We start from the raw sequence: 72,089 nt of genomic DNA, 5'->3' as shown, positions 1-72,089 counted from the left end.
GAATACGTATTGGGCCTTATAGGGCCATACGGGAAAGAAGGAAAAGGGCCTCAAGGGTGGCCGCACCCCTCCCCTTGGTCTGGTCCGAATTGGACTAGGGAAGGGGGGCGCCCCCTTCCTTGCTTCTCCTTTTCCCTTCCTCTTTTCCTATTCCATATGGGAGGTGGAATCCTACTAGGACTAGGGAGTCCTAGTAGGACTCCACACTTGGCGCACCCCCTCCTAGGGTCGGCCTCCTCCTCCCTTGTTCCTTTATATACAGGGGCAGGGGGCACCCCATGACACACAAGTTGATCTTCGTGATCATTCTCTTAGCCGTGTACGGTGCCCCCCTCCCCCATAATCCTTGATAATATTGTAGCGGTGCTTAGGCAAAGCCCTGCGACGGTAGAACATCAAGATCGTCACCACGCCGTCGTGCTGACGGAACTCTTCCCCGACACTTTACTGGATCGGAGTCCGGGGATCGTCATCGAGCTGAATGTGTGCTAGAACTCGGAGGTGTCGTAGTTTCGGTGCTTGATCGGTCGGGCCGTGAAGATGTATGACTACATCAACCGCGTTGTGCTAACGCTTCCACTTCCGGTCTACGAGGGTACGTAGACAACACTCTCCCCTCTCTTTGCTATGCATCACCATGATCTTGCGTGTGCGTAGGAAATTTTTTGAAATTACTACGTTCCCCAAAATTTCAGACGTAAACAAAAGCAACAACAATCGTGCCAGAGGACTGTAAAGCTCTTGTCTTTGATAAACAAATTACAAAGGTACTTATTATTACACTTTATTCGAACGAGTACTTAAGTATAAAAGGGGCGGAGCAGCTCCACATTCCAAGCTCGTGGCTCGTCTTTCTGATGCTCGACACTGTAAAGATGGTATGCTCCATTGTGAAGAACTCTGGTGATGATGAAGGGGCCTTCCCAAGCAGGGGCGAGCTTGTGTGGCTTCTGTTGATCCACTCGAAGAACCAAGTCTCCCTCTTGAAAGGCTAGAACCCTCACGTTTCTGGCGTGGAATCGACGCAAGTCTTGCTGATAAATGATCGACCGGATCAAGGCCATCTCTCTTTCCTCCTCTAAGAGATCGACTGCATCTTGCCGGGCCTGTTCTGCTTCTTCTTCAGAGAAGAGCTCGACTCGGGTGCGTTGTGGAGCAGGTCACTTGGTAGAACAGCTTCGGCTCCATAGACCAAAAAGAAAGGAGTTCGTCTAGTCGACCGATTAGGAGTTGTCCTCAAACCCCAAAGAACTGATGGAAGTTCATCGACCCAAGCGCCTGCTGCGTGTTTGAGATCACGCATCAGTCAGGGTTTCAGTCCTTAGAGAATTAGGCCATTTGCTCTTTCTGATTGTCCATTCGACTGCGGGTGAGCGACCGAAGCATAGTCGACTCGTGTGCCTTGAGAAGCGCAGAAAGCTCTAAACTCATCAGAATCGAAGTTTGACCCGTTGTCAGTGATGATGTTGTGTGGAACTCCATATCTGAATGTCAATTCCCTGATAAAACTGACAGCGGTGCTGTCTTCGAGATTTTTGATAGGTTTAGCTTCAATCCATTTGGTAAACTTGTCGACTGCTACTAGCACATGAGTGAAGCCGCTCCTACCAGTTCTCAGTGGTCCAACCATATCTAATCCCCAAACAGCAAAGGGCCAGACGAGGGGAATGGTCTTCAGGGCTGACGCTGGCTTGTGAGACATGTAAGAGTAAAACTGGCAGCCTTCACATCTGTCGACTATATCTTTCGCTATTTCATTTGCTCGTGGCCAATAGAATCCGGCTCGGTATGCTTTAGCCACGATGGCCCGAGAGGACGCATGGTGACCACAGGTCCCCGAGTGGATGTCGTTGAGGATCATTCGACCTTCTTCTGGCGTTATGCATTTCTGACTGGATCCAGTCACGCTTTCCCTGAACAGTTGTTCTCTTATCACAGTAAAGGCCTTGGATCGACGGACGATCTGTCGAGCCTCTTCTTCGTCCTCTGGGAGTTCCTTCCTAAGGATGTACGCAATGTATGGCACTCTCCAGTCGGGAGTAATGACCAGGACCTCCATGATTAGATCGACCATGGCTGGGACCTCGACTTCAGTCGGATCTGTGGCGCTCTTAGGCTGCGGGGGCTCTTCCTTAAAAGGATCTTCCTGAACTGTCGGTGTGTGAATATGTTCCAAAAACACATTGCTGGGAATGGCTTCTCTCTTGGAACCTATCTTTGCCAAATCATCGGCTGCTTGATTTTTCAGACGGGGTATATGATGGAGCTCTAACCCCTCAAACTTCTTTCCCAACTTCCTCACCGCATTGCAGTAACTAGTCATAGCTGGGCTTCTAACGTCCCATTCTTTCATCACTTGATTGACCACCAAATCTGAGTCGCCGTAAACCATGAGGCGACGGACGCCGAGTGAAATGGCCATACGTAATCCATACAGGAGTGCTTCATATTCTGCTTCGTTATTGGAGGAATCAAAGTGAATCTGGAGGACGTATCTGAGCTTGTCTCCTCGAGGGGATACCAGTACCACCCCAGCACCGGAACCATTCAGCATGTTGGAACCATCAAAGAACATGGTCCAGTGCTCCGAGTGAACTTGAGTCGACAGTTGTTGTTCAATCCACTCGGTGAGGAAATCAGCTATTTCCTGGGACTTAATAGCTTTCTTTGCCTCAAACTTGATATCTAAGGGAAGAAGTTCAATCGCCCATTTTGCCACTCGACCAGTTGCATCTCTATTATTCAGAATCTCTAATAATGGGGCGTCGCTGATGATTGTAATGGAGTGATCAGAGAAGTAATGTGCAACCTTCTTCATGGTCATATAAATCCCATAAACAAGCTTATGATAATGTGGATATCTTTGCTTCGATGGAGTCAAAACTTCAAAGACATAGTATACTGGGCGCTGAACTTTGTAAGCTTTTCCTTCTTCTTCCCGCTCGACCGTAAGTACTGTACTGACGACTTGTCTAGTGGCTGCAATGTAAAGCAGTAAAGACTCTTTGCTAATTGGAGCAGCAAGCACCGGCTGGGTGGAAAGCACGGCTTTAAGCTCTGCGAATGCTGCATCAGCTTCAGGAGTCCACTCGAACTTATCTGACTTCTTCATCAGTCGGTAAAAGGGGCAGTGCCTTTTCACCGAGGCGAGAAATGAATCGACTTAGGGCGGCCAAGCAACCAGTAAGCTTCTAGACCACTTCAAATAATTGGGTGTCATCGGAGCTACCATGTTCACTTCTCTGTTGATGACTTTCAATCGACTCTTACTCTCAACATCAGCGAAAATCATCAGAGTGGAATTCACGTGGGGATAACCATCATCATCCTCTTCCTCCTCCTCAACCTTGTCTGCTTCTTTCTCCTTTTCCTTGGGTTGTTTCTCTCGGAATTGCTGGATTAGGAGTCGACACTGTCGAGTGGTATGCTTCGGGTAAATGAAATTACCCTCTTCATCTTTTTTGGTGTGAATGTGGCATGGTAAATCCAGCACATCATTTCCATCTTGATCTTTTACTTTCTTGGGGTTCCACGACCCTTTGGGCTTCCCCTTGAACTTTCCTTGAGTCACGACGAAGGCTTCACCAGGAGCCACCTCTTCACCGATTGCCTTACTCTTCTGTACGGCGGACCGTCGAAGATGTTCTTCGACTGGTTTCACTTTTGGGTCGACTCGTAAACGATGCTCAGCCAGTCCCCTAGGAACACCTGGCATGTCTGAAGGTTTCCATGCACAAATGTCCCAGTTCTCACAGAAGAACTGGATGAGCGCTTCTTCCTATTTAGAGTCGAGAGTTGTTGAAATGTGAGTCGGAGTAGCATTGGGATCCGTCGGGTGAATGTGAATCGACTTTGTTTCGCTAGACGACCAGAATGCTGAATCTATGGCAGGCTTCTTGGCTCGCAACAAATCACTCGAATCTGCATTTTTTTTTATATTCTCGCAATTCTACTACGGCCATCTGAGCATCGGCGATCTTTGAGCCCTTCTGGAAGCACTCTTCCGCCTTCTTCCGACTACCAATGATAGTGATCACCCCTTTGGGACCAGGCATCTTCAATTTGAGGTACATGTAACATGGTCGAGCCATAAAACGTGCATAAGCTGGCCTGCCTAGAATAGCATGATAGGCACTCTGGAAATCCACAACTTCAAGTGTCAACTTTTCTTTGCGGTAATTCTTGGAATCGCCGAAAACCACGTCGAGAGCAATCTGGCCGAGTGATGCAGCCTTCTTGCCGGGAATGACCCCATGGAAACTCATATTGCTTTCACTGAGTCTGGACATCGGAATGCCCATTCCTTTCAACGTCTCTGCATACAGTATATTCAGGCCACTGCCACCATCCATCAGAACCTTAGTCAGTCGGGTACCTTCGACTACTGGGTCGACCACCAATGCTTGCCTTCCAGGGGTGGCTATGTGCGCTGGGTGATCGGACTGGTCGAATGTAATGGCAGTCTGGGACCACTTCAAATAACTGGGTGTCATCGGAGCGACCATGTTCACTTCTCTGTTGATGACTTTCAATCGACTCTTACTCTCAACATCAGCAAAAATCATCATAGTGGAATTCACGTGGGGATAACCATCATCATCCTCTTCCTCGTCCTCAACCTTGTCTGCTTATTTCTCCTTTTCCTTGGGTTGTTTCTCTCGGAATTGCTGGATTAGGAGTCGACACTGTCGAGTGGTATGCTTCGGGTAAATGAAATTACCCTCTTCATATTTTTTGGTGTGAATGTGGCATGGTAAATCCAGCACATCATTTCCATCTTGATCTTTTACTTTCTTGGGGTTCCACGGCTCTTTGGGCTTCCCCTTGAACTTTCCTTGAGTCACGGCTAAGGCTTCACCAGGACGACTGAAGGGAACATCGGTTCAATCGACGGTGCAGGGCACTCACTCGACAATGGTACAACGAAAGTTACAAAGGCCCCGCCTGCGTCTTCAGATTGTCGGGCGGTTGGTGTGGTCGTCGGTCTTCTTCTTCACCGTTGGCGTACTTGGTGGCAATTTCCATCATCCGAGTCAGAGTCATATCTCCTGTCCGACCGAATTTCAGATTCAACTCCCGATATTTGACGCCTTCTTTAAAGGCACAAATTGCCTGATGATCAGACACATTCTCCACCGTGTGGTGCATGTGATCCATCTCTGGATATAATCTCTCAAAGTTTCATTCGGTTTCTGAATGCAACACTGTAATTCTATCAACCCTGTTGGCCGCTTGCAAGTACCTTCAAATGTCCTATCAAATACTCGAGCAAGATCTTCCCAAGTATAAATACTACTAGGTGCTAACTGATTCAGCCATGCTCTGGCCGAGCCCTCCAGCATCAGAGGAAGGTGTTTCATGGCCACTTCATCGTTGCCGCCACCAATCTGAATAGCCACTCGGTAGTCTTCAAGCCAAGTGTCAGGATTGGACTCACCAGTGAACTTACTAACTCCAGTCACCAACCTGAAGTTGGGGGGAATCAGTGCAGCCCTGATGGCTCTGCTGAAGCACTACGGACCTGAGACATGCACTCTGCTGCTGGTTGGTAGATCTCTGTCATGACCTTCTCGGTGAGCTCTGTTTCTGTTGACCAAGCCTTGAACGAGAATAGATCTCGCGTCAAAGCCCGGTTCCCTGGGGTCGACTGGAATCCTTCGCCCACCACTGTGAGGACGTCTGTCATCCTGTACCAAGGCACGTACGATCCACTCCTTGGGGGAGGCGTGGGCACTCGACGACGATCGTCGTGATCGAGTCGGTGATCATACTGCTCGCGGCTTCTGTATAGATCTCGTCGATCTCTGATACGTCTCCAACGTATCTATAATTTTTGATTGATCCATGCTATATTATCTACTGTTTTGGACTATATTTTCCACTTTTATATTATTTTTGGGACTAACCTATTAACCGGAGGCCCAGCCCAGAATTGCTGTTTTTTGCCTATTTCAGTGTTTTGGATAAATGGAATATCAAACGGAGTCCAAACGGAATAAAATCTTCGGGAACGTGATTTTCTCACCAAACGTGATCCAGGAGACTTGGACCCTGCTCCAAGGAACAAAAGAGGCGGTCACGAGGGTGGGGGCGCGCCCCCTGCCTCGTGGGCCCCTCGTTGCTCCTCTGGCGTACTTCTTCCTCCTATATATACACACGTACCCCCAAACGATCAGAAGAGGAGCCAAAAACCAAATTCCACCGCCGCAACTTTCTGTATCCACGAGATCCCATCTTAGGGCCTGTTCCGGAGCTCCGCCGGAAGAGGGCCGTCATCACAGAGGGCTTCTACATCATCCTAGGCCCTCCGATGAAGTGTGAGTAGTTTACCTCAGACCTTCGGGTCCATAGTTAGTAGCTAGATGGCTTCTTCTCTCTCTTTGAATCTCAATACAAAGTTCTCCCCCTCTCTTGTGGAGATCTATTCGATGTAATCCTCTTTTTGCGGTGTGTTTGTTGAGATCGATGAATTGTGGGTTTATGATCAAGTCTATCTATGAATAATATTTGAATCTTCTATGAACTCTTTTATGTATGATTGGTTATCTTTGCAAGTCTCTTTGAATTATCCATTTGGTTCGGCCAACTAGATTGGTAGTTCTTGCCATGGGAGAAGTGCTTAGCTTTGGGTTCGATCTTGCGGTGTCCTTACCCGGTGACAGAAGGGGCAGCAAGGCACGTATTGTATCGTTGCCATCGAGGATAACAAGATGGGGTTTATTTCATATTGCATGAATTTATCTCTCTACATCATGTCATCTTGCTTAAGGCGTTACTCTGTCTTTAACTTAATACTCTAGATGCATGCTGGATAGCGGTCGATGAGTGGAGTAATAGTAGTAGATGCAGAATTGTTTCGATCTACTTGTCACGGACGTGATGCCTATATACATGATCATGCCTAGATATTCTCATAACTATGCTCAATTCTGTCAATTGCTCAACAGTAATTTGTTCACCCACTGTAGAATACTTATGCTCTTGAGAGAAGCCACTAGTGAAACCTATGGCCCCCGGGTCTATTCTCATCATATCAATCTCCATCACTTTAATCTTGCTTTGCTTTTTTACTTTTTACTTTGCATCTTTATACCAAAAATACCAAAAATATTATATCTATCAGATCTCACTCTCGTAAGTGACCGTGAAGGGATTGACAACCTCTAATCGCGTTGGTTGCGAGTAGCTATCGTTTTGTGCAGGTACGAGGGACTTGAGCGTGACCTCCTACTGGATTGATACCTTGGTTCTCAAAAACTGAGGGAAATACTTATGCTACTCTGTTGCATCATCCCTTCCTCTTCGGGGAAAACCAACGCAAGCTCAAGACGTAGCAAGAAGGATTTCTGGCGCCGTTGCCGGGGAGTCTACGCAAAAAGTCAACATACCAATTTTCAAGTTTTGGGTGAATTCTTTTGATGGATCATGGAACAAGGAGTGGGAAGAGCCTAAGCTTGGGGATGCCCATGTCACCCCCAAGATAATCCGAGAACACCAAGAAGTCAAAGCTTGGGGATGCCCCGGAAGGCATCCCCTCTTTCGTACACTTCCATCGGTAATTTACTTGGAGCTATATTTTTATTCACCAACATGATATGTGTTTTGCTTGGAGCGTCTTGTATTATTTGTGTCTTTGTGTCGTAGTATGCCACAATCATCCTTGCTGTACACACCTTTTGAGAGAGCCATACAAGAATTAAAATTTGATAGAATACTCTATGTGCTTCACTTATATCTTTTGAGCTAGATAGTTTTGCTCTATGTGCTTCACTTATATCTTTTGAGATAGATAATTTTACTCTATGTGCTTCACTTATATCTTTTGAGCGTTATAATTTTGCTCTATGTGCTTCACTTAGATCTTTTAGAGCACGGTGGTGGATTTGTTTTAAAGAAACTATTGATCTCTCATGCTTCACTTAAATTATTTTGAGAGTCTCTTAATAGCATGGTAATTTGCTCAATAATAATATGCTTGGCATTCAAGATTTGTGAAACTTTCTTTTGAGTGTGTTGAATACTAAGAAAATATTGAAGCATGATAATTGTTTTGAGATATGGAGGTGATAATATTAAAGTCATTCTAGTTGAGTAGTTGTGAATTTAAAGAATACTTGTGTTAAAGTTTGTGATTCCCGTAGCATGCACGTATGGTGAACCGTTATGTGACGAAGTCAGAGCATGATTTATTTATTGATTGTTTTCCTTATGAGTGGCGGTCGGGGACGAGCGATGGTCTTTTCCTACCAATCTATCCCCCTAGGAGCATGCGCGTAATACTTTGCTTTGATAACTTCTAGATTTTTGCAATAAGTATATGAGTTCTTTATGACTAATGTTGAGTCCATGGATTATACGCACTCTCACCCTTCCACCTTTGCTAGCCTTTCTAATACCACGCACTTTTCGCCGGTATCATACACCTACCATATAACTTCCTCAAAACAGCCACCATACCTACCTATTATCGCATTTCCATAGCCATTCCGAGATATATTGCCATGAAACTTTCCACCATCTAGTTCATCATGACACATTCATCATTGTCATATTGCTTAGCATGATCATGTAGTTGACATAGTATTTGTGGCAAAGCCACCGTTCATAATTTCTTCATACTTGTCACTCTTAATTCATTGCATATCCCGGTACACCACCGGAGGCATCCATATAGAGTCATACTTTGTTTTAGAATCGAGTTGTAAATAAATAAAAGTGTGATAATCATCATTCAATAGAGCATTGTCCCCAAAAAAGGGAGAAAGGCCAAAGAAAAAAAGAAGGCCCAAAAAAAGAAAATAAATAAAAAGGGGCAATGCTACTATCCTTTTTCCACACTAATGCTTCAAAGTAGCACCATGATATAGCGAGTCTCATATATTGTGCTTCAAAGTAGCACCATGTTCTTCATATAGAGAGTCTCATATGTTGTCACTTTCATATATTAGTGGGAATTTTACATTATAGAACTTGGCTTGTATATTCCAATGAAGGGCTTCCTCAAAATTGCCCTAGGTCTTCGTGAGCAAGCAAGTTGGATGCACACCCACTAGTTTCTTTTGTTGAGCTTTCATACATTTATAGCTCTAGTGCATCCGTTGCATGGAAATCCCTACTCACTCACATTGATATCTATTGATGGGCATCTCCATAGCCCGTTGATACGCCTAGTTGATGTGAGACTATCTTCCCCTCCTTTTTGTCTTCTCCACAACCACCATTCTATTCCACCTATAGTGCTATATCCATGGCTCACGCTCATGTATTGCGTGAAGATTGAAAAAGTTTTGAAGAAGTTAGAGTATGAAACAATTTCTTGGCTTGTCATCGGGGTTGTGCATGATTTGAATACTTTGTGTGGTGAAGATGGAGCATAGCCAGACTATATGATTTTGTAGGGATAACTTCCTTTGGCCATGTTATTTTGAGAAGACATAATTGCTTTGTTAGTATGCTTGAAGTATTATTATTTTTTATGTCAATATAAACTTTTGTCTTGAATCTTTCTAATATGAATATTCATACCACAATTAAGAAGATTTGCATTGAAATTATGCCAAGTAGCACTCCGCATCAAAAATTCTCTTTTTATCATTTACCTACTCGAGGACGAGCAGGAATTAAGCTTGGGGATGCCTGATACGTCTCCAACGTATCTATAATTTTTGATTGCTCCATGCTATATTATCTACTGTTTCGGACTATATTAGGCTTTATTTTCCACTTTTATATTATTTTTGGGACTAACCTATTAACCGGAGGCCCAGCCCAGAATTGCTGTTTTTTGCCTATTTCAGTGTTTCGGATAAACAGAATATCAAACAGAGTCCAAACGGAATAAAATCTTTGGGAACGTGATTTTCTCACTGTCGGTGTCAAAACCGGCGGATCTCGGGTAGGGGTTCCCGAACTGTGCGTCTAGGCCGGATGGTAACAGGAGGTAGGGGACACGAAGTTTTACCCTGGTTCGGGCCCTCTCGATGGAGGTAAAACCCTACGTCCTGCTTGATTAATATTGATGATATGGGTAGTACAAGAGTAGATCTACCACGAGATCAGAGAGGCTAAACCCTAGAAGCTAGCCTATGGTATGATTGTTGTTGTCTATGTTGTCCTACGGACTAAAACCCTCTGGTTTATATAGACACCAGAGAGGGTTAGGGTTACACAAAGTCGGTTACAATGGTAGGAGATCTGCATATCCGTATCGCCAAGCTTGCCTTCCACGGCAAGGAAAGTCCCTTCCGGACACGGGACGAAGTCTTCAATCTTGTATCTTCATAGTCCAGGAGTCCGGTTGAAGGTATAGTCCGGCTATCCGAACACCCCCTAATCCAGGACTCCCTCAGTAGCCCCTGAACCAGGCTTCAATGACAATGAGTCCGGCGCGCAGATTGTCTTCGGCATTGCAAGGCGGGTTCTGCTCCAAATTCCGTGTACCTGTTGAATAAAGTCCGGCTTCTTGTAAATGTTGCGCTCCTCGGCTTCTACGCCCAATAATGGTCGTCTCCCACGTGTCAAACGAATATGAAAAGTCTGAGTGTTTTTACATTCACACCCCTAGCCGCGTAAATGAGCTGCCCTATTTAAGGGGACGAGGATTTAGATCCAAACCACATCTTTCCCCCTTCAGGAGTGTTCATCAGAGCGCATCCGACAAAGGTCCATTCCACCATGGCCAGCCATCGCAACTCCTCCTCTCGCCCTTCCTGCCCTCAGCCTGGGTACTGGGAGAGATGCTTCGTCCCGCATAGCGAGCTAGTGAAGCTCCAGACCAAGGGATTTCTCCCCCCGGCCTACATGATCCCGGTCGGGGCCAGTCTTGCCATCTATAACGGCGGAAAGCAAGCGGAGAGTGCCCCCAATCCCTCCAAAGGAGAGCGGGTATGCCTTGTCACTTATTTAATAAGGGGGCTCGGATTTCCAATCCATCCATTTCTCCGGGGGCTGCTGGAATTCTACGGCCTCCAGCTACACAATCTCACGCCTGCCTCCGTATTGCATATCGCAGGCTTCGTAGCCCTCTGCGAGCTGTATTTGGGCGTCGAGGCTCATTTCGGGCTATGGAAAAGGTTATTATGCCTTGTGCCCTACTCTAAGGAGGGGTCAATGTATCAAGTGGGCGAAGCCGAAGTGTGGCGCATCGCCGGGACCGGATATCTGTCCGGAACCCCAAAGAAGGCGTCCGAAGACTGGCCCTCAGAATGGTTTTATATAGAAGACGTCCCGCTGCCGGATCCTGTCCGGATCGGCCTCCCTAAATTCGACAGTGCTCCCTTAAAGAAGCGCCTAAGCTGGCGTCCACGGAGCCCTCAGAGGGAAAGTGACAGGGACATCATTTACCTGATGGGCCGAATAAGATTGTTAGCCCATTCCGGACTAACCATGATCGGGGTTATGGCCGAATGCATCATGCGGGGGGTGCAGCTGCTTCAGTATAGAAGCCACCCCATGTGGGACTTCAACGGGGAGGACGACGCCACCCGCTACGGCCGTAAGGGGCCGGATTCAGCTGCCGCTCTACTAAAGATCTTGTCCACTTTGTATAAGGGAGAAGAGGAGCAATTTCTCCGCGTCAACCCACAGGGCGGATTCTCTATGCACAATCCCCCAAGCTGGGTAAGTGGCCGCATTTACTTGCCCATCCGTTTTGTATTCCAATTGTTAAATATTCAGTCTGACGACTTCAACGCAGGAACTGCGCCGGGCTGTTAAGGAAATAAGCAGCCCTCCTCCACAACCCGAGGACCTAGGACGGTCCCTCGACCCGGCCTCTCAAGAGGATCCGGACATATCTGTGGAGCTGATTGATGGAGTGTTCCATCAATTGAGTAAGGACAACACCTTGGAGGCCATTACGGCAGATTACCCAGGGCTAATCCCAGCCTCCCAGGTAACTGAGATCGAAGTCCCAGTACCCCGAATAGGTGTCCATCCTCTCGTGTTTTCAGTTTCCTGACTACAACCGAGTTTTGCAGGGGAGGTTTTTGAGGCGGGAGGCCGAACCTGCGGCGACAAGCCAACGAGGGGCCGCAGGGCCCCGTGGGCAGAAAAGAAGTGCAGTCCGGACCGAGGCGTCAGCGCAAAGGTATGGCGCGCCCCCCTATCCCAGGTGTTACACCTTCGAGGCACATTGACACTTGTGCTCTCTTCAGGACAAAGAGACCTCGCCGGACTATATCCAGAGAGGCTGCCAATCGCACCTCCACCAGCCAGGCTCCAAAGCCTGGTTCGGAGGCGGAGGCGAACGCAAGGCGCACGCCAGACGCTCCTCCGACGGAGGATATGGACGGGTTGTCTGCCACCAACTCTAAGGTGGAGAGTGCCATGAACCACAGGCGTCGCCGGACAATTCTACGCGACGCTTGTTTCTCCCAAGGGGCGTTAGATGCCTTCAATTCAGGAGATGCGTACCTCCGTGCCGCTCAAAATGGACTAGCCAGAGCCACGGAGCAATATGTAAAAGACATACGGGTAAGAAAATTTTGGTAATTATATATATACCAGGAGCCCCCGAGACTTGAAACAGTTAGAATAACTGATTTAAGGATCATTTGTTATGCAGGTTCTTACAGAAAAGAATTCCCTACTGTCCAAGGAGCTAGAAGAGTGCAAATACCAACTTGAGGCCGCACTGGCCGCGGCAGGGGAGCCCAAGGAGACCCCCTCTGGTAATGTACACTTTGAAAGATAAGTATTTTGCGAAGTATGACATTGGTGCGAATCTGACAAATGAAATTGCAGATGACGCCGGATTGAATCCGGAAAGGCAACACCTCCTACTCCAGCTAAAGGCTGGTGAGAAGGTGCTGACAAACGTGAGGCGGGAGAAGAACGATCTCCAAGATGCCAACACCAAGCTGGGCGTCGAGCTGAAAGATGTTCGTGCCCAGCTGTCAGACTCCATTAAGGAGAATCAACGGCTTCGGCGCGACATATTTAGTAAGTGCTTGAACGAACCTTTGAAAGAAAGTTCGGCGGGGAAGTCGACTAACAGAGTAATGTCTGTAGGTGTGCTAACAGGTCATCCTGCAGAGGAGATGCCCGGTTCTACGGGTGACCTTCTTCCCGAGCTCTCGCAACTGCTCGATCGAGTTCGGCAGGCGATGCAAGGCGTCGCCCAGGCCCTGTGGCCATCCATCTCCATGCCCGAAGGTCTTGGAGAGCTTGCGGAGAAGCTAAGGGGAGCACGGCAGCGCTTCCGATTGTGGAAGATATCGGCATGCCGTCAAGGCGCTAGGGAGGCCTGGGCCATGGTGAAGACGCGGTACACAAAGGCTGACCCCAACCACATGGCTGAGGTCGGTCCTGTGGGGCCCGATGGGAAGGAGATCCCTGTAAGCTTAGTGTATGGCCAAGTAGAATTGGCCGCAAAGTATTCCCAGCAGGACTGTAAATTAGACAGCCTGTTAGATGGTATTGAAGAGGAATACAATCAGTCAAAATGACTATGTAATGTAATTGACATTTATAATGGCTTCTAGCCGAATTGTAGATCATTTGTCAAGGCCGACCTTTTCGCTTCAGCCTCGGGACCTGACGGTCCGGAGTGTGTCCGAATTCCCATGCGGTTATATAAGAACCGAGGAATGCATGGAGACCAGGCGTAGGGGTCATTAGTGCGTGAACAGACAAGTGCCCGACTAGTTATGTTATATTACATGGTTAGTAAGAAACATCTTCCAGGGAGAATAGTTCCGTTAGGGGTTCCTTTCCCTAGGAGGCATGCCCTAAAGTGCATGCCCATTCTGTGAAAAAGACGCGGAAAAAAGCATCTGGGGGCGCATAAATAAATAGAGAAATGAAAAGATCGTCTTTTAGGTCACCGACCGAATATTCCCTTAAGAACGCTAGCTTTCGGCTTCACCCAGTCTGAGGTACACATCCGGCTAATCCAGCAGTAACAATCGCAGAGGTGCTCCCTTTACCGCCTAGCCGAACAATCGGGAATGTAGGGGTAAGCACAGGAGCCAGGCAACCCAGCTTGGCCAAAACTTAAGTCATATCGATGCATATAATGGTGAAATAAAAGGTACATGCGGAAGTGTAACACATGTGTTGGGCATGAGGCCCGTATAAATAAGCTTCTGTTAAAAGAAGCCCCCAGGTTTAATGAGTGCGAATAGCACGTCATGTGATGAGCCTTTAAAGGCTATAAGAGAAAGGAAGGGGAGAAGGAGAGAAATGTAAGACAGACAGTATATATAGAAAATGGACAGGGGAAGGAGACAAACACAGAGTCCAGCGCTAGGCATAGAATCTTCGGAGACGGGCTGCGTTCCATGGGTTCGGCTCGAGTCGGCTATCCGATGCATCTCGCAGGCGGTACGCTCCACCAGTCAGGACTTGGTCAATTATGAAGGGACCTTCCCACTTGGGCTTGAGTTTGTCCTTTTTCTTGTCCGGCAGGCGTAGAACTAATTCGCCAACGTTGTAATTTTTGGCTCGTACTTCTCTGCTTTGGTATCTTCGAGCCTGCTGTTGATAGAATGCGGAACGGGCTTTTGCCACGTCACGCTCCTCCTCCAATGCGTCCAGACTGTCCTGCCGATCGAGCTCGGTTTCTCTTTCTTCGTACATGCGCACTCGAGGTGAGTCATGAATTATGTCGCAAGGCAAAACTGCCTCTGCGCCGTACACCATAAAGAATGGTGTCTATCCGGTGGTGCGATTCGGCGTGGTCCGCAGCCCCCAGAGTACGGAGTCGAGCTCCTCTACCCAGTGCGTGTTAGATTCCTTGAGGGACCGCACTAACCTGGGTTTGATGCCGCTCATGATAAGACCATTTGCACGTTCGACCTGGCCGTTAGTTTGTGGGTGATAGACGGAAGCATAATCGAGCTTGATGCCCATGTTTTTGCACCAAAGTTTTACCTCGTCGGCCGTAAAGTTCGTGCCGTTATCAGTGATGATGCTGTGGGGGACGCCGTAACGGTGTACAACCCCAGATATAAAGTCTATCACTGGTCCAGATTCGGCCGTCTTAACAGGCTTGGCTTCTATCCATTTGGTGAACTTATCCACCATGACCAGTAAGTATTTGTTCTTGTGGGTTCCGCCTTTAAGGGGTCCAACCATGTCAAGCCCCCAGACCGTGAAGGGCCAAGTGATGGGGATAGTTTGGAGGGCAGTGGGTGGCATATGGCTTTGGTTTGCAAAGAGTTGGCAACCGGTGCATTTTTGGACTAAGTCCTGGGCGTCTGCCCGGGCCGTCGGCCAATAAAAGCCTGTACGGAAGGCCTTGCTTACAAGGGACCGAGCTGCAGCGTGATGACCATCGAGTCCGCCATGAATTTCAGCCAGGAGGTTCCGCCCTTCCTCTTCGGAGATGCACCTTTGAAGGACTCCGGTGGTGCTTTTCTTATAAAGCTCTCCTTCATGGACTTTGTAGGCTTTGGATCGCCGCACTATGCAGCGTGCCTCATTTTGGTCCTCGGGGAGTTCCTGCCTAGTAAGGTAGGCGAGGAATGGTTCTGTCCACGGGGCGACGACGGCCATTATTACGTGGGATGAGGGTGTTATTTCATTGGCAGAGCTGCCGATTGTTTCAGAATGTTCGGTGTTGGGCAGTGCGGTTGGGTCCGGGCTGTTGTTGTGCGGCTCCCCTTCCCATACTACAGATGGCTTGAACAGCCTTTCCAAGAAGATGTTGGGGGCACTACGTCGCGCTTTGTGCCGATGCGTGCCAGGAGTCCGTGTACATAATCTGGAGTACCTATTGAACTGTGCCTCCTGTGGGGGACGTCAAAACGACGCCAGCCCTCAGTCCAGCCAACATCTTGGAGCCGTCGAAATGCATGATCCAATTTGAATATGTGCCGTACTCTTTAGGGAGTTCGGCCTCCATCCATTCTGCGACGAAGTCGGCCAAGACTTGCGACTTGATGGCTCGCCGTGGCTTATAAGTTATGTCGAACGGGAGGAGCTCGATGGCCCATTTTATAATGTCGTTAAGTGGTACTTCCGAGGCTACTGTGATTGAACACTCTTGCAAGTAGTGTCGTAGCTTCCGGGATGCCATGAATACCGCGTACGCAATCTTTTGACAATGCGGGTACCGTGATTTGCACGGAGTGAGGACAGTGGACACATGATAGACTGGCTTTTAACGGGGGATTTGTGCCCGTCCGTTTCTCGTTCGACGACGAGTACTGCGCTTACAACCTGATGTGTTGCTGCAATGTATAATAGCATTGGTTCGCCAATGTTTGGCGCGGCCAGGACGGGGTTTGTTGCTAATATGGCTTTTATTTCGTCGAGTCCAGCCGTGGCTGTATCCGTCCATTCGAAGTGTTCGGTAAAGGGGTAGGGTCTTTTCTCCCAAGCGGGAGATAAAGCGGCTTAGAGCCGCCACGCATTCAGTCAACTTTTGTATTTGTTTGAGGTCCTTTGGGATATCCAGTTGCGACAAAGCTCGGATCTTGGCTGGGTTTGCTTCAATTCCTCTACCGGATACGATGAAGCCCAAGACCTTTCCGGCTGGAACGCCGAGAACGCATTTTTCTGGGTTGAGCTTGATGTCGTATGTTCGGAGGTTATCAAATGTGAGCCTCAAGTCGTCTACTAGAGATTCGACATGTCTTGTTTTGACAACCACATCATCTACATATGCCTCCACTGTTTTGCCGATCTGGTTTGCCAGACATGTCTGAATCATGCGCTGATATGTTGCGCCAGCGTGTTTGAGCCCGAAGGGCATTGTGTTGAAGCAGAATGGGCCGTATGGTGTGATGATGCCGTTGCGGCTTGGTTTGATTCTGCCATCTTGATTTGATGATAGCCGGAATATGCGTCGAGGAAACACGACGAGTCGTGTCCTGCGGTAGCGTCGATAATTTGATCGATGCAGGGGAGGGGGAAGGGATCCTTTGGGCAAGCCTTGTTAAGGTCTTTAAAATCAACACACAGGCGCCAGGATTTGTCCTTCTTTGGTACCATCATCAGGTTTGCTAGCCAGTCCGGATGTTTTATATCTCTGATGAATCCGGCCTCCAATAGCTTTGTTAGCTCCTCTCCCATGGCCTGTCTCTTAGGTTTGGAAAAACGCCGAAGAGCCTGCTTGACAGGTTTGAATCCTGTTTGGATATTTAAGCTGTGCTCGGCTAGCCTGCGTGGGATTCCTGGCATGTCTGAAGGGTGCCAGGCGAAAATGTCCCAGTTCTCTCGTAGGAACTCTCGCAGTGCAGCGTCTACATCAGGGTTTAACTGTGCCCCGATGGAAGCTATTTTATTGGGGTCCGTTGGATGGACTTGGAATTTGACTATTTCGTCCTCCGGTTTAAAGGAGGTGGACTTGGATCTTTTGTCGAGTACCACATCGTCCCTATTCACCGTAGAGCGCAGCGCAGTCAGTTCCTCAGCCGCCAGGGCTTCGGATAGTGCCTCAAGGGCCAGTGCGGCTGTCTTGTTTTCGGCATGGAGTGCTATGTCCAGATCACTAGCGAGAGTGATGATCACGTTGGGCCCGGGCATCTTGAGCTTCATGTACCCGTAATGGGGTATTGCTTGGAAGATTGTAAACGCTTCCCGCCCTAGCAGAGCGTGATAACCGCTGCTGAACGGAGCCACATGGAACGTGACCTCTTCGGACCTGTAATTATCCGGCATGCCGAACACCACATCTAGTGTGATTTTTCCTGTACAGTGCGCTTCCCGACTGGGGATTATTCCTCTAAAGGTTGTGCTACTTCGCTCAATGTGGTTCCAGTCTATTTCCATTTTTTGAAGAGTTTCCTCATAAATGAGGTTCAATCCGCTGCCGCCGTCCATGAGTACCTTGGTAAGATGAAACCCGTCCACTATTGGACTGAGGACCAATGCGGCTGGTGCTCGGGCTGTTCGGAATTTAGGTTCATCACTGGCGTTAAAGGTAATAGCCGTGTCACTCCATGGGTTTATTGTTGCTACTTGGTAGACTTCAGCAAGGCTGCGGAGTGTCCTTTTCGCATATTATTTGATGTGAAAGTCTCGAAGACTGTTAATACCGTATTGGTGTCTCTGGGGTGGCTATCTGTGGCCTCCGGAATTAGGAGATTTTCCCCAATTTTGGCCACCTGCCGGAGTATCCAACATGCTCTAAGGCTGTGAGTTGGTGTGTCATCCTCTGTACTGTGAATTTTACAGGGTCCATTAAGCCATCCTTCCAATACGGTTCCATGCCCTGTAGAGGGTTTTTGCTTTTTGGTGTTTGACCCAGGTGTCTGGCGATGATGCACCTGTTTATTTCGGACTGGGTTTGTATTCAGGGCCGGATCGTCCCAAAATTTTATTTCGATTTTCCAGGCGCTTTCCATCGCACAGTACTTTCGTGCGATGGACGCCAAGTCAGCGAAGCGTGTAATATCACGGCAACTTATGGCGTTGAGGATTCCCTTGTCCGTGCAGTTATTGCAAAAGATTGAGATTGTGTCTTCCTCGCAGCAGTCCTTTATCCTGTTCTTAACCAGGAGGTGGCCCAGTAATGATGTACTGTTTCTTCGGGCTCTTGCCTAATTTGGGATAGATCGCCAATGTTCGGGTGGGTGGGTGGGATTAGATCCGAAACCTCACCCCATCTGAGGCTCAAAGGCCAAGGAATTTTCGAACTTGAAAATTTGGATTCCTGGATGTTGTCCAATGAATCCAGTCCGTTGCCTGACTCTAAGTTCAGGTTTTGAGTAATATCCTCCCCTCCGCGGGTATCCGGCTTGGAGGGATCGGGAATCCGGACGTAGCTAGTCCTTAAGATAGATGAAGGGTCGCCGCACTGTCCCTCTACCACGGCAACGTGATGGGTGACTTGGGGAGAGTTAATCTCTTTCAGATCAGGTTTAGGCCCAATCTGGTCGTAATCCGTAGCGACTCCCAGGGCGGCAATGCGATCCAAGAGCTCGTTTATGGAGGAGAGCTCCATTGGATCCAACTGCTCGACGAGTTCCGAGCTGACATGAAGATTGTTTTCGATGGCTCGAGAGGTCATCGTCGGCGCAGAAGCCGAACAGGCGGTCATAAGAAAACCACCTAGCCGGAGGGTTTGGCCGACAGCCAAAGCTCCCTTAGCAACGGTGCCGTCTTTAAAGACGGGGCGAGGCATCCTTCCTGATGGTGATGACACAGAGGAACTCTCAATGAAAGCACCAATGTCGGTGTCAAAACCGGTGGATCTCGGGTAGGGGGTCCCGAACTGTGCGTCTAGTCTGGATGGTAACAGGAGGCAGGGGACACGAAGTTTTACCCAGGTTCGGGCCCTCTCGATGGAGGTAAAACCCTACGTCCTGCTTGATTAATATTGATGATATGGGTAGTACAAGAGTAGATCTACCACGAGATCAGAGAGGCTAAACACTAGAAGCTAGCCTATGGTATGATTGTTGTTGTCTATGTTGTCCTACGGACTAAAACCCTCCGGTTTATATAGACACCGGAGAGGGTTAGGGTTACACAAAGTCGGTTACAATGGTAGGAGATCTGCATATCCGTATCGCCAAGCTTTCCTTCCACGCCAAGGAAAGTCCCTTCCGGACATGGGACGAAGTCTTCAATCTTGTATCTTCATAGTCCAGGAGTCCGGCTGAAGGTATAGTCCGGCTATCCGAACACCCCCTAATCCAGGACTCCCTCACTCACCGAACGTGATCCAGGAGACTTGGACCCTGCTCCAAGGAACAAAAGAGGCGGTCACGAGGGTGGGCCCCCCCCCTAGGGCGCTCCCCCTGCCTCGTGGGCCCCTCGTTGCTCCTCTGGCGTACTTCTTCCTCCTATATATACACACGTACCCCCAAACGATCAGAAGAGGAGCCAAAAACCTAATTCCACCGCCGCAACTTTCTGTATCCACGAGATCCCATCTTAGGGCCTGTTCCGGAGCTCCGCCGGAAGAGGGCCGTCATCACAGAGGGCTTCTACATCATCATAGCCCCTCCGATGAAGTGTGAGTAGTTTACCTCAGACCTTTGGGTCCATAGTTAGTAGCTAGATGGCTTCTTCTCTCTCTTTGAATCTCAATACAAAGTTCTCCCCCTCTCTTGTGGAGATCTATTCGATGCAATCCTCTTTTTGCGGTGTGTTTTTTGAGACCGATGAATTGTGGGTTTATGATCAAGTCTATCTATGAATAATATTTGAATCTTCTCTGAATTCTTTTATGTATGATTGGTTATCTTTGCAAGTCTCTTTGAATTATCCGTTTGGTTTGGCCAACTAGATTGGTAGTTCTTGCCATGGGAGAAGTGCTTAGCTTTGGGTTCGATCTTGCGGTGTCCTTACCCGGTGACAGAAGGGGCAGCAAGGCACGTATTGTATCGTTGCCATCGAGGATAACAAGATGGGGTTTATTTCATATTGCATGAATTTATCTCTCTACATCATGTCATCTTGCTTAAGGCGTTACTCTGTCTTTAACTTAATACTCTAGATGCATGCTGGATAGCGGTCGATGAGTGGAGTAATAGTAGTAGATGCAGAATTGTTTTGATCTACTTGTCACGGACGTGATGCCTATATACATGATCATGCCTAGATATTCTCATAACTATGCTCAATTCTGTCAATTGCTCAACAGTAATTTGTTCACCCACTGTAGAATACTTATGCTCTTGAGAGAAGCCACTAGTGAAACCTATGGCCCCCGGGTCTATTCTCATCATATCAATCTCCATCACTTTAATCTTGCTTTGCTTTTTTACTTTGCTTTTACTTTTTGCTTTGCATCTTTATACCAAAAATACCAAAAATATTATATCTATCAGATCTCACTCTCGTAAGTGACCGTGAAGGGATTGACAACCCCTAATCGTGTTGGTTGTGAGTAGCTATCGCTTTGTGCAGGTACGGGGGACTTGAGTGTGGCCTCCTACTGGATTGATACCTTGGTTCTCAAAAACTGAGGGAAATACTTACGCTACTCTGCTGCATCATCCCTTCCTCTTCGGGGAAAACCAACGCAAGCTCAAGACGTAGCAATCTCCACGTCCCTCACGCCTCGGGGGCGACCTTGGGCTGTGAGCCGACTAGACTGTGTTTGTAACCATGGATCTGCTGTGAATCCTATTCCGTGATTGAGATACTACTGTGTTCTGCTCACCCGCGGCTCGGAGCAAGGCCCAGATCTGCACCAAACCTTGACCAGCTTCTGACTGAGAAGGTTGAATTGACTCCGCTATTCGGGCTGCAACTGCGAGATTCTGGATTGGAGTTCGGTATACCTGAGTTGGAGGTGGAAAAAGTTAACGTCGACTGGATTCAGGAGCCCGCTGCCGAGCACGCTCGTCGAGTGCGCGCTGGAGGTTCTCCAGTCGAGTGCGCTCAGCCAAGTTGGCCAGGCGCGCTTCCTCCAAGGCCTGGGCCTCAGGGGTTTCCCCAACGATAGGAGTATGAAGTGCATCCATGTTCCGGCGGCAAAGTTCTTCTCTCCGCTGCAAAGAGAGGGGTTCGGGGCAGTACTCTTCATGAACAAGCGACGGATCACCGCCCCCATCGCCTCCGTCTTCACAGGTGAAGCTAGGAGGACTGCGTGGTCCATTGACCATCAAAACTTCCACCGCTGGGTCGCTGCTGTCGCATTCAGATGCAGTCTCTACAGAGCCAATCGACAGATCGAACAGACCGTAGAGAGTTTCATCGGGCTCGATTGCCGCGACCTAGGGGGTGGCCGACTGGCGAGCCACGCATGCCTCACCCACCGCTGAAGCCTTGATCGACCGGAACATTTGCTCCGGCGGGCTGCAGGGAGGGGGAAGGCTACAGGAGCCAACCGATATTGGGTTGACGGCTGCCGCAGGAGGACGCTGCGGACACACGCGCGAAAGTGCATTGCCCCGCGGACGGGGAGTGCGTCGACATCGAGTGGAGCCTCTTGAAGCCAAGCGGAGGCATCGGCGACAAACACAAGCGCGCCGAGACGGATCTCGCGGCCCTCGGCCAAACCTCCGCCTGAAATCATGATGAAGGGGATTGGAAAAATTGCAACTTCTCCAAAAAGTCGCTAAGACACCTGCCCCACGGTGGGCGCATACTGTCGTGGTTCTAAGTCTGACAGTAGAATGGGGGGTAGGAATGTAGAGGCAAGATCTTAGCTATGGAGGAGTTGTACTCGGGAGTTTTACGAGTTCAGGCCCTTCTCGGAGGAAGTAACAGCCCTACATCTCGGAGCCCGGAGGCGGTCGACTGGATTATATGCGTGTGTGTTACAGAAAGTGCGAACCCTTGTGCCTGTGGAGGGGGTGGCTTATATAGAGTGCGCCAGGACCCCAGCCAGCCCACGTCACAGAGGGTTTAAGGTACATAAAAGATGGGGCGTTACTGGTAACGCCTGCAATAAAGATACATAATGACCATTAAAGCTATGACTTAATTCTCGACCATTGCAGAGTGGAGTGGCTCTAGATCTTCTGGTAGTCGAGTGATTATATGTACAGTCGAGTGTCTTCAGGATTGTCGAGTGGAACATAACTTCATGGTCGAGTGGATGATGATTTTTCTTCGAATGCTCCTGGCACCTTTAGGGATGTCCTTGGGGAGGGTATCTTGAACAGATCCATGACCCTACCCTAGTTACATAGCTTCATCAGCTGCTGCCGGGCACATTTCGCCTGTTAGCTCCCACCTTATCCCCAATGACATTACCCACCTTCAATATGCGGACGATACCATTATTATGGTGGAACTTAATGAGGCCTACCTCATGAACCTGAAATTTATACTCTTATGCTTCGAAGTGCTTTCGGGGCTTAAAATTAACTTCTCTAAGAGCGAAGTGATTGTGACTGGGGTACCTGATATGGAAGCTCAGAGAGTGGCGCACCTCCTGAACTGCTCTCTTGGTTCTTACCCTCTCAAATACCTAGGCTTACCAATTTCTCCTCTCAAACTTTTGGCAAAAGATTTCGCCCCGACAGTGGCTAAGGTTGGTAATAGAATATTACCGTGGAGAGGCCGGTACAATTCCCAGGCGGGCAAGGTTTCCCTCACTAATGCGTGCCTCTCCTCCCTCCCGATGTTTCTAATGGGCTTCTATCTCCTGTCCGGAGGGATTCATGCTGGTTTCGATAAGCATAGGGGTGCCTTTTATTGAAACTCCTCTGATAATAAGCGCAAATATAGAATGGTCAAGTGGGATTTGATCTGCAGGCCTAAGAGCATGGGGGTTTAGGAATCCTTAATACTCTGGTTATGAACAAATGCCTCATGATTAAATGGTGGTGGAAGATTATGTTCCTCGAGGAGCGCCCCATATGGCTTTCCCTCCTCAAAGCCAAGTACTTCCCCTCCTCGAGTCCTATGTTCGCCTCTTCTTCGGGTGGCTCTCAGTTTTGGCGTCAGCTTGTTAAAGTTCGGCCTATTTTTCGATCCCTAGTCAAATTTATAGTTCGGAATGGTAAGTCTACTCGCTTTTGGTTAGATTGGTCGGTAGGGGACTCCACTCTAGCGGTGGCCTACCCGACCCTGTTTTCTTATTGTACTGACCCCGAGATCTCTATCTTCGAGCTCTCGGTTCAGGGCTGGGTTCTTGACTTCCGACGGCCTCTTTCTCCTGTGGAGTTGGATGACTGGCAACGTCTTACTGCCTGCTTCCCCTTGCTCTCAGAGGAAGATGTCTCAGTTAGCTGGCCTCACTCTGCTTCTGGGCGCTTCTCAGTGAAATCAGCCTACTCCAAACTTATCTCGGGTGCCCGTACTGCTAAATACAAAGACATTTGGCCTGCCCGTATTCCTCCTAAGATAAAAAATTTTCTCTGGCAAGCTTCTCGTCGGAAACTTCCTACGGCTGATCAAATCAAGAAGAGGAACGGGTCGGGTTCTGACAGATGCGCTCTTTGTGGAGCTATTGAAAACACCGAGCATATATTTTTTTCACTACTCTTTGGCTAAATTTTTCTGGAGCTGCATTAGACTTTGGCTTCATGTTAATTGGAATCCCTCCTCTTTTGAGGACCCGCGGCGTTATGTTAACACTTTAGCAGGGCGATCTAAAAGGGTGTTCTCAGTAGGCTAGGCTGCGATCTGTTGGGCGCTCTGGACTACGAGAAATAAGTTCACTATTGAACACACTTTTCCGGCTAACCCTGTCAGTTGCTTATTTAAAGCCAATATCTTTTTGCAGCAGTGGAGATCATTGACTAAGGGAGGGGACCTAGAGGCCTTCGACGACATGCTATCTATGATGAGATCTACGGCGTCTTCCCTGCTGCGGCTTTCTAGAAGGATGGCTTAGTTTCGGCTTTCTTCGGGAATCTCTGCTGGCCTACGTGCCTTATTTGGCTGGTTGCCATGTACCTGTACTCTTTAACTATGTTGTGGTCGGAGTGTGTTGTTTGGTTGGCTCCGTTGTGACTCTGCCTGGTGGCTTTATTTATAAAGTCGGGCGTATGCCTTTTCTCTAAAAATAAAAGTGACCTTTCAGTGCAAATTGGAATGGATTCCATAATCACGGTGAAGCTGATCTAAGCTTCAGAGGTTGACAGATTGGTTTACTCGTCCATCGTCAAGGAGATTAGATATCTTATGTCTTTAAGAGAAAATTGTATTACTCATGGTCATCGTAGCCAAAATAAAATTAGTAATAGCTTAGCAAAGCTTTGCTCGTATTGAGAGTAAAACCATGACCTGGTTAGGGGCTGGTCCTCCTGATACTTTGGTATTGGCTGCGATGGATTGTAAGGGTTCTGAAGTTTGAGTAATGCAATTTTTCATCCCAAAAAAAAAGGGCTCGCATAAGTCATCAAGAAACGTGCGTCCAGCTCACTGGTAGTCTGGTACACAAGTCGAGCGAGGCACGGCTTCAAACCATGACGCAAGCGACGACGTCGAAGCCGTAGTGGCCGACCGCCCCGTCGATGCTTCAAATCCACTTCATATAATAGACATACCACACCTCAGCTCAGTCCTCACTGCAGAAACACCACACGATCTGAAAAAACCGACAGAACATGTCGTCGGAGAAGCAGGAGACGGCGGCGGTGCGCGTGCTGGGCAGGTGGCCGAGCCCGTTCGTGATCCGGGTGCTGATAGCTCTTGGGCTCAAGGGCGTGGACCACGAGCTCGTGGAGGAGGCGGCGGGCAACAAGAGCGAGCTGCTGCTCGCCTCCAACCCCGTGCACAAGAAGATCCCCGTGCTCCTGCACCACGGCAGGCCCGTCTCCGAGTCCCTCATCATCGTCCAGTACGTCGACGAGGCCTGGGCCTCCCAAGCCCCGGCGCTCCTCCCGTCCGACCCCTACGCCCGCGCGGCCGACCGGTTCTGGGCCCAGTACGTCGACGACAAGGTAAAAAGACAAGGCAATCCAGTTCCCAATTTTTGCTTTGATCCTCTCAGTTCTCTCAGAAACAAAATGATGGTATGAGATTATGCAAGCTTCCCCCCCCCCCCCCCCCCCCCCCCCCCCAAACAAACGTGTGCTCGCTGGTCAATGGATGCGCAGTTTCCTACGGCGATCCGGGTCCTGAGGGGAAGGCTGGACGGAGACAAGGAAGAAGCGGCGGCTCAGGTGTGCGCCGCTCTGCAGCACCTGGAGGTGGCCTTCGTCGAGTGCGGCCAAGGGAAGGATTACTTCGGCGGCGACGGCGTCGGTTACCTGGACATTGCTCTCGGGTCGCACCTCGGATGGGTCAGGGCGGTAGAGAGGATCGCTGAAATCAGGCTGCTCGACGCGGCCAAGGTTCCTAAGCTGGCGGCGTGGGCGGATCGGTTCTGCGCCCACCCGGCGGTGGCGAACGCCATGCCTGACGTCGACAGGTTCGTGGAGTTCAGCGTCAAGAATGACGGCGTTCTGAAGGCGGCTAGTGCTAATTCCAAGTGAGCGAACTGTTGTGGGCACTAGACAGCGCTCGATGGCATAGCAAGAATAAGTAACCTGCTGGCTGTTGGTGTAAACCCTCTTTTATTATATGGCAATTGATAAATCTCGAATGTTTGGATTTTAAGGTGGCAATCCAAAAGTTTTTCATGCAACTTTAGTTCACGCAAAGTTGACAAACATGACAATTTTCTGACAAAAAAATAAACTGAGACAAAGTTGTTATGTTTTAACAACTAAAGTTACCACCTCATGTCAACTAAACTTGCCATGAAAAAATGTTTGGGATGACATGCTTAAAATCCGAACATTCAAGATTTATCAGGGTCCTTTTTATATAATGAAGAAAAGAGCTCTCGGTGCAATGCAGCTCGATACTGTTCAGAAATAACTAGAGAAACTTATGATAAGAAAAATAACTACATAAACCTGCTCGCTTTTTTTATGTTTTTATATATAATTAGTTTTTTAATACAGTACAAACTTAGACGTTCATACATACGCATATATATTTACCCTTATGAATGCACGCACGCACATCCTACCTATATAAGCACCTTCGCAAGACTAAGCCAACACATCATCTTTGCCGTGCCCGATCATAACTTCCTTCATTTGGCCTCTACTTTGTAGCTGCGCAATCATTTGTGTAACAGACCCAGAGTTTATCCGTTTATCTTAAATTAGAATTAGATTTTTATTTTACTTTTTCCATCATCATTGCACCAGACTCATCTCATAAACCTATTCGCCAAAAAAAACTCATCTCATAAACCTTGCATTAGCATCATATTGCATTCAATGAAATGAAGATTTAATTAACTCTCAATTTTTTATTAAAAAACCTAAAACCCTGATTATGCCAATTGTCCTAAATGCTCTTTCTAAACCATGATTTTTTTTGGCAATGGCCTCATATTTGTTATGTAGGCGCTAGCAATTGTTTAGTGATTAGAAGGACATTTTTTGGATTTTTGGATTAAATCCTAATATTAATATTTATGGATTTAATTTCATATAAAATATAAATGGGTGCCCAAGAATGTTGAATTTTGTGTGAGGCTTGGAGTAAGCCCTTTGAGGTTGAATTCATTTTAAGCCCCCAAACCTATTTTAAGTAGGACCCCTACCAATTTATTTAATAAACACAATGCAGGCACTGTTCACAAACGGGTCAGGACAGCTAATCAGGAGATGTAGTCTAACTAACTGTCGTCAGCAGGCGCAACTTAGGGTCTCCACACCAAAGCAAGCCCAAATCCAGGTTTATTAACTTTCATTGTATGAGTTGTATCTTGGTAGAAAGAACTGTTGTATTCATTCCACTAGTAGAAAAAGGGTCAAATGTGAAGCACATTAGTGCCGGTTTGAATTTGAGCCGACACTAATCTGTACATTAGTGCCGGTTCCAACGGCTAGCCGGGTCGCTCTCATTAGTATCGGTTTGTGGCGAACCTTTAGCACCGGTTCGTGCCACGAACCGGTACTAAAGTGAGTGGTGGCAGGATGTTGTCAGTCCGGGGCCCCTCCAGCACCTTTAGTACCGGGTCGTATCACGAACCGGTACTAAAGGTCGTCCTACATAGACCCTTCGTCCACCCGAGCTCGCTCTGTTCTTCCCCTTTCCCCTCTCCTCTCTGTTCTTTTCCCTCTTCCTCTCAAGCTCATCACACATTTTACCCAAGATTTGAAGGCCCCCATCCATTCAAATGATCACAAAGGTTAGCATCTTTTTCCTTTCATCTCTCATTGCTAGATTAGCTCGTGCAATGCTTTATATAGTGATTGATTTTTGAGTTTAGTAATTTGAGAGGAATTATATATATGTGCTAGTATTTGATTTATATGCAATTTGAGGTCAAAAATAACACTTAGTTTTGCATATGTAGGTGTGGTTTACTTAGTACCTTCTAAATCTCCGTCGTAACCACCGTCGATCGCTCGCGACGTCCCGTCGCCGGCACCACCTTGTGATGAGCCTCTTGTTCATGAATTTTTATATAAAAAAATGATGTTTGTGTGATTTGGATATATAGTTACTCGTATAATTATCTTACCCATACGTTGTTTGTTATGCATAGTGCCATGGTTTTGATATCCGTCCCCGTCGGCCCTCGTCCGGGTTATGATTCGGATGTGGTATATTCTCTTTTAAAACTATTCATTGCATTTCGTGTTTATGACAAATTATGCCCATCAAGTTGACATAGATATTTGTATGTAGGAGGTAGTTGAACCTGAAATTCCAACCGACCCTATTGTCGAGAGGTTAAATTTAGTTGAAAGAGAAAACGAGGATTTGAAGGAAAAATTGAAAAGAATTGAGGGGGAGAAGATGGAATTAGAGTTGCATGTTGCCGATGTCGTCGATGATCACAAGATTAAGATGGAGAAAATGCGCTTGAAGATTAGAAAGATTAGAAAATATGCCATTCATAGTGAGGCTTGGTATCATTATGCTGTTGGATCGATTGTTACCTTAGTTGCGATCTTGATCGCATTTGTTGTTGCATTTAAATTCTTTAGCTAGAGAGTTATTTGTTTGTTGCATTTAAGTGTTGTATGATCTTTATGTATGAACTTTATGTAATGTATTAATTTGATGTTTTCGGTGCTGTGTATTGAAGATGAGCCGGCAATGGATGTACGATGACCGATGCTCTCCCGAGTTCATTAATGGCGTGCGTACTTTTATGCTTGAGGCTGAGGCAAACAAGCGAGCAGATGGTTTTATGCATTGTCCATGTGCTGGCTGTAAGAATGGTCGCAATTACTCTACGTCAAGAACCATTCACGTCCACCTGTTTGAGTCCGGTTTCATGCCCCACTATAATGTTTGGACCAAGCATGGAGAAAGAGGGGTTATGATGGAAGACAATGAAGAAGAAGAGGACGACGACAACTATCCTAGCCATGGGTTCCCTGAATATGATGATACAACAATGAGGAAAGAAGCTGAGCCGGTAATGCAGGAAGAAGTTGAGCCGGCAATGCAGGAAGAAGCTGAAGAAGAGGCATCGGATGAGCCCGTTGATGATCTAGGTCGGGCCATTGCCGATGCAAAGAGAAACTGCGCAAGTGATTTGGAGAAGAAGAAGTTGCAGCGCATGTTAGAGGATCACAAAAAATTGTTGTACCCGAATTGCGTAGGTGACAAGAAAAAACTGGGCACCACACTGGAATTGCTACAATGGAAGGCAGAGAATGGTGTATCTGACAAGGGATTTGGAAAGTTGCTGGTAATGATAAAGGATATGCTTCCAAAGGACAACGAATTGCCCGAGAGTACGTACCAAGCAAAGAAGGCTGTCTGCCCTCTAGGGTTAGAGGTGCAGAAGATACATGCATGCCCTAATGATTGCATCCTCTACCGCGGTGAGTACGAGGATTTGAACGCTTGCCCGGTATGCGGTGCATTGCGCTATAAGATCAGCCGCGATGACCCTGGTGATGTCGAGGGCGAGCGCCCCAGGAAGAAGATTCCTGCCAAGGTGATGTTGCATGCTCCTATAATACCACGGTTGAAACGTTTGTTCCAAAACAAAGAGCATGCCAAGGCGATGCGATGGCACAGAGAAGACCGTAAGAAAGACGGAAAGTTGAGAGCACCCGCTGATGGGTCGCAGTGGAGAAAAATCGAAAAAAAGTACAGGAAGGAGTTTGCAGATGACGCAAGGAACGTATGGTTTGGTCTAAGCGCAGATGGCATTAATCCTTTTGGGGAGCAGAGCAGCAACCATAGCACCTGCCCTATGACTCTATGTTTGTATAACCTTCCTCCTTGGTTGTGCATGAAGCGGAAGTTCATTATGATGCCAGTGCTCATCCAAGGCCCTAAGCAACCCGGCAACGACATTGATGTGTACCTAAGGCCATTAGTTGAAGAACTCTTACAACTCTAGAATGGAACAGGTGTACATGCGTGGGATGAGCACATGGGGGAAGAATTTGACCTAAAGGCGTTGCGTTCGTGACCATTAATGATTGGCCTGCTCTCAGTAACCTTTCAGGACATACAAACAAGGGATACCGCGCATGCACGCACTGTTTGGACGATACCGACAGTATATATTTGGCTAATTGTAAGAAGAATGTGTACCTGGGACATCGTCGATTTCTTCCGAGCAGGCATCCCGTAAGAAAGAAAGGAAAGCATTTCAAAGATGAGGCGGATCACCAGACGAAGCCTCGCCACCGTACTGGTGCTGATGTACATGATATGGTCAAGGATTTGAAGGTGGTCTTTGTTGGAAATATGCCCTAGAGGCAATAATAAATTAGTTATTATTATATTATATTTCATTGTTCATGATAATCGTTTATTATCCATGCTAGAATTGTATTGATAGGAAACTCAGATACATGTGTGGATACATAGACAACACCATGTCCCTAGTAAGCCTCTAGTTGACTAGCTCGTTGACCAATAGATGGTTACGGTTTCCTAACCATGGACATTGGATGTCGTTGATAACAGGATCACATCATTAGGAGAATGATGTGATGGACAAGACCCAATCCTAAGCCTAGCACAAAGATCATGTAGTTCGTATGCTAAAGCTTTTCTAATGTCAAGTATCATTTCCTTAGACCATGAGATTGTGCAACTCCCGGATACCGTAGGAATGCTTTGGGTGTACCAAACGTCACAACGTAACTGGGTGGCTATAAAGGTTCACTACAGGTATCTCCGAAAGTGTCTGTTGGGTTGGCACGAATCGAGACTGGGATTTGTCACTCTGTGTAAACGGAGAGGTATCTCTGGGCCCACTCGGTAGGACATCATCATAATGTGCACAATGTGATCAAGGAGTTGATCACGGGATGATGTGTTACGGAACGAGTAAAGAGACTTGCCGGTAACGAGATTGAACAAGGTATCGGGGTACCGACGATCGAATCTCGGGCAAGTATCGTACCGATGGACAAAGGGAATTGTATACGGGATTGATTGAATCCTTGACATCGTGGTTCATCCGATGAGATCATCGTGGAGCATGTGGGAGCCAACATGGGTATCCAGATCCCGCTATTGGTTATTGACCGGAGAGTTGTCTCGGCCATGTTTGCATGACTCCCGAGCCCGTAGGGTCTACACACTTAAGGTTCGATGACGCTAGGGTTATAGGAAATAGATGTACGTGGTTACCGAATGTTGTTCGGAGTTCCGGATGAATGTCACGAGGAGTTCCGAAATGGTCCGGAGGTAAAGATTTATATATGGGAAGTCATCATACGGTCACCGGAATAATTCGGGGGTTACCGGTATTGTACCGGGACCACCGGAGGGGTTCCGGGGGTCCACCGGGAGGGTCCACCTGCCTCGGAGGGCCCTATGGGCTGTATGTGGAGAGGGACCAGCCCCTTAGTGGGCTGGGCGCCTCCCCCCTAGGGCCCATGCGCCTAGGGTTTGGGGGAACCCTAAAGGGGGGGCGCCCCCTTGCCTTGGGGGGCAAGGCAACCCCCCTTGGCCGCCGCCCCCTCCTCAGATTGGATCTGAGGGGGCCGGCCCCCCTCTCCCTTGCCCCTATATATATGTGGGGGTTGGGAGGGCAGCCGCACCCAAGTTCTGGCGCAGCCCTCTCCCTCTCCCAAGTCCTCCTCGTCTCTCGTAGTGCTTGGCGAAGCCCTGCTGGAGTCCCGCGCTCCTCCACCACCACCACGCTGTCATGCTACTGCTGGATGGAGTCTTCCCCAACTTCTCCTTCTCCTCTTGCTGGATCAAGGCATAGGAGACGTCATCGGGCTGTACGTGTGTTGAACGCGGAGGTGCCGTCCGTTCGGCACTAGGATCATCAGTGATTTGGATCACGACGAGCACGACTCCATCAACCCCGTTCACTTGAACGCTTCCGCTTAGCGATCTACAAGGGTATGTAGATGCACTCCCCTTCCCCTCGTTGCTAGATTAATCCATAGATTGATCTTGGTGATGCGTAGAAAATTTTAAATTTCTGCTATGTTCCCCAACAGTGGCATCATGAGCTAGGTCTATGCGTAGTTTCTATGCACGAGTAGAACACAAAGCAGTTGTGGGCGTCGATTTTGTCAATTTACTTGCCGTTACTAGTCTTATCTTGATTCGACGGCATCGTGGTATGAAGCGGCCCGGACCGACCTTGCACGTACGCTTACGTGAGACTGGTTCCACCGACTGACATGCACTAGTTGCATAAGGTGGCTAGAGGGTGTCTGTCTCTCCCACTTTAGTCGGATCGGATTCGATGAAAAGGGTCCTTATGAAGGGTAAATAGAAATTGGCATATCACGTTGTGGTTTTCGCGTAGGTAAGAAACGTTCTTGCTAGAACCCTATAGCAGCCACGTAAAAACTTGCAACAACAATTAGAGGACGTCTAACTTATTTTTGCAGCATATGCCTTGTGATGTGATATGGCCAAAAGGATGTGATGAATGATATATGTGATGTATGAGATCGATCATGTTCTTGCAATAGGAATCATGACTTGCATGTCGATGAGTATGACAACTGGCAGGAGTCATAGGAGTTGTCTTAATTTATTTATGACATGCGTGTCAACATAAACGTCATGTAATTACTTTACTTTATTGCTAAAGCGTTAGCCATAGTAGTAGAAGTAATAGATGACGAGACAACTTCAAGAAGACACGATGATGGAGATCATGGTGTCATGTCGGCGACAACGATGATCATGGAGCCCCGAAGATGGAGATCAAAAGGAGCAAAATGATATTGGCCATATCATGTCACTATTTGATTGCATGTGATGTTTATCATGTTTTACATCTTATTTGCTTAGAACGACGGTAGCTTAAATAAGATGATCCCTCACTAAAATTTCAAGAAAAGTGTTCCCCCTAGTTGTGCACCGTTGCGAAGGTTCGTCGTTTCGAAGCACCACGTGATGATCGGGTGTGATAGATTCTAACGTTCGAATACAACGGGTGTAAGCCAGATTTACACACGCAATACACTTAGGTTGACTTGACGAGCCTAGCATGTACAGACATGGCCTCGGAACACGAAAGACCGAAAGGTCGAGCATGAGTCGTATAGAAGATACGATCAACATGAGATGTTCACCGTTGATGACTAGTCTGTCTCACGTGATGATTGGACACGGCCTAGTCAATTCGGATCATGTTTCACTTAGATGACTAGAGGGATGTCTATCTGAGTGGGAGTTCATTAAATGAACTCAATTATCATGAACATAGTCTAAATTGTCTTTGCAAATATGTTGTAGATAAATAGCTCACGTTGTAGCTCCCTATTTCAATACGTTCCTAGAGAAAGATTAAGTTGAAAGATATTGTAAGCAATGATGCGGACTAGGTCCGTAGTCCGAGGAGTGTCCTCACTGCTACATAGAAGGCTTACATCTTTGATGCACCGCTCGATGTGCAAACCCCTACAACATTGTCTGTGGATGTTGTGAACACCTGACAGACACATCCTGATGACTACTTAGTGCACCATACTTTACGGCTTAGAATCGGGATTCGAATGACGTTTTGAACGCCATAGAACATATGAAATGTTCCAAGAGCTGAAATTGGGATTTTAGGCTCATGCCCGTGTTGAGAGGTGTGAGACCTCTGACAAGTTCTTTTGCCAACAAGATGGAGGAGAATAGCTCAGCTAGCGAGCATGTGCTCAGAATGTCTGGGTGCTACAATCACTTAAATCAAGTGGGGGTTAAACTTACAGATAAGATAGTGATTGATAGAGTTCTCTAGCCACTATCACTAAGCTACTAGATCTTCGTGATGAACTATGACATGCAAGGGATGGAATTGATCCCGGAGCTGTTCGCGGTGCTTAAGACCGCAAAAGGTAGAAATCAAGAAGGAGCATCAAGTGTTGATGGTTTAACAAGACCACTGGTTTCAAGAAGGGCAAGGGCTAGAAGGGAAACTTCATGGATGGCAAACCAGTTGCCGCTCCAGTAAAGGAACCCAAGGTTGAACCCAAACCCGAGACTAAGTGCTTCTATTGTAAGGGGAACGGTCACTGGTAGCAGAATTACCCCAAATGCATGGTAGATAAGAAGGCTGGCAACTTCAACAAAGTATATACGTGTTATTAATGTGTACCTCGCTAGTACTCCTGGTAGCACCTGGGTATTGGATACCGGTTCAGTTGCTATTACTGGTGACTTGAAGCAAAAGCTACGGACTAAACGGAGACTGGCTAAGGGCGAGGTGACGATGTGTGTTGGAAGTGTTTCCAAAGTTGATGAGATCACCATCGCATGATCCATCTGCCTTCGGGATTAGTATTGAACCTAGATAAATGTTATCAGGTGTCTACCTTGAGCATGAATATGATTAGATCATGTTCATTGCAATACAGTCATTCATTTAAGTTAGAGAATAATGGTTATTCTATTTACATGAATGATACCTTTCATGGCCATGCACCCTATGTGAATGGTTCATTGAATCTCGGTCGTGGTAATACACATGTTCACGCCAAAAGATGTAGAGTTAATAATGATAGTACCACTTTCTCGTGGCACTGCCGCTTAGGTCATATTGGCGTAAGATGCATGAAGAAACTCCATGTCGATGGATGTTTGGAGTCACTTGATTTTGAATCGCTTGACACATGCGAGCCATGCCTCATGGGCAGGATGACTAAGACCCCGCTTTCAGGTACAATGAAACAGGCAAGTGACTTGCTGGAAATCATACATGCTGATGCGTGTGATCCAATGAGAATTGAAGCGTGCGGTGGATATCGCTATTTTCTCATCTTCACTGGCGATTTGGGTAGATATAGGTATATCTACTTAATGAAGCACAAGTCTGAAACGTTTGAAAAGTTCAAGCGATTTCATAGTGAAGTTAAGAATCATCATAACAAGAAGATCAAATTCCTACGATCTGATCAATGAGAATATCTGAGTTATGAGTTTGGCAAACACTTAAGACATTGTGGAATTGTTTCACAGTTGAAGCCACCTGGAACACCACTGGGTTATGGTATGTTCGGACGTCGTAATTGAACCTTATGAGATATGGTGCGATCTATGATGTCTCTTATCAATCTACCATTTTCATTTTGAGGTTATGTGTTAGAGACAGCTGCATTCACTTTAGATAGGACACCATCTAAGTCCGTTGAAACGACGTCGTGTGAACATTGGTTTGGCAAGAAACCAAAGTTGTCACTTCTTAATGTTTGGGGCTGCGATGCTTAAGGCTTCAGCCGAAGAAGCTCGAACCCAAAGCGGACAAACACATCTTCATAGGATACCCAAAGGTGACAGTTGGGTATACCTTCTATCTCAGATCTGAGGGCAAATTGTTTGTCGCTAAGAACGGGTCCTTTCTCGAGAAGGAGTTTCTCTCGAAAGAATTGAGTGGGAGGAAGATAGAACTTGATGAGGTTGTCGAACCTTTATTTCAACCAGAGAATGATGCAACACAGAAAGATGTTTTCTGTGGCACCTACGTCTGTTGAATAGGAAGTTAATGATAGTGATCATGAAGCTTCGGATCAAGTTGCTATCGAACCTCGTAGGTCGACAAGGATATGTACTACTCCTAAGTGGTACGGTAATCCTGTCTTAGATATCATGTTGTTAGACAACAAAGAACCTACGAGCTATGGAGAAGCGATGGTGGGCCCGTATTTCGACAAATGGTTAGAAGCCATGAAATCCGAGATAGGATCCATATATCAGAACAAAGTATGGACTTTGGTGGACTTGCCCGATGATCGGCAAGCCATTGAGATAAATGGATCTTTAAGAAGAAGACGGATGTGGGCGGTAATGTTACCGTCTATGAAGCTCGACTTGTGGGAAAGAGTCTTTTCACAAGTTCAAGGAGTTGACTACGATGAGAATTTCTCACCCGTAGCGATGCTTAAGTCCGTCGGAATCATGATAGCATTAGCTGTATTTTTCGATTATGAAATCTTACAGATGGATGTCAAAACAAGTTTTCTTACCAGTTTTCGTAAGAAAAAGTTGTATGTGATACAATAAAAGGTTTTGTCAATCCTAAGGATGCTAAAAGGTATGCTGGCTCCAGCGATCCTTCTATGGACTAGAGCAAGCATCTCGGAATCGGAATATGTGCTTTGATGGAGTGATCAAAGCTTTTAGGTTTATACAATGTTTGCTAGAAACTTGTATTTACAAGAAAGTGAGTGGGAGCACTACAACATTTCTGATAAGTATATGTGGATGACATATTGTTGATTCGAAATAATGTAGAATTTCTGGAAAGCATAAACGGTTGTTTGAAGAGTGTTTTTCAAAGGAAGACCTGGATAAAGCTGCTTACATATTGGGCATCAAGATCTATAGAGATAGATCAAGATGCCTGATGGTACTTTCAAAGAACGCACACCTTGACATGTTTTTGAAGGAGTTCAAAATAGATCAGTCAAAGAAGGGGTTCTTACCTGAGTTGTAAGGTGTGAAGTTGAGTAAGACTCAAAGCTTGACCACGACATAAGAAAGAGAAAGGACGAAGGTCGTCCCCTATGCTTTTGTCATAGGCTCTATACGGTATGCCATGCTGAAGTACCGCACCTGATGTGTGCCTTGCCACATGTCTGGCAAGAGGGTACAAAGGTGATCTAGGAGTAGATCACCAGATAGCGGTCAAAATTATCCTTAGAGGAATAAGGAAATGTTTCTCGGTTATGGAGGTGATAAAGAGTTCGACGTAAAGAGTTACGTCGATGCAAGCTTAACACCTATCCGGATAGCTCTGAGTAGAGATACCGGATACGTATAATGGAGCAACAATTTGGAATAGCTCCAAGTGGAACGTGGTAGCATCATCTACGATATGACATAAAGTTTTGTGAAGTACATAGGGATCTGAATATGGAAAGACCCGTTGACTACAACCTCTCTCACAAGCATAACATGATCAAACCCATAACTCTTTGAGTGTTTATCACATAGTGATGTGAACTAGATCATTGAGTCTAGTAGACTCTTGGATGTTGGTCACATGGCGATGTGACCTGTGAATGTTAATCACATGGCGATGTGAACTAGATTATTGACTCTAGTGCAAGTGGGAGACTGTTGGAAATATGCCCTAGAGGCAATAATAAATTAGTTATTATTATATTATATTTCATTGTTCATGATAATCGTTTATTATCCATGCTAGAATTGTATTGATAGGAAACTCAGATACATGTGTGGATACATAGACAACACCATGTCCCTAGTAAGCCTCTAGTTGACTAGCTCGTTGATCAATAGATGGTTACGGTTTCCTAACCATGGACATTGGATGTCGTTGATAACGGGATCACATCATTAGGAGAATGATGTGATGGACAAGACCCAATCCTAAGCCTAGCACAAAGATCGTGTAGTTCGTATGCTAAAGCTTTTCTAGTGTCAAGTATCATTTCCTTAGACCATGAGATTGTGCAACTCCTGGATACCGTAGGAATGCTTTGGGTGTACCAAACGTCACAACGTAACTGGGTGGCTATAAAGGTTCACTACAGGTATCTCCGAAAGTGTCTGTTGGGTTGGCACGAATCGAGATTGGGATTTGTCACTCCGTGTAAACGGAGAGGTATCTCTGGGCCCACTCGGTAGGACATCATCATAATGTGCACAATGTGATCAAGGAGTTGATCACGGGATGATGTGTTACGGAACGAGTAAAGAGACTTGCTGGTAACGAGATTGAACAAGGTATCGGGGTACCGACGATCGAATCTCGGGCAAGTATCGTACCGATGGACAAAGGGAATTGTATACGGGATTGATTGAATCCTTGACATCGTGGTTCATCCGATGAGATCATCGTGGAGCATGTGGGAGCCAACATGGGTATCCAGATCCCGCTGTTGGTTATTTACCGGAGAGTTGTCTCGGCCATGTTTGCATGACTCCCGAGCCCGTAGGGTCTACACACTTAAGGTTCGATGACGCTAGGGTTATAGGGAATAGATGTACGTGGTTTCCGAATGTTGTTCGGAGTCCTGGATGAGATCCCGGATGTCACGAGGAGTTCCGGAATGGTCCGAAGGTAAATATTTATATATGGGAAGTCATCATACGGTCACCGAAATAATTCGGGGGTTACCGGTATTGTACCGGGACCACCGGAGGGGTTCCGGGGGTCCATCGGGAGGGTCCACCTGCCCCGGAGGGCCCTATGGGCTGTATGTGGAGAGGGACCAGCCCCTTAGTGGGCTGGGCGCCTCCCCCCCTAGGGACCATGCGCCTAGGGTTTGGGGGAACCCTAAAGGGGGGGCGCCCCTTGCCTTGGGGGGCAAGGCAACCCCCCTTGGCCGCCGCCCCCTTATCAGATTGGATCTGAGGGGGCCAGCCTCCCTCTCCCTTGCCCCTATATATATGTGGGGGTTGGGAGGGCAGCCGCACCCAAGTTCTGGCGCAGCCCTCCCCCTCTCCCAAGTCCGCCTCGTCTCTCGTAGTGCTTGGCGAAGCCCTGCTGGAGTCCCGCGCTCCTCCACCACCACCACGCCGTCGTGCTGCTGCTGGATGGAGTCTTCCCCAACCTCTCCTTCTCCCCTTGCTGGATCAAGGCGTAGGAGACGTCACCGGGCTGTACGTGTGTTGAACGCGGAGGTGCCGTCCGTTCGGCACTAGGATCATCGGTGATTTGGATCACGACGAGTACGACTCCATCAACCCCATTCACTTGAACGCTTCCGCTTAGCGATCTACAAGGGTATGTAGATGCACTCCCCTTCCCCTCGTTGCTAGATTACCCCATAGATTGATCTTGGTGATGCGTAGAAAATTTTAAATTTCTGCTACGTTCCCCAACAGTCTTTGGAAAGGGTCCTGGTGGACAACCTGTTCCGAATGACGCTGATGGACGCGTACCCATGTGGAAGAAGAAATCTATATTTTGGGACCTGCCCTATTGGAAAGACCTAGAGGTCCGCTGCGCAATCGACGTGATGCACGTGACGAAGAATCTTTGTGTGACCCTGCTTGGCTTCTTGGGCGTGTATGGGAAGACAAAAGATACACCTGAGGCACGGGAGGACCAGCAACGTATGCACGGAAAAGACAGCATACATCAGGGTCATGCAGGCTACGCTCTTACTAAAGAAGAGAAGGAAATCTTCTTTGAATGCCTGCTTAGTATTAAGGTACCGTCTGGCTTCTCGTCAAATATAAAGGGAATAATAAACATGGCAGAGAAAAAGTTCCAGAACCTAAAGTCTCATGACTGCCACGTGATTATGACGCAACTGCTTCCGGTTGCATTGAGGGGGCTTCTACCGGAAAATGTTCGATTAGCCATTGTGAAGCTATGTGCATTTCTCAATGCAATCTCTCAGAAGGTAATCGATCCAGAAATCATACCAAGGTTAGAGAATGATTTGGTGCAATGTCTTATCAGTTTCGAGTTGGTGTTCCCACCATCCTTCTTCAACATCATGACGCACGTCCTAGTTCACCTATGCGAAGAGATTAACGTTTTGGGTCCTGTATTTCTACACAATATGTTCCCCTTTGAGAGGTTCATGGGAGTCTTAAAGAAATATGTTCATAACCGTGCTAGGACAGAAGGAAGCATCTCCAAGGGCCATGAAAATGAGGAGGTCATTGAGTTTTGTATTGACTTTATTCCTGACCTTAAACCGATTGGTGTTCCTGAATCGCGACATAAGGGCGGACTGGATGGAAAAGGCACGCTAGGAGGGGAACAAATAATATGTATGGACGGACATTCTCTCACTGAAGCACACTACACAGTTCTACAGAATTCCACCTTGGTGGCTCCGTATATGGATAAACACAAGAATTTGCTACGCTCCAAACACCCGGAGCGGTCTGATGACTGGATTACACGTGAACAAACCAGGAGTTTCGCCAGTTTGTTGCAGACACATACCATGCATGACACCTCTATTGAAGATGACCTGTACTTGCTGTCCCAGTTACCATCTTCGAATATAATGACTTTCAAAGGGTACGATATAAATGGTAATACATTTTACACGATCGCCCAAGATAAGAAGAGCACCAACCAAAACAGTGGTGTCCGCTTTGATGCAGAAACCAAGACAGGAAAGGAAACATATTATGGTTATATACATGACATATGGGAACTTGACTATCGACGTGGTTTGAAGGTCCCTTTGTTTCGGTGCAAATGGGTCAATATGACACGAGGCGGGGTAACGGAAGAACCGCAGTACGGAATGACAACAGTGGATCTCAACAATCTTGCGTATGTAGACGAACCATCCGTCCTAGCCAATGATGTGGCACAGGTTTTCTATGTGAAGGACATGTCTACCAAGCCAAAAAAAAGAAAAGATAAGGAAGCGAATGCATCGTACGATGAGCCAAAGCGGCACATAGTTCTTTCTGGGAAGAGAAACATCGTGGGAGTGGATGACAAGACAGACATGTCAGAAAATTATGAAAAGTTTGATGAAATTGCTACATTCACAGTGAATATTGACCCGAGCATCCCGTTAAATGATGAAGATTTTCCATGGTTACGGCGCAAAGGGACACACGCGAAGAAAAAGTTTCACACCCAAAGATCTGGGATGTGATCGGCTTCACTATCATCACTTTCTTCTGTGTTTCACACCCAAGAGGGAATCTCTGTAATAGTTAGGATAGTCATGTGTTTTGGCATTTGAAACGCGAAGAAATTTTATGTGCAAACAAATTCTTTCATGCCTTTATTGATTTTTTTAAGCTAAATGACCCTGAAATTGAAAAGCATTTCAAATGAACTCAGAAAAGGTTGAAAGTTGGCATGTTATCATAATTTCACCCACATAGCATGTGCAAAAAAGTAGAGAGGGTTACCGCAAAAACTAGATGCACTTCATGTACAAAATGGACAATCTCTTTCGAAGTATCAGGGTTTCGGACGAAAACTCATCCGTTACAAAAAGCATTTCATTTTTTAAATAACCTAAGCATTACCAAATTGAATATAATAATAAAACACACTAATATTAAACATAAAAAAAAGAATCACTGAAAAATCTATTCTCAAAGTTAAGTTATTCACAAATTAGTGATTCACACAAATTTCAAATAAATCAAAATTTAAACTATTCAAATTTGTAAACTATCGGTACTAACAGAAAGTTTGTAATTTTTTGTACCTAAAGCAAAAATATTCACAAAGAAACTCTAAATACAGCAAAAAAACAACTCAAAAATAAGTAAAACAAAAATAAATAAAGCAAAAAAAGCCCACCTACTGCGCCACAGCGGCCTGCATACGACTAGAAACCCAACCTGTTGTTGGGCCAGGATGCAAGCCCGCAAAGGCCCAGTAGGCCCACAGGGCAACACAGAACATTTAGGCCCAGTAGGCCTGCTTTGGAGAGGAGCTCGAGGGAGCTACCGCACTGGGGCTTATAAACCAGTGCGGACGCCCCTCGGCTAGCGAGGTGGGACTAAACATTTCGCACCGCACCTGCGCCAGCGCACCCCCTTTAGTACCGGGTGGTGGCTCAAACCGGTACTAAAGGGGGGGGGGGGTCTTTAGTACCGGTTGGAGCCACCACCCGGTACTAAAGGGGTGCGGTTCCCGCCGCTTGGCCTGGCCAAAACAGGCCTTTAGTACCGGTTGGTGGCTCCAACCGGTACTAAAGGTCCATCCTATATAACTAAACACTTCAAAAATTTCAGTTTCTCATCTGCCTCTTCTTCTCTACCCCGTCGCCCGCCGCCCCCGTCTCCATATCCCTCGTCGCCGCCCCGTCTCCGTCGTCGCCGCCCCGTCGTCCTCGTCCCCGTCGTCATCGCCGCGCCGTCCCGGCCCGTCCCACGTCATCGCCGCCCCGTCCCCGTCGTCGCCGCCCCGGCCCGTCCCCGTCGTCGCCGCCCCGTCCCTGTCCCCGTCGTCACCATCCTCGTCGTCGCCGCGCCCGTCGCCATCCCCGTCACCGCCCCCCGTCGCCTCTCGCCTCGCCGGTGAGCACACACACACATACATTTTTTTAGTTTTTTAGTTATAGAAATAGTTATAAAAATGTTAGAATTTTTTCTTTTTTTAGTTATAGAAATAGTTAGTTATATAGCATTGTTAGAAATGTTACAGAAATGTTAGAATTGTTAGAAATTTTTCTGTTTTTTAGTTATAGAAATAGTTATAAAAAAGTTAGAATTGTTAGAAATTTTTCTGTTTTTTAGTTATAGAAATAGTTATAAAAAAGTTAGAAATTTTTCTTTTTTTTAGTTATAGAAATATTAGAAATGTTATACAAATGTTAGTTATATATATAGAAATGTTATAATTTTTTTTCTTTTGTTTTTTAGTTATAGAAATATTAGAAATGTTATAGAAATGTTAGTTATATAGCATTGTTAGAAATGTTAGTTATATAGAAATGTTAGAAATTTTAGTTATCAAAATCCAATTATTAAAAAAATGTTACTTTTTACGGGCATATAGCTAGTATTTGTTCTCGACGATGCCCGGCCCGCATCCTCGCCGTCGACCCGTCCGCGACGACGTCCGGCTGACCCATGTCCGGGACTGGGCTACGCCGGGCTGGCACTGGGAGGTGTTGCCTGGAGGGGCGCGCTGCTTGATGAGGAACCCGGACCCGGTCGTCGACCCTGATCTCGTTTGGTGGCGTTCGCGTGGGCCAGCTTCGGTGCGGAGGGAGCCGGCCCCGCCGGACGTGGTACGTCGCCGTGTCAGGGAGGAGGACGAGCACGTCCATCGCTACATGGTTGCGTTAGAGGGCGGCAGGTTCTCCAATGCCTGGTAGTTTCTTCAGGGATCTCACTTCAGCTATGATCCTGTGAGGGTTCCTTCTCTTTGTGTGTCCACCGCCCGCGCCGCATGATCCGATGATGTATTCGAGATTATATCTATTATTCGAGATGATGTATTCGAGATTATATCTATTATTCGAGACGATTTATTCGAGATTATATCTATTATTCGAGACGATGTATTCGAGATTATATCTATTATTCGAGACGACGTATTCGAGATTATATCTATTATTCGAGACGATGTATTCGAGATTATATCTATTATTCAAGACGATGTATTCGAGATTATATCTATTATTCGAGACGACGTATTCGAGATTATATTCGATGATGCTTATTATGTACTATGATTGATTTAGTTTTTCCTTATTAATTGATTGCATCCATGCATTGTAATTTGAATATATTTCTTTTGGATTAGTTAAACAAAACCTATGGCGGACAATACCGGCAGAGAGGGAGAAGAGGCCTTGTTCAATATCATACGCAATCCTCGCGGGCCAGATGATGATCAGAATGAAGAAGATTATGACGGTTCCGAATATCTAAACAACACCGGGGAGGGTGATATGATATTCGACCGCGACGACCGAATTGATGAAGTCATGAACTATGAACATGACGAAGAAAATGTTAATCTTGAAACAACAAAGACCGGCGAGGTATATATATTTATATAAGCAGGCATGGTGATCATCACATGTTTTAAATGACTTGAAGATATATTAACGAATTGATTTTTCTTCTTTCAGCCATCTGGATCGAGCAAATCTTCAGGCAACAGGACGAAACGAGGCCCGAACAAAAAGTTGAAGGAGGGCGTAAAGTACAATATCGAGGCAATCAGACCTAATGGCAAACCATTCGCGCCTAAGAAGATTGCGGACAAGTTCGTTCGTCAGTGCGGAGTTCTTGTGAAGGACCAACTCCCGATCTCCCTTCAAGAATGGAGAGAGCCAGCAAAGCCACATCCAGGAGTTACTTTTGTCGACAACAGACAAAAACATTTGCTTTGGGAAATGCTCATGGAACATTTCACCCTACCAGATCATTTCACAAATGCAGATGTGGAGAAAGTCAAGGATGCTGCTCTTAGGAAGATGGCGGTTGCATTCAAGAACCACAAGATTCGTGAATGGGCCAAGTACGTCAACGGAGGAAGGAAGACTCTATTATTCGAGGGAACACTAGAGAACCAAAGTGCTCATTGGGACGATTTCGTGAAATTCAAGGATTCGGAATTATCTAAGGAACTGTTGAGAATAAATAAGGCCAATGCCGCAAAAAAGGATAAGTTCCATAAGCTGGGGCCAGGTGGCTATGAGGTGGGAATGCCTAAGTGGGATAAGTCTGAGAAAGAGATGCTGGATGCAGGTGTCACTCCAGAAACATTGAGCTGGCCCCCCAGGTGCAGGACTTGGTTCTATGCGCATGGGGGGGAGTTGGACCCGAAGACAGGCAAAGTTTCCAAGAAGGCATGTCTGGACGGAGCCGAAGATAAGCTACTTGTTGCAATAGAAGAGGCTCGATCCGGGTTGTTCGAGCCCAATAGAGAGAACGACGAGCTTACGCGTGCCCTGGGAAATCCTGAACACCCGGGAAGAGCACGAGGCATGGGCGCTATTCCGTGGTATGAGGGGTTTTCGGACTGGAACGCCGACTACAGAACCCGTGCGAGAAAGAAGATTGCGGAGGAGAAGAAGAGGAAGATGGAGGAGGAGCAGAGGAAGCTAGACTATGAACGCCTTCAAGGCCTAGAATCAGCGCACGCGGACTTGGCAATCAAATTCCAGCGGCAGCAGGAGCAGATCGACTCACTTAGCCAGCAAAGGGGGTCTCAGCAGCTAGCGGATGATCCACCAATGGATAGCACCGTCCCATCCATGCCGAGAAGCAGCGTGGGTTCCGCCCCGGGCGACGCATTGCTGGATAGCTACCCAGTGGATGACATCATGGAGAACACTAACTGCGAGCTACACTTCAAAATGAAGAACATATCCATGAAGGTGGCGGACGCCCTTACTTTTACAAATCCCCCGAGGCAACCTTCCATTGCAACCCGATTCCAGCGGGCTATGCTCGTGTCTTGGTTGATGAGGTGGTGGACCAATATTCTGGGCTAGAGCTTGACATTCCTGGAGGTGACGATGAGCACACACTAGGATAGGCCAACCATCGTATCATCCTATGGAGAAAGGATTGCATCATCTTTCGAAGGCCACCAACACCGCGTCATCCGACTCCTCGTCGCAGTCCGCCACCGAGTCAACAGACTCCCGCTCCTCCAAGTCCACCAACACGTCAGGCCACTCCTCCTCCAAGTCCGGCACAGCTTTAGGCCACTCCTCCTCCAAGTCCGGCAAAGCATCAGGCCACTCCTCCTCCAAGTCCGGCACAGCTTCAGGCCACTCCTCCTCCTCCAACTCAGCCACGTCAGCCGTCTTCGCCGCCTCAGCAATCACGGAAGAGAGCCGCCTCAGCTATGCTGCGTAGCGGTACAAGTCGAGGTAGTACTGCAGGTACAGGCGGAGGCAAGCGATTTCAATATGGTCCAAGCCTCGCGCCTCTTCCGCAGAGGCCTTACGACAAGTCCGAGGACGAAAACGTAGCCATATGGAAGGCCGAGGTGGAAGCCCATTTTGCACCGAAACCGCCACCGCCGCCAAGGGAGAAATTGCCTGTGGAAACGATTGACCACTTTATTCGTATGGCTAGACCACCAGCTCCCAAGCCTGTTGACACAGACTATGAGCGCCACCTCAGGAAGTTAAATCGAGCACGTCTACAGAAAGAGGCGAGCTCGAGCTCGAGCAAATCAGCTGGCAAAAGGAGCGGTAAAACCATTCCCCAGCTGGAAGAATAGGCGGCGCAATCAATAGCCCCGCTTATTGTGCCAACAACACATGAGAGTAGGCGCGCCCAATATTATTGTGGGAAAACCGTTAACGTTCCCAGGGTGGGCGATGTGGTAATAACCGAGGAGCATATTGCGCAGGCTGAATCGATCGGGATCACTGTTGGACAACTCCTCGATATCGAGCCCATGTCTCCGACTAGAGAGGAGGAAATAAAACGGAAATATGCCCAGGGCCAACCTTTGGTTGAGCCAGAGGAGGTCAATAAGCTCCCAACGAGAATGTATGAATTGCATCAATGGTACATGGACATTACCAAGATTTCCAATCGAGAGTCCCTCATGGTGAATGTCAACAAGGAGCATTACTACCATGAGAAAGCTGTGACCATTGAGTATTCAGAACTATTTCAGCTATACAATAAAGACGCACTCGACAAATCTATCGTCAGTTGCTATTGTATGTAAGTGATTTCTTTCTGTAATTTAAGTTTCAAGCTAGCTGTAGTGATCATTTTGATCAATCATTACCTGTAATTATCCTCACTATATTCTTTTCTGTGGTATTATGCAGGATGAAGATTTATGAAATGAAAAAAGGTGGACGCTATGGCATTGGGTTCGTTGACCCAAATACCATTAATGAATACACATGGAAAATAGATCCATATCACGAAAAAAGTGTAGAGGAAAGCATGCTACAGTTCTTCAAGGAACTCAAATACAATGAAGATATACTACTTCCTTACAACTTCCAATGAGTCACACTGTCTTGTACTACAAATTCTGTTTTTCCCTACTAGCTATAGCTACATGTTTTTGCTTACATATGCCCGCTTAATTAAGACATGCAAACGTGTGTGCATGCAGATTTCACTGGATCTTGTTAATCATTAAAGTTGATGAAGGAACAGTTGAAGTACTAGACTCACTACTTAAGAAAGCAAGTGACTACACCATCATGAAGGGGATAGTCAACAGGTAATTTCAATCATTATTAACTATATCTCGGCCTATTTAATTAGTTCGTCATTTCCTGATAACAACTATTTAATAACCCATTTATCCATTTTCTTTGTCGGCGGGCAGGGCTTGGGCAAAGTTCATCAGGGTCACTCCTGGCCCATGGAAACAAAGTCTGAAATGGTATCGACCCAAGGTAAGTAATTAAGTAGTACTAGCTAGTTGCCATCTCTTTAATTATCATGCTTATTATTATCTGATCAAATTCCATTCTCGTAAAGGCCCTAAAGCAGGCGTCGGGGAATGATCTATGTGCATACTACGTTTGCGAGAACATTCGCATGATGGCGTCCGAAAGGAGCAAATCTCAAAGACAGGAGTGGGTACGATATCGATTGTCAGAACACTATTCACAATTTTTACACCATTATCGATATCTAGTCACACAACTAATACACATGCATATTGATCTCCTTCTTAGCAGTTCAAAGAGGTGCGGGACAAGCTCCTAGCACCGGACCGCATAGAAGCAATTCAAGAGGAAATAGCGGGATTTTTGCTCGACCGGGTCATAGATCCCAAAGGAGAATACTATTACCTGCTACCGCCCCCATGAACCACTTCCAATTGTTATCGTGCTCCGAAGGCACCAATTAGCTGTAAGCTAATGTCACTGGCTCCGAAGGCACCAATTAGGAGAAATTATATATATATATATATATATATATATATATATACATGTGTAAAGATATGTGTGTGTATATATGTGTGAATTAATTAATGGTGGTTGTGAGACATTCGATGGTATGTATATATATATATATATTATGATCGGTTCTAATAGAAATTATATTTATATATATGCATAACGTGTACAATACGTAGTATCGTAAAATACCAGCAAACGAAAAATAATTAAATGGAAAACACAAAATTAAATGAAAAAGAAATCATAAACCCAAAACCCCCCCAACATTTTAATACCGGTTGGTGACACCAACCGGTACTAAAGGGCTTCCTGCCCCCGAAGCTGGCTCGTGCCACGTGGTTGCCCTTTAGCACCGGTTCGTGCTGAACCGGTACTAAAGGGGGGGGGCTTTAGTGCCTACATTTTAGCGCCGGTTACCAAACCGGCACTAAAGGGCCTTACGAACTGGTGCTATTGCCCGGTTCTGCACTAGTGTTCGTTGCATGACTTGCATATGTATATGTTGTTATTGCGGACTATTTTTTAATCCGTGTTGCGATATCGACTGTTGTTTCACATGGTGGGCTTGTTGCAAGAATCTTTAGCATCTTAGGATCGTCATTATGCGGAGGCTACTGGAATTGCTAGATCTGCATAGTGTCAATCCTAGGTGCTATCGGTGTCCACCCTGTCCCCACGCACAACCGCAGTTGCAGGTGCAACTATAGTTGCACACATTATTCCCCTATTTTACCTACCCCATCTCTTTTTTGGTTTTTTTTGTCGTTCCACCTCACGAGAAAAGCATACAAACGCCATTTTTTCCTCGATGGAGAAATGTGTTTTTGTCCACATGGTCTTCTTTTAGTTACATGTCCATCCTTAAACATATAACTATAGGTATTGTAATCTGACAGTAACTTCATGGCCCACAACATGATTGCAACTACGAGGAGGGACGCCGATCAATTGCAAGTCCACCCCTAGACATGCAACTACAAGTGTTTTAATATGAATGCAGTCGCACAACCTACAAAGTGACTGTAACTACGGGGATGGATGTCAATCAGTTGCAAGTCCACATGTGACATGCAACAGTAAGTGTTATAACTCAAGTGCAATTGCATGGACCACGTCTCCACGACATGGTTATAACTATGAGGAGGGATGGCCATCAGTTGCATGTCCACCCCTAGACATGCAACTTCAAGTGATATTACTCAATTGCAACTCGACGGTCCATAATAGGGCTGCAACTACGGGGATGGATGTTGGCTAGCTACATGTCCACTGCTCGGGATGCAATAGCAAGTGCTGCAACACGACTACACTGTAGGGGCACGCATGTGATACAACTGAGAGGAGGGACATCTGCTAGTTGCATGTCCACCAATAAACATGCAACTACGCACGTACCACATACCATGCGACAACAAGTGTTGTAATCCGACTATAATTGCACACTCTGTAGCATGACTACAACTAGGTAGGGGTTGGTCAATTACATGCCACCCACTTACACATGCAACTACACATGTTATAACCCTGCCGCAATTGCATGTGCACACGCCTGAGTGCAGCCAGGGAAGGCATGCTAGCCAGTTCTGTGTCCACCCCTATACATGGAAGTACACACGACACATATACAATACAACTAAGAGAGCTCCGACAAGAGTGCAACTGGAGCGATGTTGCATTTTATTTTCATTTTTTTGTCATTTTTACTCCCGCCTGGCCTTTTTAGGAAATAGGATAAAAATGCAGAGAAACAAAAAATACAAGGAGAAAAAACGATAATGATACACCTACGAAGGCTAACGTAAATTCTCACGTAACCTTCCCACAATAATTCTATCCCCCTGGTTTTAAGTGGGGTGGGCCCCACCTTTCCCCTAACTCCAATCACAAATTGCCATCTGGCCCATTACGTTAACTACGTAAGAAAGATTACATAGATGTAGCATTGTCTGAGAAAAAATATAGCAGATAATTCGCATCACACTATGAACATTGTCCATTTCTCCTATTTTCTTTTCTTTCTTTTTAAATCGCCTTTTCCTGTAGGGCATTCCATTGTCAATACAAAATATGATTAAAATGGCGAGCTTCTCATTTGTTTTTCTTTTATTTTTGTTTTCTGTGGCATTTTTCTTTTTTTATTACATAAATGAATTTTCATAAATGGATTTAAAATAAATGATAAGAAAAGGAAAAGGAAAAAATAAATAAGGGGAAAGCAGGAGAACAACAAAAGGGGACATGTTTTGTCTTCAAGGATAGTAAGCTTGCACGTGCAACGCACGTCTTGCTCCTTTCAAAGATTCGCTTTGAATCGCACCCGCACAAGTAAACCACAACAAGCATGAATTCAAAGATCTAACTAAAGACACTCGCCATGCTTGAAGATAAACTTAGGCATCATATTTGGCTCGCTATCATTATGTAAGTCGAGCAACAATGAGAAGTTTTTCAAAGGAAGATCAATGGTGGACATGTGGTCCGATACAGCTCACAGAACTATTACAAGGAAAAATGCAAATGAATAAACAATTGGTATAAGGAATGCGGCCACAAGTAAAGAGCATATAATGGTGAAGAAAATTAAACATAATGTATTGGACAACAATGCCCAACCATGTTATGAATTTTGTAGAGTATCTTCCAAAAAAATGCGAGGAAGAGTAACTTCAAATTCGATTGTGAGCTATCATCTATTCCAAGTTGATAACGTGTAAAATAAATCGGGAAGGGAATATAGAAACGAAGCAATAAAATTTGCTATTGCTCTAGTCCAACAAATTTACTTGTACAACATTGTTGAAATGTCTTCACCAATATTATATTCTCTGCACCCCTTCATCCACATTCGTTACTGAAAAGGCATTTAGGTTGCTCATTCGTCAACACACAACATGGGAGATCGATAATGCTTGCACAGTAAACACATTTCGTAAGCATGTCTCATGTTGCAATATACTCCCTCCGTCCCAAAATTCTTGTCTCAGATTTATCTAGATACAGTGTACTTACATCCGTATCTAGACAAATCTAAGACAAGAATTTTGGGACGGAGGGAGTATTTGTACTACTTATGGTCAGTGTACGAAAATAACAACAGAAAACGGCGAAGATCGCGCTCATATATGACATGGTACCTTACTTTGCAACTTAGTTTTATTAGCCAACCATAATTATGGATACTAATTGAAATAAGATGTGTCTTGTACAAGCAATCCAAGTACCTGGCTGTGTGCATAATATGATGCAGAGGCCGGGGTTGTCCCCTTAAAAAAAACAATCCAAGTACCTATTCAGATATTTTGACTTTATCAGCAAAAAGGGTACCTAATCCCTGAAAAATAAGTGAAATGTTTTGTCAGCGTATTCAAATCACATACAATGAGTGCATCTGGTTAAATAAGCCAACCATTTCCACCGGAAAAGATTTGAATTCTCCTTATTGTTGTATAAAAAAATGCATGGGTACAGATCATCAAGGTGTAAGCATGCAAGGAAAGATCTTGCCAGCTCAAACTTGGGTGAAAACAATAGCTCAAGATATCGAAGGGTTGTGCTCACTATCCAGGTATTAGAGAACTAATGTCAGACCTGCTCTACAAAAGACATCGTTGGTGGTGAAACGCTGATAGTAAGTACAAAACAATTCCTGTAGTCCATTCTTTCATAGTAAACTCTGGCTGAATTATAGTTGTCAACACTCATGCATCACAGTCACAACGCCAAGAGTAACCTATAAGATAGCAGGAATATCATTAATTTTTAACATCTGAAGCACAAATGCGTACAAGGAAAATAATCTAAATACTTACACTAAAGTGGCAATAATATCAGAGACTTTTGATTTTCAGTAGAACTGATAGCAATCACACATTGGAATATTCTTACAAAAGCGCAGTTAGATGAAGTACTCCAGAGATAACAATTGGCCAACATGTACAACAAAATACATCAGAAAACTGAAGTGAGAAAGAGAGGTGACATTCAGATTCCTTGCCATCACTGTGCCATTGTAAGCATGGACAACCACCATGTTGTGGAGCAAATTCTGATAAGGATGATGTGTGGTGCAAAATAAGAACAAGAGGAGTAAACCAGTATTCTCTCATATTGAACAAAAATCAAAACTCGCATATTGATGCATCATGAACCTGGGCGTTTGAATCTCTTGTTATGTTGTAATGACAAATAGGATAATGCCTATGAGGCTAGAATTTCATACACCTCTTACCAAAAATTTGTAGATTTCTTTTGTTGGTAATGACAACTCAGAACTTGCAGAGGCTAGAATATAAGGAATCACTCAAACCAGAGAGGAGGCAGGGCCGTCCGGTGCGGTGGGGGTGAGGTCCGGCGGGTGAGGCGCGGGGCGATGAGGCGTTGTGTGCGGATGGCGAGGTAGCGGCGAATTAGGGCCGAAACATGCGTCGCGTCGAATGCAGCAGTGGGCGACGACACGTGGGTGCCCGGAAGAAAGCACAACTCCTCCTCGCGCGTCGCCGCCGGAGGCTCGCGTCCTGTCGTGGCTGCTACTTCTTGTACATGAGTTCCGACTTCCCATGGCACACACGCCTCCGCGGGACAGGGCCAGGGCACGCGTGTTGCCAGCAAGTCAATCGGTGCGTACTTCTGATCTCTTCGACACTGACACCACGACGTGTCTTTTCATAGGAGCATTCACCCCTTGATCCTTGGGGACATGCGCCGCCGGCGTCGGACAGGGCCGGGCCGCGTGTGTGTTGCCGAGCGAGCGCACCGCTAGCTTGGGCGTGTCCTCTCCTCTGCGTGCCATATTCTACCTTCCTCCTGCGTTGGTTTGGATTCCTCAATGACGGGCTCCTCACGCGTCTCGCTTGCATTGGCGGGCGGCTTGCATGCTCTTGGGGGTTTCTCTCAGTTGGATGGAGGTTTTGTACGTGAATTGATTAGATTGAGAGGTTAGTGCTAATTAAGGGAGAGATGTTAACTGATGGTAGTTCAGATTGCATGCGTCCCCTGATTGTAGGAGTTGCCGATGCGGGACGTGGGGTGTTTTCATCGGTGGAGTATGGTCAGTCATTGGAAATTTCCAAGTCCACACCATAGAGTCATTTGGATCAACGATGACCGCCAGATTGAGATTTGTGAGACAAATCGTGTGGTGTTGACTGTGTCGTGGGTTGTTGTGGGGCTAATTATGGGATGCATGTAAAAAATTTGTTGTTTAATTGTTTAATAGTAGTGGAGAAGGGGACGGACAAAATTGCCGTAAGACTAGCCAAGTGAGCGGACGAATATAAAACACAAATTGAGCTGAATTTACTTCCATAGAGTGATTATCTGGCGAGATCATATTTAGTACTTATGGCGCTACTTCTACCTTTAACCGTACGGAAAAGCTATTTTCCTGCCGTCTGTTAGCGACAGGCATGTACGATCGTTTTTTTTTCCTTCGGTCTTTCTTTTCTGCTCTGGCGCGTAAAAAGAGCTTCAGAAAAATAGTGCCCATGTATGATCGTTTTTTTTTCCTTCGGTCTTTCTTTTCTGCTCTGGCGCGTAAAAAGAGCTTCGGAAAAATAGTGCCACTGCTAGGACTCGAACACATGACCGTTTGGTTACGACCACAACGCATTACCAGCTGAGCTAATCACCTATTTTTGCTTCATTTGCGGGTTAATTTGTATTTCTACCTTAGTAAATGAGAACGAGAAAGAAAAACTACAACACCTTTGATGAGGAGACAAAACCATTTGCTCCAAGTTTTTTAAAGGGCCGATGCAACGTGTTTTGTACTCCACTTGTCTCTCTTTTGTAGTGATGAATGTTTTCTAGAGAAATAAATGTTTCACTCCTATAGAATTCGAACAACGCTCTTTTTCTCGTTTATCATATCTCGGTAAATTCTTTTGTAATGAGATTGATAATTATATGTACCACAAACCTGATAGCTTATGTAGAAATATCGTCGTAGCTTTTTTACAAAAAAAAACTAATGTAAACATACACTCGATAACTTTTTTGTATAAAAATAGTATGGTAACTTACACATTGCATATCTGATAACTTATGCACCAGGGCCCTGGTACCTTTAGCGACCGAGGGGGGGGGGGGGGTTGATCAAATATACCCCGGTAATAGCATGATAACTCACACATTGCAGACCTGATAACTTATGTATCCCTGTCCTGGTAACTTTGGCGACCGAAGGGGGGGGAAGGGTTGACGAACTTTTGTGCGAATAGCATGGTAACTCACACATCGCAGACCTGATAACTTTTGCACCCATCCTGGTAACTTTGGCAACGAATGCGGGGGGGGGGGGGGGGGGGGTTGATGAAATATCCCCTCGGTAGATTTTTGTGTCGATATCATGATAAGTCACACATTGTGTACCTGATAACTTATGGACCCCAGTCCTGATAACTCTGATACGGGGGTGGGGGTGGGGGGAGTTGACGAAACACCCCCCGGTAACTTTTTGTGTGAATAGTATGGTAACTCACACATCGCACACCTGATGACTTATGTACCCCAGTCCTGATAGCTTTGGCATGAGGAGGGTGGGGGGGCGGTAACATTTGTGTGAATAGCATGGTAACCCACATGTTTGCAGAAATGATAACTTATTTACCCCGGTCCTGGTAACTTTAGCGAGGGGGTTGATTAAATATACCCACAGTAACTTTCATGTTAATAACACGGTAACTCACGCCTCGCAGACCTGATAACTTGTATACCCTGGTCCTGATAACTTTGGGGACCGGGATGGGGGAGGGAGGGACATCATGAAATATACCCTCGGTAACTTTCATAGATGAAGTGGAATTTTTCCAGAAAAATAGCTTTCGTTTTTTCTTATGACAGTAGTAACAAAGAGTTTAAAACAATTTCGTTGTTGAACTAATGAACAACAAACTAGGTTGGCGTGATGGTTGTTGGGCTTTGTACTTGGGCCTATCCTTTCCACCTCGACGCAGGTTTGAATCCTGTGTAGGTAATTTTTTTCGCGTTTTTAATTATGGTGTAATAAATCGATTGGGAGAAGCACGGGAATAGCGGTGGAGCGTTGTTTCCCCCGTCGAGGGGATCGTGCGGATCTGTCGCTAACGACCAGTCGACTGGTCGTTAGCACAGTCCTTAACCGTATAACGCGCACACCACTTGATCTAATGGCCGACCCATTTAAGTTTCATGCGAGAGAAAGCTTGTCCCGGTTTTGGGAAACTTCTGGAAGCTTCCCATCCAATTTTGGGAAGCTTCCGCCTGATTCTTTTTTGGGTTTTCGGAATTGGGTTTTGTTCAACATTTTTGTGGTTTTTAATTTTATTTTTCTTCTTTTTTATTTTTTAGAATGCACAAACTTTTTGAATTTTGGTGATTTTTTTCCTCAAATTTTGTATTTTTTTTCCAAACTTGCGAGTCTTTTTCAAAGTTTATGAAAGTTTTTGTATTCTTGAACCTTTTCTCTAATTTTGTGAACGTTTTCAAATATGTGTGTTTTAGTATTCGCAAAAAGGTAAAATTTCGAACCTTTTTTGAGTTCGTGATATTTTTCAAAGTTAATGATTTTTTGTATTCACTAATTCTGTCAAATTCCTGAACTTTTTTTGTCTTCCCAATTTTTTAAATTCTTGAACTTTCTCTTATTTACGAACTTTTTTCAAAATTGTTAACTTTTTTTGTATGGTTAAAGAAATGCGAGCAAACCGGCAGTGGATCACTGGACGCGAACCAAGCGCTCCTGCTAATGGGCCAGCACAAGAGACGGCGCTGACGAGCGCCTGTGCAGCAACCAGCGCTCGAAGCGCGGATATAGCTCTCGGTTTTTTCCCCTAAAAAAAGCTCTCGATTGTTTATGTACGTGAAATCAAAACGTGGATGAGTCACCTGGCTGAGACATCGCCAAGTCTCAGTCGGCTAAGCCTTAAGCCACCCCCTTCAGATTTTACGAGGTGTAGAAAATGTATTTTCAACGAAACAACAAATAGAAGGTTTCCTATAGCCCGGCCACCAAATGCACCCTTCAGTACAACCAACAGTCGCCGCCCTAATCAACGCGTGATCCTACACTGTGGTACATAAACAGATGTGCTACTACTAGATGATGATGACCATCCCTTGATCATATTTCAAGGCTATAAATAGTCGCTGCGATAACACGCACATCCCTTGATATAATGGGCCGGCCCAGCTAAGTTTCCTGCAAGAGGAATGCACATCCCTTGATCTAATGGGCCGGCCCATCTAAGTTTCCAGCGAGAGGAAGCTCCTCTCAAGAGCAACTAGTTAACGAGCGCTCCTTCAGAAACCTCGCAACGATTAGCGTCACTTGGCGCGCTCTCAGCCATTCGTCACGTGTCGCGTTCTGGACGCTCCCTCCAGATTTTTTTTATTTTATTTTTTCGCACACGTTTTTGGCTTTTTAAACGGGTTTTTTTTTACATTTTGGTTTTCCCCCGGTCTTCCTTAGCTTTTTGATAAAAAAATTATGAAAAAAATTGCGCAAAGAAACACGTTTTCTTTTTTTCGCGAAAAATCACGGTTTTTCTTCTACGAGAGGCACGGTTGTGCTTTAGCGAGAGTCACGGTCGTGCCTTTCTGAAACGAAAAAAACATATTTTCTGTTTTTTTTCTTTCGCGAGAGTCATGATTTTACTTTCACGAGAGGCACGGTTATGCTTTCGTAAGGGAAAAACAAAACGCGTTTTCTGTTTTTTTTTCTTTCGCGGGAGTCATGGTTTTGCTTCCGCGAGAGGTACGGTTGTGCTTTCGCGAGAGTCACAGTCGTGCCTCTCAAAAAAGGAAAAAAATACGCATTTTCTGTTTTTTTTTCTTCCGCGAGAGTCACGGTTTTGCTTTCACTAGAGGCATGGTTGTGCTTTCGCGAGAGTCACGGGCGTGTCTCTTTCCAAAAGGAAAAAAACGCGTTTTTTGTTTTTTTTTCCTTTCACGAGAATCACGGTTTTGCTTTCACAAGAGGCACGGTTGTGATTTCGCGAGAGGCACGGGCGTGTCTCTTTTGGAAAAGAAAAAAACCGTGCTCCCGGATTCAGTTTTTTCGCCCGGTTTTTTTCGTGTAAAAAAGTTCGTTAAAACCTATCAACATGGGATCCAGTTTTGAAAATCTCGACGTGAGGAATCCAATGGTGATAACGGTTTGAGATTTGGACGCATAGTTTAAGAGATAAAACATTTTGAATAAATGAACGAAAAAAGGGAAAACTCTCATGTTGCGACAAGTGGTGCGCTGCATGTGCGCCACTTGTCGTGACCTGGGAAGGTGGAGTGTTCTTTGCAACGAGTACTCCTTAATTAGTGATTTCAGCTCCTCCCTGTTTTGGGAAACCTCTGGAAGTTTCCGGCTCGTTCTTTTTTGAGTTTTTTTGGACATTTGTTTGATTTTTTATTTTATTTTTCATCTTTTTATTTTTAAGAATGCACAAAGTTCTAAAAAGTTGGTGGGGTTTTCTCAAATTTTGCATTTTTTTGTCAAACTTGCGTGTCTTTTTCAAACTTTATGGACTTTTTCATATTCACAATCCTTTTTTCCATTTTATGAACCTTTTAAAATATGTGTGTTTTCATGTTTGCAATCTTTTTCTAAATCCCCAAACTGTTTTTGAGTTCGTGATATTTGTCAAATTCATAAAACTTTTCAAATTTAATGATTTTTTGTATTACCGAACTTCTGTCAAATTCCTGAACTTCTTTTTTGTTCCTGAATTTTTTAATTCGTGAACTTTTTATTTATGAACTTTTTTCTAATTCATTAACTTCTTTTGTTTAGAAATACGAGCAAACCAGCTGTGGAGCAACCGAGCGGAGCAAGCGCTCCTGCTAATGGGCATGCGCAAGAGTCGGCACTCACTAGCGCCACGCTCGAAGCGCGGATATAGCTCTCGATTTTTGGTGCACGTGAAATCAAGACGTGGACGAGTCACCCGGCTGAGACATAGCAAAGTCTCAGTCGACTAAGGGCATGTACAATGGTGGTGGTATATGGTTATATATATCCCATGACAAAAAATAATTTGAGGTATCTATATTTATTTATTTCTTTCCAATGCGAGTTATCACTAGTGGGCCTCATTAAGAAATAAAAAATAAAAACTCTAGTACACATACATCTCTACTTTTTACTATAATCTTTTTAGATTTTGTCATCAGACCATATTTTTTTTCTTCAAGCACCCGCCTTCTGGAGAGAATCCCGCTTTCCTATACAAACCTACTTTACGTTATATCCGATCCTACATGATATGCGAGGCATCATCTTGAGGCTATATATTGTACATGCCTTAAGCCTTAGCCACTCCCTTTCAGATTTTATGAGGTGTAGAACATGTATTTTCGATGAACGATAAATAGAAGGGTTCCCTACTGCCTGGCCACCAAATGCACCCTTCAGTACAACCAACAGTCGCGGCCCTAATCAATGCATGGCCCTACGCTATGGTACACGCCCCTAAACAGATGTGCTCTAGTAGATGATGATGGTCATTTTTGGCCAGCGTCTAGAACGTCCGCTCTCGCAGCACTGCTGCAGAGTGCAGATCGATCCAATGGCGGTCCAGCCGGCCGGCTGACGTCTAGCGCGAGCATAGTTTATTCATCCTAGAGACAGCTATCCAGATATCCACATACCCACAGCTAGTTAAAGCCTCGGCCGGCCGATTCACAGCACATACGGTAGCTATGGCGACGGCAATAACAGAGTGCACTCCGTCCTTCTTGGCCGCTGCCGGCCTCGCCGTGCTGGCGATCTGCTCGTACCTTGCCGTCGTCCTCCGCCGCGGCGGCGTCGCCGGAGCGAAGCGGTACCCGCCGGCGGTCGGCACGGTGTTCCACCAGGTATACCACCTCCGGCGGCTGCACGACTACTACACGGACCTGTTCCGCGAGCACATGACGTTCAGGCTGCTCTCACCGGGACGGGGGCAGATTTACACGTCCGACCCGGCGGTAGTCGAGCACATCCTCAAGACTAACTTCTCCAACTACGGCAAGGTGCACAAATACAGTATCCTCAGGACTTTGTTTTTTTCGAGGGAATCCTCAGGACTAACTTAGGAGTACAAGTACAGTAAAATGAGTAAAATGGCAGTTAATTAAGGACCCCTTAATTCAGCTATATATGCGTGCTCATATGTGTTAACTAATCTGGACATAGAGAGCAACTTCAGCATGCATATGAGATTATGAGTTAAATCATTCAGACTGGCCTGTTAGATGAAGGATGTGGCTAGATCTCAGTCGATCGAGACTTAACCAAGTCTTAGTCAAGTGACACAATATATAAAAAAGAAGATTTTTTTAAATTGCACGGATCTCTACGTCAAATCTCATGAATATAATATCGACTGAGATTTCGTTAAGTCTTAGTCGACTAAGATTTCGTTAAGTCTCTGTCGACTGAGATTTAGCAATCCCGTTAGATGAAAATCCTGCTCTCCGCTTTGGCCTCAATCTTATTACCTCCCTCCTGCTATCGTTGGCCTAGTTTCGGATTAATTCAGTTTGGTATAAAAAAACTCTTGGAGAATAGTGTTGCTTTTATTTTGAAACCCCTGGAGAGCCCGACGTGTGGGATTTCCTAGGGGTGGCCGTCTGATGGGGTGTGTGCTCATCATCTTGACTTGCCTCCCTAACGAGGGAGCTGTGGTTTCAGCTTTCATCGTTGAGGGAAGCGCATTGTGGAAGAAGCTTGCCTGCTGCTTGCTTGCTGGTAGGTGTGCGTGGGTGATCTAGTGGTAATGTAAGACGTTGTGGTTTCTGTCAATGGAAGTCAGACATGAAACTCTCTTTTTTAAAAAAAGCTAATAAAGAACTAAAACCATGACACTATTATGGATCGGAGGGAGTAGTAGATTGTTATCCTCGTTAGAGATCTTGGACTTGGATTCGTTAATTGTAAAACAGTATCAGTTCCCCATTTTATCATGCAATTGGATGTGCTAACAACACATGTGCAAGAATTTTGACGCAAAACTAACTAATCTACGTGTTCCATAATGTAAGATTATTTTGCAAGCTACTTTAGCTTATAAAAACATCTTATATTATGGGACGAAGGGAGTAAAAGAGTTGGCCTCAGCAAGTGATAGTGATGTTATTGGCTGACATGTGTATGATGCTTCGGACAAATACACAGGGCGTACGAGTTAGACACCCTTTACCAATATACTCCTTCTGTTCACTTCTATAAGACGTTTTAGATTGTACAAATAGTACCCAAAATAATTCATGGTCAGTTGCCTAAAATGTCTTATAAAAAAGAATGGAGGAAGTACTAGCTAGTACCAATATACCCAAGAGTCAATTATACCGGTGGTGCCTAAACTTGGCGCAAACGGTTATTTTGGTGCTAGAACTAATGGCATACATTGAACTAGCGCAAAAACCTGGCTCGGACGTGCAAGTACAGTGCAAATCACGTTTGGATACGAAGCGATGCTGACTTGGCATGGGGCCCACTGTCACTGATTGGAAGGCTGAGAGGAGGGCGTATGGCCTGTTTTTCTTTTGCAAAAAACAACTTGAATTGGCATTTTATTTTTTTGACTCTATGAGAGATGGGTCCCATATGTCAGTGCAGTGTGAAAATTAACGATAAATAAAACTCCCGTGTCTCGAACCCTTGACTCTGCCTTGCACACAGAAGGATGTAGGGACTACACCTTCTAGTATTCACGTCACAAAATGGATAACTAATGTGGCAGAACAAAGACCCTCGTGGAGCTGAAATGGACTGTGATCAATGCCGCCCGTTTGCACCTGTTCTTTTCTAGAAATTTGTAAAAGGTATGTAACTTCTAATCTCAATAATGAAAATAATATTTAATTATTTGCGTGGTACAAATATTATACATACAAACTTAATAACTTACGTTTCATAATTGTTCACGTGTTATTTTAAAAATATTCATATATTTAAAATAAGATTTATGAATTACAAAAATGTTTGGCTAATTAATAACAATACAAATATTTTTAACATTACAATTCCGAAATATTATTTAAAGTATACAAACAATTCTGTAATTATACACACATGTTTATATTTCAATGTTTGTATAAATAAATATTCATAATTTAAAATTTAAAATTTCATATGAATATTCATTAGTGGCTAATATTTCAATTATATTTTTCTGAATATAAATCAGGAGTGAAAATTATATCGCACAAATGTTTGTATTCATCATTTTGTATCATTTAAATATAAGCTACAAGTGTATAAATTTTTTGTATCCATTGAATAAACATTTAAATCTCCGTATTTACCAAACATTTTTATATAATACTCCCTCTGTAAAGAAATATGAGAGCGTTTGGATATTTCTTTACGAAAGGAGTACATGGGTGTATATTCATATAGTTTTATTTACTAATCATTGTTTGTATATAATATTTATAACACACGAATATTTGAACATTGTTTTTATTACTTACGTTTTACATATGTATTAAAAACTAGTGCGTGCTAAATGGGCCGCGCTATTTGCAGCTCATATAAGTCCCACATGCGTTCTCCTGATGGTTGCTAAAAAAATATGCATCCTCCTTACATTCAAAACTACTATTATCAGAATCTGTCATTTTAACGTAAATGATGGACTGGCTTGGATGGTTAGCTATCCAGCAGTTGGTCTTGGGTTCAAGACCTGTGGGCGTTTGTTTCATTTTTATTTTCACGTACTGAGAGGTGGGCCCCATGTGTCATAGAGTCAAAATAAAATGACATCTGCTGCGTGTTGATAAGGGTTTTTTGTGAGAAATAAAAAAAGTTGAGGGGTCTTTGCAAAAAAGAAACAGGCCCCACGCCACGCTGGCGCGCCAAGTCAGCGTCAATTTCGTATTCAAATATGATTAGCACAGCATTGCATATCCATACCAAGTTTTTGCACCAGTTTAATGTATGCCACAAGTCCTAGGGTATGTTTGGTTTAAGCCCCAGCTTGCCACACCAAAATTTTGGTATGACCAATGCCCAAGCATGACCAAAAATTTGATAAGCTATTCTTGTTTGGATTGTAGCCATCGGATGGTCGATGGTCGTCCACAAATGCATGTGCATGCTAATCATGAGAGGGCTCACTAAGTAACTACCGGCCAAAGAATCTGCAGCCTAGTTGCATGCATCATAGTAATAAAAAAAAGTAAAATTGGCTGGGGCCCACCAAAACAGAGAGGGCAAAAGGTGACGCCAATTTTTTGGCGGAGCTTCTCCACGCCCTTGACTCGTCAACTCGTTGGCCAAAATTATACACGCGATTAGCGGCTGTCATTGGCGCGCCGATTTTTTGGCAGCAGTCCAAACTAGCACCAAATTTTGCGGGCAAGCCAAAATTTTGGTATAATATGGTTTGGTTGTCATTCAAATACATCCCTAACACCAAAATGACTGTTTGTGTCAAGTATAAGCACCATCAGTGTAATTGATTCTATACCCAAAACTAGGGAAAAGTCTAAAATAAACCTTAAATTTGTACTTTGAGTCTGAATTGAACCCTAACCTCAAAATCCTTGAAATTGGCACCCTAAACTCTCTAACCCCGGTCTATCCCGGCGTCTTTTTGCTGAAACCTCGTTTGTACTGGGGGGATTGCATATGTAACTGGGGGAGGGGGGAGGGCAGCGCTAGCTGGGCTGGCTATGGGCCATACTTCAATCGTTCTCGCCGCGTGGGCTCTCACCAGACACAACCCAACTGAAGCCTCCTTCATCGATCGGCATTGTGTGTTTGGCAATTGCATTGCTCAGTCGCATGCATTGCGCTGCACAATGCTAGCAGGATCAACCGATCTCCCTCATCTCCGCTCGGCCTTGTACGTTCTCGTGCTCCTTTTACTTGCTGGCTTGGCTAGCATGGCCGAGGAGCAGCAGCACAAAGTGGCGCGCGTCGTGGCGTGCATGATCAGTAAATGCATGTGCTGTTGCTGTAATCAGTTTGATAATGTGATGGTGTGCAGCTGCAACTGCAGAGCTTTTGTCTTAGAGCATCTCCAACAGCCGCGCTATGCGCGGCGCGCTAAAATAGATAAAAAAACGATACATAGATATTTCACAGTGTGTACATAGTTCATCATAGTATAGATAGATAAAAAAAACTAGTCCAACACGATAAAAACTACGGCGCAACTAGATAAAAACTACGGTGCAATTCAAACGTGCCGAGGCCGAGGCGGATGTCACCGGACCGAATCTCAGCATAGAAGGCGCCGGAGGGGCACTTGCGGACACCGCGGTAGCCTGAAGATCCCCGGCGGCGCGGCGACATGGTGGTGCCGCGTCGGTGGCGGGGCGAGGAAGCGGCAGAGGAATCAGAGGAAGCAGGGAGAGAGCGCGTGGCAATGTGGACCACGTGACGGGCGCAGCAATTTATAGGCGCGCCGGAAGCGGTGCGCCAAATTTAGTGCGCGACCTCCCGCCGCGCGCAATCATTTCCCGCGCGCCCGAGTTTCTCGCCTCCGCTGGAGTGCGTGAAAACGTCTCGCACTTGCTAAAATGGCAGTTTACCGCGTGCGCGGGGTTTTTGTCGCCGCAGTTGGAGATGCGCCGTTGCAAAACACAAGCTTCATGGAGTCCCTTTTTCAAAAAATATTCAAAATATATTAAAAAGTTTCAAATAATATTTTTTTCTACAAATATATATGCATGTTCTTCTAGTATGTACAAAATTTCAGCAAATTTGATTATTTGCATAGTGCATAAAAAAGACAATTATCAGTCCCAAAAACAAAAAGGGAAAGACATCTTTTAATTCATGTATTTATCTTTTTTGTGTGCATCACTTTTTTCTAGAAAAACTTTCAATATATTCATCATCAATTATGATAGTACAACGATTACCGACAATAAAAAAACTATATCCAAATCCGTACACCATCTAGTGACGACTACAAGCATTAAAACGAGTTGAAGACGCGCTGCCGTCATCACCCCTCCTTCCCTGGACTCGGACAAAACTTGTTGTAGTAAACAATCGAAAAGTCGCTGTGCTTTCCCTGTATGTTTATAAAATTTTATACATGTATACTACAAACATATATCTATGTGTATGCTTTTTCCAGATTTTTTTTGGATGTGAAAAAAGTATTTTTCTTTGAAGGAAAAATAAAGAGCTCCGTGAAGCTCGGTTGCTGTTTGCACTTTTCGATATCCCGTCCCTTTCTTCACTAGTACTCATCCAGCTCAATTTTTTTTTATAAACTACTCATCCAGCTCATTCTAGTTTCGAACAAAGTGAGAAGAGTTGTACCTCCTCACTCTAGCAATGCTCGTATTGCTTTAACTCATCCTATTTTTTAACTAATAACAGAACACGATATAGATAACAGCTAGTCATCTTATTTCGTCAGCCAACGCGCACAGAGTGGCGCTCAACCTGACGCGGAGCGAATCCCCGCCACTTATGCAATCCCCCGGGCACAAACAAGCTCTTAGCCAAAAAGGGCTGGGATAGACCAGGATTAGAGAGAATAGGGTGCTAATTTCACGGATTTGAAGGTCAAGGTTTGATTCAAACTCTGAATACAAATTCAAGATTTATTTTAGACTTTTCTCCCCAAAACTAATAAAACAGATGCCCTCACCAAGTCAGCGTGATGTTATTCGCTGACATGCGTACGATGTTTCTGAACAAACACATAGGGCGAGTCTAACTACGAGAACACGAGCGACCTCTTCGGCGACGGCATCTTCGCGGTGGACGGCGACAAGTGGAAGCAGCAGAGGAAGATCGCCAGCTACGACTTCTCGACGAGGGCCCTCCGGGACTTCAGCGGCGGCGTCTTCAACAAGAACGCCGCCAAGCTCGCGCACATCGTCTCCGACAACGCGGCGGCGAAGCAGCCCATGGACTTCCAGGCACCGATCTGATCAATCTGGCAAACCATCATTTCCTATCGATCATAGGGGGGTTCTGACAAGGCTGTCCTGCATGTGCATGTCTCTTGGATCGATCAGGCCTTGCTGATGAAAGCGACGATGGATTCCATCTTCACCATCGCCTTCGGCCTGGACCTCAACACGCTGTCCGGGGCGGCGGCGGACGAGGGGAGCCGCTTCGCCGCGGCGTTCGACGACGCCAGCGAGTTCATCCTGCTCCGCTTCGTCAACGCGTTCTGGAAGGTGGCGAGGTTCCTCAACGTCGGCGCGGAGGCGGCTCTTAGGCACAGGATCAAGGTCGTCGACGAGTTCGCGTACAAGCACATCCGCGCCAGGGCCGACGAGATGTCGGTCGGCAAGGCACACCACGCCGTAATCTAACCTGCCCTGACCTTATTCCATCGACTTAACACGCTTGCTGTGCTTGAAATTGAGCTCGAGTCCTGACTTGGTTACTTACTACTCGACTTGACAGGAGTCCAAGTGTGATTTGCTGTCGAGGTTCATTCAGGCGACCACCAGCGAGTCCGGGGAGGTGGATTACAAGTACCTGCGAGACATCATAATGAACATCGTCATAGCCGGCAAGGACACGACCGCCGGAGCGCTGGCCTGGTTCCTCTACATGATGTGCAAGCACCCGGAGGTGCAGGAGAAGATCAGCGAGGAGGCCAGGGAGGCTGCCGACGCCGGCGAGACCGCGTCCATCGACGACTTCTCGCAGAGCCTTACCGACGAGGCGCTGAACAAGATGCACTACCTGCATGCCGCCCTGACAGAGACACTCAGACTGTACCCTTCGGTCCCGTTGGTGAGTCCATCCATCCATAACAGCAAGCTCCAAACTTGTAATCATCGAAGGAAAAGTCGTTGCTTTGTGGGATTGCATGTAAAATTGTACTCCTACGTAATTTTTGTTGGGTGTTTCATCAGGATAACAAGGAGTGCTTTTCGGACGACGTTCTGCCCAACGGCTTCAGCGTCGGCAAGGGGGACATGGTGTTCTACGCCCCCTACGCCATGGGCCGGATGGAGCGCCTGTGGGGCGAGGACGCCCAAGCCTTCCGGCCCGAGCGGTGGCTCGACGAACACGGCGTGTTCCATCCAGAAAGCCCTTTCAAGTTCACAGCTTTCCAGGTATAACCATGTCACATCCCTCAAAAAAAAAGGTAACCATGTCACACAAAAACACCATGACCTTCCAAGTGAAACGTGTTCTGAACTTGAAAGATAATACTGGCAGCTGAAACTTGTTCTGGACATACCTATCCTCAGAAATTCAATGGTCAGATTTTAATATACTGCTCCCTCCCCTGTCAGCAGTATAGGGTACTTGTAAAAAACGGTCTATAACTTAGCTATATTTGTGAGGGTTATTTCTAAAACTTGTTCTGAACATAAGTTAGCTATATTTGTGAGGGTTATTTCTAACTCGGGACACCTGCTACTTGGTTGGTCTGCATGCAGGCTGGTCCGAGGATCTGCCTGGGAAAGGAGTTCGCGTACAGGCAGATGAAGGTCTTCGCGGCAGTGCTGCTCCGTTTCTTCGTGCTGGGTCTGCGCGACAAGGACGCCAGCGTGAACTACAGGACCATGATCACGCTCTACATCGAGCAGGGTCTCCATCTCACGGCTGTGGCGAGATGATTGTGCTTGGGCATATACACATACAGATACAGTAGCTGGCAGCTGGCTTGCCAATGCGAGTGACAGGCCCATGCGTCCTTCTGCAGAGACACCAAAGATACTATGCGACTTGTGTGTGGTCGCCACGCGCGAATAATAAGCTGAGTCCAGCGTCAGTATATAGTGTGGTCTGTGCAGAGTAGCATTTCTTGTGATTGTGATTGTGATTGTGATTTGTGAATCGGACCTCTCACCGGTACCAGAATGGATTGCTTTTTTTTCTCCGCAAACTCTTTTTTCTTTCTCAGAAGAGTACGTTTCTGGGGGCCTTCGTGTTCATGACAAATGGACCGCGGGGACTTGCGCATGTTTTTCTTTTCTTTTTGGGATTTTTTAATCTATTCATCTAACAGCATTCCGGCGGCTGCGTGCGTCTTCACAACACGGCTGCGCATGGATTGATCATAGCGGACGATGGCGGCGCCTTTGATGTCTTTTTTCCTTCCGAGGGTATCATTTTGAAGCAGGTGCCGACTAGAGGGGCCAAGAGGTGGTGTGGTGTTGCATCTATTGCATCGTCCGGCGGGTCTCGGCGGTGTGACGCAGTGGAGTCTCAGCAGTTGACGCGTGTAAATGGACGCGCGCAGGGTGTTGGCGTAGTGGTGACGTCAGATGACGGTTGATTCCTCCTGAAGATGGGATAACAGAAGATGGTAGCGGCGGATTCTTTAGTGTGTGTGCATGCAGAGCACGCTAAGGGTCGGCTAGATCGGTTGGTACTCTCGGCTCGCCGTGGGGCGGCTTGGCGAGACCACCGGGTTAGATGGTGTGTGTTCGTGCGAGGTCAGGGCACATCATCATGATTGTAGGTGTAGCGACATATGTCATCAAGGAGGTGTCTTTGAATCGATCCTTGTATTTATTTTGTCAAGCTATGTTGGATAATTTAACAAAGATGACATGTGTGCATCCTTGAACGCAAAGACCAGGTTTTAACCTCCTTTTCAAAGAAGAAAAGGTACAAAGAATACCAGAAGTAACATGGATTACATCCAGGTTTGTAGATCATCTAACGAAGACTACAATCACCGGAGCGAGCCGAAGGAGCGCCGCCGTCATCGCTTTTCCTTCATCGGAGTCGGACAAACCTTGTTATAGTAGATAATCAGGAAGTCGTCATGCTAAGGACCCTTAGGACCATCGCACTAGAACATCAACCTTCGCCAATGAAGAGAAGCGTAGATCGGATGGATCCAACCCGTAAATTCAGGAACACAAACGAACGAAAGACCAGATCCAAGTGGATCCACCAAATACCAACACCGACTGTATCCCACGAGATCTGTCGGGAACACACCTTCACACGCCCTCCGACGCTGCTAGACGCACCACTGGGACCAGGGCTAGGTGAGGAGAAGCTTATCTCATCTTCAGGGAGCCGCCGCAGCCTTGCCTTCGGCCTTCCCGAGTAGGACACAAAGCCTAACCAAGCTAATAAAAGCACCTAAAAATAGTACCCACATGTTGGTAAGGGTAGGGATCCATCGTGTCTCCATGACCCTAGGGCGTTTCCAACTCATAGGGAAGTAGTATGGGGTATAAGCACAACGAGCATACACTCAGGCATTTGCATAGTTTAGATATGCACAACCAACATCAAAGCACACACACAAATGATCGACCGACAAATAGGGAAGCCATAGAAAACGCAATGCCTAGACGGGGGGAGGGGGTAAAACGGTAAAAACGAGTAGCATTGATCCTGGCTCGGCAGTTGCAACCACCAAAAATGATGCAAGTGCATATGGTCCAGACCTGATATCCACACAAGCTCAAAACCGAACACACACTAGGCAAATGGTCAATCACCTACAACTAAGTGGATCCACTAATCGTGCGGTGCTACTTGTGATAGACGTTGGGACTTTTTCTAAAGAGGAAGGGTGAAGTAGTATAGTAGTAGAAAGTATTTCCCTCGGTTAAGAACCAAGGTTTATCGAACCAATAGGAGATTCATGCAAACAAAGGTTGACAGTACCTGCACACACACAAACAAATACTTGCATCCAACGTAGGCAAGAGGGTTGTAAATCCCCTTGTACTCATTAATTGTAAGGATTACTTCTCATAGTGGTAGATATATAAATTGAAAAACAAAATAAAAATAAATAAATTGTAGCAAGGTTTTAGGGGTTTAGTAATATGAGGTGAATGGACAAGGGGGGGGCATAACTTTCACTAGAGGCATCTCTCTCAAGAACATAGCGAACGGTGGGTGCACAAATTACTGTTGGGCAATTGATAAAAAAAACGCATAGTTATGATGTTATTCATGGCATGATCAATACATATCCATCACATCCCTAACAAGTAGACCGTTAAACTTATTAACGCCTACTACTATTACTCCACTTCGAGAGCGCTTCTAAGCTTGCCTCTCTAGGTATTAGTTCATAACAAACATAGTATTGCTTTAAGTATGATGACATAATATAGACAAAATAAGACCAAGCAATATGATCTAATCATGTCGTTTTATCCTTAATAGCAGTAATACAAATACGTGCCTCGCTACCCCTTCTATCATGAGGTTAGGACACGGCAAGATTGAACCTACCATAAAGCACCTCTCCCATTGAAGATAAATAAATCTAGTTGGTCAAACTAAACAGATAGATCGCAGAGAAATACAAAGCCATAACAATCACACATAATAAAGTTTAGAAATAACTCAATTACTTTCAATGAACAATATGATCATAAACCCACAGTTTATCATATCACAACAAACACACCACATGTGTATTATATATGTAGATCTCCGAAGATTACATCTTATTGAAGATCAGAGAGAGAGAGAGAACCATCTCGCTACTGCTATGGACCCATAGGTCTTGTGACACATCATCGGAGTGGCAACAAGGTTGACATAGAGGCCCTTCATGTAACGCCCGGATAATCAAGCTACAGTAATCCCCTACTAATGATGCGATGTCACCACTGTTACTGTTGCTAAGTCTCACGTTGATTCAAATCAATTCAAATTTCAAATTTTAAAAATAAAGTCAACAATTAAAGTCGGCTCGGCTCGTAGAGTACCCGCGAGTGATTCACGAAGGTGGGGGCTGAAGGGGCAGGTGGTTCCATCCAGGTACTGGTCGACCTGGGTTCCCGACGCCCCCTGAGTGATACCTTGTGGCGGAGCGACAGGGCAGATTGAGATCACCTAGGAGAGAGGTGGGCCTGGTCCCTGGTCGTTGTCCGTGGTTGTTTCAAAATAACACGCTTAACGAGATTTGGATATTTGATCTGAGTTGGTCTTTTGGCCTATACGCACCAAACCAACTACACAGGGACAGTTATGGGCACTCGGCGTCGTAGTATCAGCCAAAGCTTTCCAGACATCAGCGAATGAGTGGCGCACGTAGGGTTGGACTGCGTAAAGCACCTGCCTTTGTAATGGAGGTTGCCATGTCTGCTCATAGGCCACGTACGCAACATGCAGGAGTGCAACGGGCGATGGGCCCAATACCCGTGCACGCTTAGGATTTAGACCGGCATGTGACCTCTCTGTTGAGCCTAGGTAGGGATGCGACATGTTGATCTTCCGAGGCCGGGCATGACCTAGGAAAGTGTGCTCGGCCAGAGTGATTGAGCGTGTTGGGAAATGTGGTGCACCCCTCCAGGTAAGTTGATATATTCGAATAGCCGTTTCCACGGTAACAGGATGCTTGGAGTTGTATTCCGACCTCTGACAACTAGAATCAGATACTTAATAAAACACACCCAGATAAGTTCCAGAGACAACTCGGAGGATCGTCGGGTTTGTTTATGCTATACGATGATACTTGATACTTACCAACTACTCTCTTCTATATGCTTCAAGATGGAGGCTGCCAGAAGCGTAGTCTTCGATAGGACTAGCTTCTCGCCCTCTTATTCTAGCATTCTGCATTTTAGTCCACAGATACTACCCCTTTCATTTGATACCGATGCATATGTAGCATAGATCTGATGTCATTCTTGCGAGTACTTTGGATGAGTACTCACGGTTGCTTTGCTACCTCTTTTCCATCTATACCCGGTTGCCGTGATCAGATGGTGGATCCGAGGAGCCAGACGCCACCGACGACGACTACCACTACACCGACGGAGCCTACTACTACGTGCACACCGCCAACGACCAGGAGTAGTTTAGGAGGATCCCAGGCAGGAGGTCTGCGCCTCTTCGATCTGTATCCATGTTTGTGAAGGAAATATGCCCTAGAGGCAATAATAAAGTTGTTATTTATATTTCCTTATATCATGATAAATGTTTATTATTCATGCTAGAATTGTATTAACCGAAAACTTAGTACATGTGTGAATACATAGAGAAAACAGAATGTCCCTAGTATGGCTCTACTTGACTAGCTCGTTAATCAAAGATTTAAGTTTCCTGCCATAGACACGCGTTGTCCTTTGATGAATGGGATCACATCATTAGGAGAATGATGTGATGGACAAGACCCATCCGTTAGCTTAGCATTATGATATTTAGTTTTATTGCTATTGCTTTCTTCATGACTTACACATATTCCTCTGACTATGAGATTGTGCAACTCCCGAATACCGGAGGAACATTTTGTGTGCTTGAAACGTCATAATGTAATTGGGTGATTATAAAGATGCTCTAAAGGTGTCTCCGATGGTGTTTGGTGAGTTGGCATAGATCGAGATTAGGATTTGTCACTCCGCGTATCAGAGAGGTATCTCTGGGCCCTCTCGGTAATGCACATCACTATAAGCCTTGCAAGCAATGTGACTAATGAGTTAGTTATGGGATGATGCATTACGTAATGAGTAAAGAGACTTGCTAGTAACGAGATTGAACTAGGTATGATGATACCGACGATCGAATCTCGGTAAGTAACATACCGATGACAAAGGGAATAACGTATGTTGTTATGCGGTTTGACCGATAAAGATCTTCGTAGAATATGTAGGAGCCAAGATGAGCATCTAGGTTCCTCTATTGGTTATTGACCGGAGATGTGTCTCGGTCATGTCTAGATAGTTCTTGAACCCGTAGGGTCCGCACGCTTAATGTTCGATGATGATTTGTATTATGAGTTATGTGATTTGATGATCGAAGTTTGTTTGGAGTCCCGGATGAGATCATGGACATTACGAGGAGTCCCGAAATGGTTGAGAGGTAAAGATTCATATATTCAAAGGTAGTATTCGGACATCGGAATGGTTCCGAGTGATTTAGGCATTTTTCCGGAGTATCGAGGGGTTACCGGAACCCCTCGGGGGAATATTGGGCCTACATGGGCCATAGGGGAGAGGGGAGGCAGCCCACAAGGGGTGGCCGCGCCCCCTCCCTATAGGGAGTCCGAATTGGACTAGGGAGGGGGCGTGCCCCCCATTTCCTTCTCTTCTTTCTCTCCCTTCCCTCTCTCTCCCCTCTTGGAAAAGGAAGGGGAGTCCAACTAGGATTGGGAATCCTAGTTGGACTCCCCCTATGGTGCGCCCCTCCTTGGCCGACCGGCGGCCTCCTCCCCTCCTCCTTTATATACGGGGGAGGAGGCACCCCAAAGTAACAACAAGTCTTCTCTTAGCCGTGTGCGGTGCCCCCTGCACAGTTTAACACCTCGGTCATATCGTTGTAGTGCTTAGGCGAACCCCTGCGCCGGTAACTTCATCATCACCATCGCCACTCTGTCGTGTTGACGGAACTCTCCCTCATCCTCAGCTGGATCAAGAGCTCGAGGGATGTCATCATGCTGAACGTGTGCTGAACACGAAGGTGCCGTACGTTTGGTACTTGGATCGGTTGGATCGTGAAGACGTTAGACTACATCAACCGCGTTACTAAACGGTTCCGCTTTTGGTCTATGAGGGTACGTGGACACACTCTCCCGTCTTGTAGCTATGCATCTCCTAGATAGATCTTGTGTGATCTTAGGAAAAATTGTGAAATACTGCGTTCCCCAACAGTTTGTGCTAGCCATCTTATGGCACCTTGTTTAACTTTATGTATGTACTCAGATATTGTTACTTCCGCTGACTCGTTTATGGTCAAGCTTTTGTATTCAAACCCTCGAGGCCCCTGGCTTCTGACATGAAGCTTGTATGACTAAATTTGTGTTTAGAGTTGTGTTGTGATATCTTCCCGTGAGTTCCTGATCTTGATCGTACACGTTCGCGTGTATGATTAGTGTACGACTGAATCGGGGGCGTCACACTCCATGATCGATTCCCCTCTGGCAAAGTACCGAAAAGACCTCAAAATGAAGCATAAAGTGGATAGAAACATAATGAGCACACACCCAACCTCTGCATATTTAGGATGCACACAATCAATACTCCCTCTCTGTCACACACACATACACACGCACAAGCACATCCTCAAAGAGCAAACTCATAAGACCGAAACTATGCCTAAGAGAGGAAAAAGAAAAAACCCAAAGGGTTCAAAACAATGGTCAGCAAATTACAACAATGATGGTATCCACACCAACCATCTCTTGACACCACAATGACGACAATGTTTTTAAACAACAATGCCTTCAGGAATGGAACGACGCTCAAGCG

The 72,089-nt window shown here is 45.8% G+C and overlaps 2 protein-coding genes across 2 annotated transcripts; both read left to right on the top strand.

Moving 5' to 3' along the window:
- The first annotated feature begins 24,846 nt into the window (after positions 1-24,846).
- On the top strand, positions 24,847-25,899 carry LOC125510246 (glutathione S-transferase U17-like). The gene is made up of 2 exons (XM_087520771.1): positions 24,847-25,241; positions 25,398-25,899. The coding sequence occupies exons 1-2, from the start codon at positions 24,906-24,908 to the stop codon at positions 25,773-25,775; spliced, it is 714 nt and encodes a 237-aa protein (XP_087376897.1). The 5' UTR covers positions 24,847-24,905; the 3' UTR covers positions 25,776-25,899.
- Positions 25,900-57,491: 31,592 nt separating this feature from the next.
- Positions 57,492-65,792, top strand: LOC125510709 (cytochrome P450 704C1). The gene is made up of 6 exons (XM_048675964.2): positions 57,492-58,001; positions 63,648-63,863; positions 63,963-64,256; positions 64,360-64,695; positions 64,818-65,021; positions 65,352-65,792. The coding sequence occupies exons 1-6, from the start codon at positions 57,690-57,692 to the stop codon at positions 65,529-65,531; spliced, it is 1,542 nt and encodes a 513-aa protein (XP_048531921.1). The 5' UTR covers positions 57,492-57,689; the 3' UTR covers positions 65,532-65,792.
- The last annotated feature ends 6,297 nt before the right edge of the window (positions 65,793-72,089 follow it).

Source organism: Triticum urartu, chromosome 1A, assembly GCF_056163025.1.
Source record: "Triticum urartu cultivar PI428250 chromosome 1A, HENAU_Tu73, whole genome shotgun sequence".
Taxonomy (NCBI): domain Eukaryota; kingdom Viridiplantae; phylum Streptophyta; class Magnoliopsida; order Poales; family Poaceae; genus Triticum; species Triticum urartu.
This window is presented reverse-complemented; position numbering and strand designations above follow the sequence as displayed.

Excerpts from the sequence above, each read along its gene's own strand:
- LOC125510709 (XM_048675964.2), top strand. The coding sequence starts at position 57,690 with ATGGCGACGGCAATAACAGAGTGCACTCCGTCCTTCTTGGCCGCTGCC. Across the intron at positions 58,002-63,647 it reads ACTTCTCCAACTACGGCAAG|GGCGAGTCTAACTACGAGAA; the intron begins GTGCACAAATAC and ends ACAAACACATAG. Across the intron at positions 64,257-64,359 it reads TCGGCAAGGCACACCACGCC|GAGTCCAAGTGTGATTTGCT; the intron begins GTAATCTAACCT and ends TCGACTTGACAG.
- LOC125510246 (XM_087520771.1), top strand. The coding sequence starts at position 24,906 with ATGTCGTCGGAGAAGCAGGAGACGGCGGCGGTGCGCGTGCTGGGCAGG. Across the intron at positions 25,242-25,397 it reads CCCAGTACGTCGACGACAAG|TTTCCTACGGCGATCCGGGT; the intron begins GTAAAAAGACAA and ends ATGGATGCGCAG.